Source organism: Carassius gibelio, chromosome B13 (genome assembly GCF_023724105.1).
Source record: "Carassius gibelio isolate Cgi1373 ecotype wild population from Czech Republic chromosome B13, carGib1.2-hapl.c, whole genome shotgun sequence".
In the NCBI taxonomy this organism is placed as follows: domain Eukaryota; kingdom Metazoa; phylum Chordata; class Actinopteri; order Cypriniformes; family Cyprinidae; genus Carassius; species Carassius gibelio.
In genome coordinates, this window is record NC_068408.1 from 17,471,624 (window position 1) to 17,534,520 (window position 62,897).

At 36.3% G+C, this 62,897-nt stretch overlaps 2 protein-coding genes across 7 annotated transcripts; one reads left to right on the plus strand and one right to left on the minus strand.

Moving 5' to 3' along the window:
• Positions 1–1,242: 1,242 nt before the first annotated feature.
• LOC127970470 (S1 RNA-binding domain-containing protein 1) lies at positions 1,243–56,135 on the minus strand. Of its 3 annotated transcripts, none has more exons than XM_052573063.1 (21): positions 56,036–56,135; positions 55,544–55,611; positions 54,939–55,230; positions 54,445–54,678; positions 53,770–53,936; positions 52,770–52,887; positions 52,495–52,633; positions 51,649–51,745; positions 51,296–51,458; positions 47,690–47,793; positions 45,906–46,013; positions 45,673–45,830; positions 44,346–44,436; positions 43,647–43,754; positions 33,740–33,831; positions 30,902–30,984; positions 19,357–19,463; positions 17,559–17,726; positions 14,301–14,444; positions 4,317–4,501; positions 1,243–1,723 (listed from the first exon to the last, which is right to left on the minus strand). In XM_052573063.1, the coding sequence occupies exons 2-21, from the start codon at positions 55,609–55,611 to the stop codon at positions 1,431–1,433; spliced, it is 2,919 nt and encodes a 972-aa protein (XP_052429023.1). In that variant the 5' UTR covers positions 56,036–56,135; the 3' UTR covers positions 1,243–1,430. The 3 variants fall into 3 exon arrangements, with proteins under 3 accessions (XP_052429023.1, XP_052429020.1, XP_052429021.1); XM_052573060.1 differs by having other exon boundaries at positions 14,301–14,447; XM_052573061.1 differs by having other exon boundaries at positions 14,301–14,447; positions 56,022–56,071.
• Positions 56,136–56,221: 86 nt separating this feature from the next.
• Positions 56,222–60,109, plus strand: LOC127970471 (lysophosphatidylserine lipase ABHD12-like). 4 transcript variants are annotated; one of them, XM_052573064.1, is made up of 14 exons: positions 56,222–56,438; positions 56,765–56,905; positions 57,136–57,227; positions 57,322–57,415; positions 57,552–57,671; positions 58,049–58,079; positions 58,162–58,207; positions 58,328–58,457; positions 58,591–58,628; positions 58,733–58,821; positions 59,038–59,120; positions 59,296–59,374; positions 59,455–59,579; positions 59,824–60,109. In XM_052573064.1, the coding sequence occupies exons 2-14, from the start codon at positions 56,808–56,810 to the stop codon at positions 59,849–59,851; spliced, it is 1,053 nt and encodes a 350-aa protein (XP_052429024.1). In that variant the 5' UTR covers positions 56,222–56,438; positions 56,765–56,807; the 3' UTR covers positions 59,852–60,109. The 4 variants fall into 4 exon arrangements, with proteins under 4 accessions (XP_052429024.1, XP_052429026.1, XP_052429025.1 ...); XM_052573065.1 differs by having other exon boundaries at positions 56,254–56,271; XM_052573066.1 differs by lacking the exon at positions 56,765–56,905.
• Positions 60,110–62,897: the final 2,788 nt, after the last annotated feature.

Genomic DNA, 62,897 nt, shown 5'->3' on the forward strand with positions numbered 1-62,897 from the left:
ACAAATGAGAGAGAGGAAAAAAAGCATAGCTTTAAACTTGTGATCAAAAACAGCAGACCATTTGATAACACATTTTTTTTTTATGTTTTATGCTTAAAGGCTTCAGACAAAATAAGAGACAAAAATGTTTACTAATAAGACATTAAAAGAATTAAGATATGGTAAACGAGATATCATCCATCATCCAAAATAATTTTAGTCAATAAATGATAAAAAAAGAAAATAAATGTGGCTTATTACTGCAGAACTATTGAATTAAAAACAATGTCAAATCCACCACACCTGATCATACAGTGAGGCTTCAATCCTTCTGCTGCAGCTGAGTTCTGATGTAACTTCTCTGTAATACAAAGCAACGTCCCCAATGCAAATATCACACAATCATTTGGAATTTGGTCCCTGTGGTTTGTTTTAAGTGCTCAGGGCACCTCAGGTTTCTTATTTATCCATTTTTTTAATTTGTGTCATATAAACACAAACAGATTAGATAATAGAGACGAGGGAGCGTGGGATTCATTTTGAAGTGGCTCATTAGCACGTGGCTAGTCTAGGATAATTAGGTTTCGTTTGTTCCCCACGGCCTCTAGTCATATTGCAGTGTGGCAGCTGCTTTTACAAGCCCCCCATTCTTTGGGTGATAAGTGGCTGTCAATCAAACAGGCCTGAGTTCGGCAGCGTAACATCTGTGACTGCATCCTGCATCCTGGTCCATAGCAACAGCATCCACTTAGTGTCTGGTTCACAGGCCTTTGAAACACCCTCTTCAGGCATCACAATTACACTGTACTGGAATAAAACTATGGTAACAGTGTGTCACAGAAACACAGAAAAACCAACAATACTTATGTAAAAAGAACAAGCTTCTTAAGTATTATTATTTTAAATAATAATAATATTATTATTAACTTCATTCATTTTTGCATTGAATTGCATCCATCAGTTATACCACAAGTTGTTAAATTGGGGGTTACAAAGGTATGAAAGGGAGTGAAAAAAGATTGTATTTTTAATTGTTTTAATTGTAAAACTGTATTTTAAGGGCAATGATAACTTAATTTTTAACTCAGTTATGTTATTAGCAACTGTCCTCTTAATATGCCTAAATGAAGTAAATTCTTTTAGTATTTTAATAATTGGCTGAGAATATAAAACTATCAAAATTCTAGGAAGAGCTTCACTTGCAACAAAAACCATCATATTTCTGAAGATGAAGACATTCATTTCAGTTATAATCCTGTCAAGTTTCACGTAGCAAGATATCTATTTTATTGAAGTTATGAAAACTACAGTAACAGCAGGTTAAATGTAGAACAGAGGCAAAAACAACATCTTTGAACAAGAACAAAAGATATTGCCTAACTTTTTTTACACGACATGAAAGCAGAGTTGATAACTAGACTTGACTACAGTAAATCTTCAATGAATAGTTCCTATCTGAGAATCCTAATGAGGTCCAGCGTGATCCGATTCCTCTGAAGATCCACATTTATGACCCGTACCTCTACCCGCTCACCTGGGCCAAGAGCTAGGCTTCTTTGCCGCTGGTCAACAGGAAGCTTATCCGGAGTGATGAAACGCTTTGGGATGAGACCAGAACGTCCGACTCCAATGTCCACAAATGCTCCAAATAAAGCAGTGTTTGTCACACGGCCTGTTACCACCATTCCATCGTGTAGGTCATTCATGGACACAATTTCCCGCTTGAAATCTGCCTGTTCAAAATCTATTGAGGACAATAAAAAAGAAAATAATTAGGTAAAGGTGCAGTCATATTAGTGAAATTTCATGGGCAAACAATTTGACATTAATTTGAATTTTGTAATTTATGATGAATTGCTGTGGGGAACTTTTTCGCCCTCACGAAAAACACTTTCGCCCAACACGCAAACGCTTGGACTCCTCTTGAAATTAGTGGAATTTACATAATTTCGCCAAGCAATGGTAAATGTGACTGCACCATTAGAAACAAAGATGGAAAAAAGGGAAGATACGGTAGAATGTTTAAACAGATTTTGTCTTTTTCCAATGACTAAGACTGACATTATCCTCCTTCCCTTTAAGACTTGAGCACCATCCTCCAAATTGATCCAAGAACTCCAAAGCTACACATTAGAAACAAGCTTCAGTTAATGGTTTAAAACAAATAGAATTACCAGGCCTCTCAAACCTCTTCTCTCCGAGGCCATTTTGTCTGTTTTTTTGGGGTGATTTTCTTTGGGAGGTGCTTTTTTACATAAACATGGCCTCTCACCAGGCTCTGCAGTCCAGGAAACATTCATCTCTGATTATTCTTATCCGGGACACCTTACCTAGAGCACCGCTCACATGGCAGTTATTTATACAGCTGGCTACAGAGCAGAACCCATCAGGCTTCCAACCAGGGGAAGTGAGCTTGCAGCCTTCTGATGAGAAAACTAGTGTCCTATCTAGTGCACCACACTGGCGAGGCGACGTCTCATTCATTCAGATGTGCAATATGTTTTGTGGCATTTTCAGATTAACTCATTTCTAAAAGACCTACAAACTTTTTTTTTTTTTTTTTTTTTTGAGTTTTTTCCTCCACACGAGTCTTAATTCAACTTCAACGAGCATTGCCATAATCTTTTCAAGTGTGGAAATTAAACCCCCTCCCATTCCCAAAGAAAACCTTTCTCTGCATATAATGAACACTGCTCCCCAACCCTGAAAACACGTTAAGACATTCATCTCAATTATAATCCTGTCACCTTTAATGAAACATAACATTTACTATCAACACCCGCAGAAGGAAAACAATGTCTTCTCAGATGTCTGAACTTAACATTAAAACCAGAAGAGGCGTTTGTTGTTTGGTCGTTTTTATTCACTTGGAGAGTCACTGGGGGATTTTAGTGCTGGGATCAAGGCTACTCTGCTTTCCTCTTTACGCTGCTTTCTCTCTCATTAATGATATATCTGTCGGCAGGTCTGCTTTAATAATGTGGGTCTTCCCCCAAATTACGCGGCAAGACTTCAAAAGCCTGGAGCGCCGCCCAGTCATCTCACAGACAAGAGACGGACTCAGGGGAGACGGGAGGAGAATCATTAGGTGGGAGTGAGGAAAAGAGTATATGATGCCAGCATTGTCTATGATCTGCGCGGCGGCCATGTTGAGAAAGAACTTTGATACTTTGGTTTGTGCTGTGCTAAACGGATTTCAAAACCTAGCCACAGGCTGCAATCCGAACCACATTATAGAAAATGTAAAACGTCCATGCACTTTGTTTGCATTAGCCTTTCCATAATGTGTAGAGTTGTCCTACATGTCTATTTCTTAAAGCAACACAAAATGAAAATTTGCATTTAGTTAGCCACCTGACAAATCTGTATGATCTACCTTCTCTGGTGGAGTACAAAAGGCGATATTTATAGGACAATGTCCAAGCTTCTCATTTCCATTTAATGAATCTCAAAAGCCATCAAACAAGATTAACTGGGCAAAATAACTTAAACCTCCATCTTTTCCTCATACAAAGCCATTGTACTGACCTTAACCCTTTTATGCATGGTGCCTACTACAGTGGACAGTTATATGTGGAAGCCATTTTGAACCATTTAAGTTGTAGCACCATTTTTACTCACCCTCGAAGCATCCTAGGTGTATATGACTTTTTTTTTTCAGACAAATCAGGTTGGAGTTATATTAAAAACTGTCCTAGCTATTGCAAGCTCTATCACTGCAGTCAGCGGGTCTTGCAGTTGAACAGTCCACAAGTCGTCACACGGCTCCGAGGGTGAATAAAGGACTATTGTTATGAATGAATGCATTTTTGTAAAATATCTATTTTTCAAATGTAAGAAACACTATTCTCTGACTTCCGTAATGTGGAGAGAGAACACATGAAAAAGCAGAGATTTGCAAAAGATTTGTAAAAGAAAAATGTCAGAGGATTTCGATGCCAACCAAATGAATGATCCCTTTGATAAATCAAAAAATATTTTTCTTTTTTGCTGAGGCAGTAGTTTTTGTTTTTTTGTTTTTGTTTTTGACTGGAACCAACACAAAAAATTATATATTTACATTTTTAGAATTGTATTTTTCTTTTGCAGTTTGCGTCGAGCTGGAAATCACAAATCTGTAAACACTTCTGCTGAACAATGATGATGTAAGAACTTAAACATCATAAGAAGTTTTCAAGAAAAAAAAAAAATAATGTACAAAATCAAGGAATATGATAGTGGGAACAGCACTGGCCCAAAAAGGGAAAGTGACAGAGTTATGTTAACTGGCCTGTGTCAGTGAGCAATATTTATCAATGAGCCCTGCATAGATCTTCAGATACAAAGTAGTCTCTTACCCTGACGAATGTCAAAGCCAGGCGGCTGAGTGAGTCCGTCCACAGTTAGCTGAAGAGTCTCAGGTGTGGTGTCCAGAGATTTGGCCAAGACATCTAGACCTCTGCTCTTAACACTACTCTCAATACTCTGTCTGAGTGCAGCACTGCCAATCTGATCCAAACTGCCCCCTATTTGAGACAAGAACCTAAATGAAGAGAGAAAGAGCATACAGTTACTGCCTTGACAAGTCAAGAAATAAAGTTTTTGAGGACATTTCATATAAATCTTAATCAAAAACACTCCACATGCAAACACATACACTTTAAGATGCTGTGTTAAGGAAGTGAGGTCTGTTGAGGACCATGGGAGGTGGTGTCTTAATGAATGGTGTTTTAATAGCCCTTCTCAGAGCCCAGTGCACGTGGAGGAACTCCCCCGACACCAGCGAGGAGCCTGAAGGCCAACACAGGGAGTGCAAAGACTGGGAGAGGAGGTAGATATGGGAGGGGAGGTGAGACTAATTATGCCCTAAATCTTGATTTCTAGAGTCCCAGAGATGAAGACTCCGTCTCCCTCCATAAATCTAACGGTCTTGGGAGCGTCATACATAAAAGGAAAAGGTTAGTGCTTAGGCTTGAGCAGTGAAGCAGGAACACAGAGCAAACACAGCCAGCAAGAAAGATCCAGACATGGCCTATTACTTGGCACAGGCCATAAGCTCTGGCTCAGGATGAGCCTTTATATTCATGATGTGATCACAAACTGTAACGCTGAGACAGTGGTTAATCTTCAGCTTTATATTGTGCTGCATACTAGGTCTGTTAGGGACATTGCGTGTAAAAATGCATGGAAACACACAGCATATGTATGGGTGGGAATCTTTAGGCAAATAATGTTTTCAATTTTGGAGTTGCAGTAAAATTAAAGGTTTAAAAAGAAAAAAAAAATTCAGGAAAGGTTTTGCTGATACCTTAAAAAGAGCTGTTTAGATCTGTGCTTTAGAATTAAAATAACAAGACTTTGGTTTTGGAGTTTAGAGTTTTGTTCTAAGTTTGGGGGTGTGTTTATTCAAAAACCTGTAACACTAACACTAAAACTTTAAATACAGAAAGCTGATTTTGAAAAAGATTTTTATTGGTTGTTCAAAAGGAACCCATGTATTTATTCACTACAGACCATAAATATCCCTCTATAATAACTTTTGTTAACAATTATAAGTTTATTTTCCACCTTAACAGATCAAACCACAGTTCTTCTCATAACCATCACTAAACTGCCTGTTTGAAGAACCTGGAATAATGTGCAAATAATAATTGATTAATGGTCAAAAATTCTATACCATTTCATCTAAAAATTCTGAATGGAATAAAGTGAATTTATGCATCACAACATTTTATATTTGGAAGTTGCTTTAAATGCTAATATAACATACTGATAAAGGGTCAGTCCATAATTCCTGAGTTTGTCTTATAAAATCATAAAGTTAGTGCCTGAATAATGTTCTTTCATCAGAGTACAGTGCAAATGAGTGATATAACCTCTACAGGGACACACACATGTCCTGGAGTGTGCAACAAGCCTGTATCAGGGGGTCAAGCTGTCCAGAGGTGCCTGTGGAATGCTGGGGTCCTGGGCATTACTGGAATGTGAATTTTGGCAAGAGGAGGGGGCAGACCTGCTGAGCCAGCTTGCTGATGGATGGCCGTCGCCGTGACAGCCTGACGCCAGCGCAGCTGTCCTCTGTGTGAGTGACAGGGCAGGTGGGTTCAAGCCCCGCCCATTAACTGCTGCAGACAGGGGCTTGACGGCAGCAGTGACAGGCAAATCTACTCACACTCGCTCTATTGTATGTATCCAGACAATTTCCCACTGTCCGAGCTTGCAAACAGATACATAGCACTAATACGCTTACATACAGATCATTGCTCCTCCTCGACTCACCCTCGTGAAAAAGTGTACACTTGACAAGACGGATGCTGGTAGAGTGTAATTTTAAACTGTGTGTGTCCAAACATTTACAAGACACAGATCCTTCATCATTTTAGCAAGAAATTCATATGTATGAATATATTCTGAATAATCCATGCATTTATTAAGAATATGGCTCAGGTGGTGTTTTATAGTTGAACCCCTTCTCAAGCATCTCCACTTTGGCATGAAGACAGGTGAAAAGTAACAACATTCCTCAACAAGCTGCATAATTCAAGTTATCATACTTCTCATACAAACATTGTTGGAAGATTTCTGCACCAATGTTTTGTAAGAGTTAAACCTACTAAGAACAAACCCATGCATTTTCAATTCTGAGCTATAAACACGGAAGTGCAATGCCATAAGCGGCCTTTTATGCTCACATTGAAACATCTAACAGTTCTAGAGCAGTACTAGATCTAGTGAAACAAAAGCAAACAAAAAAAAATCTCAGACTCTGTTGGGCCTTTGAGTTATGAGGCGATGAAAATGCAAAGAGTAACAGACACACGCACACACTGCGGATGAATTCCAGCTTGTCTCTCAAGTAAAGATTTGATGAAAGAGCCTCAGAACCGAGACATTTAAAGGTGCTGTAGGGAACTTCTGTAAAAAAAATATTTTTTACATATTTATTAAACCTGTCATTATGTCCTGACAGTAGAATATGAGATAGATAATCTGTGAAAAAAATCAAACTCCTCTGGCTCCTCCGAGTGGTCCTATTGCCATTTGCAGAAAGTCATGCGCTCCCGGTAAAAAACAACCAATCAGAGCTGCGGTCCGTAACTTTGTTTGTGTTCAAAATGTAGAAAAATTAACATAATAAGCGAGTACACCATGAATCCATTTTCCAAACCTTGTTTTTAGCTTGTCCTGAATCACTAGGGTGCACCTATAATAAGTGTTTATATTCGGACTATTTTAGATTGCTTCGGGGGTGCCGCGGCGGAGTAACCCAGTACCAAGAAACAAGTATCCAATGCTCACCAGGGCTGCATTTATTTGATCGGAAATACATTAAAAGAAACACTAATACTGTGAAATATTTTTTTACAACTGAACTTTTTCTATATATTTTAAAAAGTAATTGTGCAATGTGATGGCAAAGCTGAATTTAAAGCATAAAGATGCACTGTCAGTCCTTAAGTCTTCAAATAATTTGAATATCTTAATAATAATAAATGTTTCTTGAGCACCAAATCAGCAGTTGAAAAAATGTTCATAGTCTATTTACATAGTAGTATACACTAGTGTTGTCATAAAACCCAGTACTTCGTTACCAAGTCGGTACTAAAAAAATGAAAATGTGACGGTACCAGGTTTCTTTAAGTACCAGTGATACAGAGTACCTGTTCAACCCGGTACTTGACGATACAGCGCTATGATTTCCACCAAGCAGGAAACGCGGACGGAATCTCAAAATCCAGTCATGAAAATTAAACTTACAATTTAATATGGAGAGTCACGGAATTTGCAAAAAGTTAGCATAAATAAATCAAATCAGATCTCCATATCGACCAGTATCTGTAAATGTTAAGCTGCAAAAGTTGGTTGAAATCTGAATCCTGCATGTTCTGTGCGTCTCTGTGTGAATGAATGAATGGCAGAGACGTACAGGTTTGTTTACTACACCGTAATAATTGTAATAATTGCCGTCTCAGTGAGGACATAAATACATAAACCACATCACCAAAACCGTTCTGAGTAACTTTACAAGCTTTTTACCCTTTCATTTGAGTAGAACCAGTTTCAATTTAAAGGTATTCACAGCAACCCGTCAAAATAAGTTCATTTTTACATGAAGGCATTGTGCTAGAAATATTACAATTATTGAGTATAATGTATGTGATACTGTTACTACTGTTGAAAAAATTTATAAAACTTTTTAAAGATATAAATCAACATTTCTTCAATGTTTTAATTTAAATAGCAAATCCCCTTTATTTACCAAAAATAAAATGTGTTTAAATTTCATTAATTAAAAGACAGATTAAATTTGGGTGAAACTTTTTTTTTACAGTTTTTCATAATTATATTACTTGTAGAAAAACTTTAAACACAATTGTAAATAAGTATTAAAGGGGGGGGGGGGTGAAATGCTATTTCATGCATACTGAGTTTTTTACACTGTTAAAGAGTTCCCATGCTAAACATGGACAGTTTCAAAAATTAAGTTGTACGTTTGAAGGAGTATTTCTGTTCCAAAAATACTCCTTCCGGTTTGTCACAAGTTTCTGAAAGTTTTTTCCGAGTATGGCTCTGTGTGACGTTAGATGGAACGGAATTTCCTTATATGGGTCCTGAGGGCACGTCTTGCCGGAAGAGCGCGCGCTCCCGTATAGCAGAGCACTGAGAGCACAACAGACTTCACTGATCAGAGCGAGAGCGTCGCGAAATGTCACAAAAGAAGTGTGTTTTTGGTTGCCAGGGCAAGAAAACCCTGCACAGATTACCAAAAGAGAAACAGCATTAAGGGGCCAGTGGATGGAGTTTATTTTTACAGAGCATCAACGGAGTTGTGCAAAAGTTTTTGCTTGTTCCCTGCATTTCGAAGATGCTTGTTTTACAAACGAGGTCCAGTTTGACGCCGGATTTGCACATCGTTTATTCCTTAAGGATAATGCAATCCCAACGAAAAAGGGTCATGATCGTGTGTTGGAACCGCATGAGGTGAGTAAAACTGCTTCAAATATCTCTGTGTTGTTAACTTAGCTATCAGCGCGTAAGCACATCAAGTAAACAACATGCAATGTTGTCATCAAACTGCACTTTCCACATGTACAGCTTAAAAAAAAAAAAAAAAAAAAAAAAAAAAAAGACGACAAAGTGGAACTTAGTCATTTTCCAAAACCGCTAAGCAAATATATACAGTTTCAGTACATACCACATAGAGACGTTGTTGCTGATGCTGCTCTTGTTACATTTCAGCCTCTGGATCTGTGACAACACTAGTATACACTATATAATATAATATATATACAATATAATTAATGGTAACACTTTATAATAAGGTTTAATTTGTTAACATTAACAATGCATTAGCTGTTCACAATACTTTTAAAAACAAAATATTTTATGAACTATTAAAGGAATAGTTCAGCCAAAAAATGTTATTCTGTCAATAATTACTCTCATGTAATTCCAAACCAGCAAGACCTTTGTTCATTGTAGGAACACAAATTAAGATATTTTTGATAAACTTCCACATTAAAGGCCCAGAAATGTAGCAAGGACATCGTTAAAATGTGACATCAGTGGTTCAACTATAATTTTATGAAGCTAATCTACTTTTCTGTGGAAAGAAAACAAAAATAAGAGCGGTGTTCTGATGTAGAACATAAATGTGCTACTACTTGTTTGCAATCAGAGGTATCCATGCATAAGTGTCATGGTACTCTCGTGAATGAAGGTCTAACAGGTTTGAAATGACATGAGGGCGAGTAATTAATGACTGAACTTTCACTTTTGGTTGAACTATCCCTTTAACAATACTTGCTTAGAGCATTTATTAATCTGGGTTCATTTTATACGATAGTTTATATATACTATACATACAGTACACTATACTAAATATAAAATAGTTTATTATTAATTAATTTTTGTTCCATAAAATAGATTTATCAGCATATGCATTTAACAATATATAATTAAAATTAACCTAGAATAACAAATGCTGTAAAGTGATTGTTTACAATAATTTATTAAGTTACATTAACAAATTAAACCTAACCGTAAAGTTTTAGCAGATTAACGATGTCTATGGCAAAACTAAAGACACATTATCTGCAAACAAATTACCGAAAATGTAATTCCACATTAGCTCACCATATGTTCAATGCTAATAATGATAAAAAAAATAAATGTAAAAAAATTATATTAAAATAAAAACCTTTCCAGCGGAAAATTAATTGAAAAGTCAGACACAAGCTTAGTGTCCTGACAACACCAGCTTGTAAATGACTTTAACACATATACTTGTGCCCTGTACTTCTACCAATTTTAACAAATTACTCAAGCACTCATATTGCCCTATGGCAGCTACCCATCATCCTATATTGGTCCTGCACAGATTTCCGAGATGTTGGTCAGGGACACTGTGCTTCCCTCCAGCTGTCCCTCTGGAGCGCCAGAGTTGGCACAAGGACAGAAAAGAGATGGAGAGAGAGAAAGGAGGTTGCAGAACTGGGCTCTGAGTGATTTATGAACAGCTACAGTGTGAGTGTGGCGGTGGCGGACGATTGGCCCAAGGGCTCAGGTTTCTGGAGGGGGTCTCAGCTGGGCTTATGTTACCCTCTGGTGTGTTAGTGTTTAGGGGGTACCAGCGCTCCTGCTCTTTTGGATCCAGAAGAGCGAAGTCGGCCATATCCTCCGGGCATAATGAAAAGCAGCTCTGCCGAGGAGAGTTGTGGAGGACGCCTCTGTTCCACACACCGTAAGCTACTGGGTGGGCCTACAGATAGAGGCTTTCCAGACACAATGAGGCTGCTTTAGTGTGTGGTCCCCTTAGCAGTAACCCTGAAGTTAATTCGTTATCATCAGTGAATGTAAGATATTTGATATCAACCCTCCGATGATTCAGTGACTGAGAAAAATGAGTTACTAATGCTGCAGTGAAAATGATGAAGAGCTATTCACTTCCTAAAACTCACTTGGCAACGCTCATAATGCTGGAATGGATATACGTGTATTGCTTGGTTGTTAACGACAGAAAAGCATTCAAAGGGATAGTTCACTGAAGAATGAAAATTGTCATAATTTACCTGCAATATATCTAACAATATCACAATTGATTTAAAAGTTTCAAAGAGAAAGATTTTCAGTGGACCAGTCCTCACACAAAAACATACATGACTGGGAACGCAGTGTAACATTCATATAAACAATTTTTTGACCCAGATCACATTAAACATTTTTCTGAAAAAAACTTGTTCTGTGTGATCGGGGCCTTATATGTGAGTGCCCTGTTGGTTACAGTGGCTACTTTTTTTATATGTAATAATTTTAGTAAATATTTATTTATTTGTGAAAAATCTGTAATCTATAGTATAAGTATGTTTCTTTTACTTTTTTAATCCATTGTCAAATTATTTAAAATTTCTTAAATATGAATAATAATAATTGAAAAAAATTATATAGGCTTTATATCGGCCCCCCTGCATTCCACAATATCGGCATCAGCTGTAAAAATAAAACACATATCGGTCGACCACTACTACGTTTAAAATGACATGAGGTGAGTAATTAATGACAATTTTTATTTTTGGGTGAATTATCCCTTTAGCTATAGAACTTTTTAGAAGAAAATAAAATCATCAATTCATCTTTAACTTCATCTTTGTGCACGGTAAAGATCATCTTTATCATGGCTGCAGCCGGCGCAGTGATATTACGCAGCACCTGAAAATAATCCCCAGAAACTCTATTGGCTGCAACTACACTAACTAGCTTCGGACTATTTTCAGGCGCTACGTGATATCACTGCGCTTGCTGCACCCATGGTATGGAAGCAGCGTTCCTTGATTATTATGCTGGAATAAGAATATAGTTCCTAGCCATATCAGCCTAGAAAATTGCAAATTTTAATTTTCCGCCGGTCTTAGTACACAATGTAACTACAGAATAATCAAGTTTTGAATAGGAAAAATGTAGAAACTCTTTGGTCATTTTTGAGTGAGATGCTAACGTCTAATCAGATTCAATGATCTATGCTAAGCTAAGCTAAAAGTGCTACCACCAGAACTGGAAAATGAGCTTGGATAATGTTCCTTTAAACATAATAGTTAATCACTACCTTCCCCTTCTTGCTCTTGCAAATTATTGAAGAACAAAGAAAGCGCTATCAGGTACTGGCTATAGTAAAATGTCACAGAAAACTGGTCCCCAGCAACGTCACAGAAAACTAGTCCAGTGAAAGTGAGTTTATTTTGTTAGGTCCCAATAAGAGCTAACATCAACCTTTGTTTCACAGCTAATACTTAAATACTAGAGATGGTCCATCAGGGGGTCAGTGCTACATATTGTGTATGCGTATTTGTGTGTGTATGAGTGGGAAGTGGTGGGGCTAAGGGTATCAAGTTCATCACATTAGAGCAACATGATCCACCATTACCATCCACTGGCCCACGCTTCGCAAAGCGCCGACGTGCAACAAAATCACCAACGAAATGGAGGGAGACAAGCTGCATGTTTTCACAAGCACAATGTGTGACTGATTTTAGCCACCTCCTGTCCTGACTTCAGAAATATTAAGCGCAAACCAGTCACGGATGCAATGAGGGGCGTTTTTCCATTTCATTTCTATTCTCATTAACTGATGCATTTATGTGAATGAGAACGAGAGAGGAAGTGAAAAGGCCTGTCCAATAATTTGCAAAGGGAAAGCGAATGAGCTGGTGAAACAGAGGACAAGAGTGATGAACCCAGTGCATAAATGGGTTACAGATTGTTGGGAATACGTCAAGCTTGTCATCATCATTATAAAGACATCGCTCAGACGGATCTGCTCGCATCATTAGCCTTATGATTTCAGCCCTGGCCGAAGCTCACAACATATTTGATACATTTTATTAGCAATACCCAGAATTCCTCCCAAGCCCCCTAGAAACCTTTTGTTTAAAGTCCGCTACATTAGCTGGGCGCTACATTACCAACTCAGCACTGCTGGTGGCCATGTTTAATCAAATCCTGTTACTCCAAGAAAAATATGCCTGGGCTCATGATGACAATTGGAGTGGAGCAACGTCCATTAGCACAGCATTTGGTAACGATAGAGAATGGTGATAATACAGGGGACTGCAAGGGAGGCTTTTCTGCCTGGTTTAGTCGGAAATGAAGCCTAACGGAGAGAAATGAAAACAAACAGAAGGAGAGGAGAGGAGGGAGGATATGACAGGGTGATTATTCCCCCTCTCCATGCCCCTAAGTGGCTTTATTAGACCTCTGACCGTAAAAGGCGCCTCTGACGACAGATCAGTCAGAGAAGGAGTGGATAGACATGCATACGATTCACACATGCATGTACAGAGGGGTCTACGGTCTCAGAACAGCAGTTTTAAATCTATTTAATTCATACAAATAATTTATTATTATTATATAGATTATTATGCAATATGATTTGCAAATTACTATCCATCTATCTAAATTCTATTTTAATTATATTTAAATAATATATCAATATTTTTATTATATTAATTTATAATTATATTTAATTTATAATATACAATATCAAATTCATATTCATATTCAATAATGCATTCTGGCCTACAAATAGTCTAGAAACTTCTATATTTTTTCAAGTCATAACTTTCTTTGCTTTACTTTTTTTATAAAATAATTTTTGGCCATTTTGTTTATTTCCAGGTTTAACTGGAAAAACTGAAAAATACAGATATTCAGTGAGGTCTCTTATGTTTGTACACAACTGCACATATACATGCAAAGTTACAAAATGAAGTGTAATTGCACAAGTACACACACTGTGCTACAACTGAAGCCAAAGTACGACATCAGCTATGAAGGAAATGAAAAAGTGAGTAATAGGCAGTGAATGAATGTCTTGTTCCTAAATTATAGTTGCCATTCACCAATAAATCCTCCAAATTCCACAGCATTCGAATGCCTTGCCCACGGTTCAAATTCAATTTTCAAAAACCTCTTTCACATGCATACACTGAATTTGATTTAACTTGCAGCTGTCATGCATGCAAGCACATCCAAACCACAGGGCATCCGTGCGCACATCTTCTGGAAGCAACAGGCACAAGTGTCAGATTGGAGTAGTCTAAACAGACTTGAGCAGCACAGCTGCGTGGAGAGCGTCATTCACTGCCAGAGAGTGCTGAGCACACGCTGAATGTGCTTTTCATATGAGCACCAGCAGCTCGCACAACTCTCACACTAAGCAACACAGGACCAGATGCTCCTACTTGAGGTAAACACTTGTTACCACTTGGGTCAATCCTTAAGCAGATCCAATGATCAACTGCAGTAGTGCAGTAACGTGATAGTTTAGTGCCACGCTCTGTTCTCACCTCAAGGCGATGCTGTAGGATTCGGGATGGATGCAGGTTTGGTCCAGTGGGTTAAACTGGTTAGAGGTGCTCCCAGAGCCTTTGACTTTTTTCTTCTCAGCTGTCTGCTTCAGAGGAAGCTCTTCGTTCACTCCAGAACAGACACTGCTTGAAGCAAAATAACAAAAACATTGAGGGTAAAATTAAAAACTTAATAAAAAATTTGCTTTTACATGTGATGTGTGGCCTATAAATTGTATTTCTTCTTCATTTTCTAGAGACTGGGGTAAGCTGTGCCACCTTTTAGTTGCATTCTACAAGATATTACGTATATCTGATGATATCCTGATGCATTATAAAACATAAGATTATTTAATCTAATCAACGGATTAGATGAAAGCATCTATTACATATCACCATATAATTATGCGGAAAAAAAATGTCAAATGTAAGACTTTTTAATACCATCTTATATGAAACTTAATACCTAATCCTGTAATGGGAATACACATTATATTACATATATGTAATATTTAATGTATTTAAAAAAACATTTTTTATATATATAGCTGTCATGAATACCGGTAAAATGTATTATTATGATATACTTTAAACCTTTCATATCAGCATACAATATTCAATACTAAATATCCCCACAAACATACTCCATCACCAAGAGGTTTGGTGGTTTAAAGAATTTATTCTAAATCTGTATTTTTTGTAGTGTTCTATCAGCTTTTACATACTTAAATCTGCATATTTTTATTTATCTTTTCAAATACCTTTTTCAACTTTTTTTAATGTATGCATCATCTTTCATGTCAAATTATTACAATTGATCAATAAATTCAAATCAAATTTTGGATGTACAAATATAAAATGTTGGGAAATTTTTTTTTTCACTTTTAATGATGCGATTTAAGGTTATTTTCCACATACTGTGCATTACTATTTAGTTACTATACTATTACTATTTACTAGTTTAGTTACTATACAGTTTCGGGCTGGCAATACCCCGACTGAGGTGCCCTTGAGCAATGCACCAAACCCCTAACTGCTCCCTGAGCGCCACAACATAAATAGCTGCCCACTGCACCGGGTGTGTGTTCACAGTGTGTGTTCACTGCTGTGTGTGTGCACTTTGAATGGGTTAAATGCAGAGCACGAATTCGGAGTATGTTTCACCATACTTGGATGTATGTCATGTCACACTGACACTTTTTATAAGGCTCAACGGTTTGAAAAGCGAGATGTGCTCTGATTGGCCATCTATCCAGTGCATTGTGATTGGCCGAATACCTCAAGTGTGTGACAGAAATGTTACGCCCCTTAATAAATTTGTGATGCCTAGTCTGGCCGGAGTGATGAGACAAACATAAAACCCATTATAAACGTGATATTAACAGGATTTGTATTAGTTTCGCTTATTTAATGAAACAGCGTCACACACACAGCCTAGAGTGAGCAAAAGCTGGAGGCCTAGAGTGAGTGTAGGCCAGCTTGAGTGAGCAGAGGCGGGCGGTTTGAGAACAGCATGGCTGGCGGATTCTATGAAAGAGCATCCTATGGGCTTGTGGCAACCACATGTGACGACCCCGGGCTGGACTCCACTTCATCCACGGTGAAAGCCGATCCAATGATCCATAGTGTAAAGTTAGTGTAAACATTCATTTAATTTACCTTTTAATAATTGAAAATTAAGCAAACTTTATTTTTTGGTGAACAAAGGGGATTTACTATTAAAAATAAAAGATGGAAGAAATGTTGTGTGACGTGCTTCTGCGCCATTCATTAACACAGACATGCAGAACGTGCAGGATTCATATTTAAATAGACTGTTCCAGCTTAATATTTAAAGATATAAGTCCATATCGTGATTTGATGTGAGTGCATTGACCTACTTTTGATTAATTCATTCAAAATTTGACAAATTCCATGACATTCCACGTTAAACTATAAATTCAGTTTTTATGACTGGATTCCGCGATTCCCTCTCCGTTTTCTGCATCGCGGAAATTATACAGTAGACATCTGCATGCTGTTCGCCCAACGACTTAAAATCGAGGTTTCTCCATATAATGGAGCCAGTTGTCCTGTTTTTTGTTTTGTTTTTTGACTAATTCTGTAGCCTCCGGGCTGGTTGTGGACAACGCCATGTTAAACACGAGGGGAGGGGGAACAAAAGCAAAGAGGCGGGGGCGAGCACAGCACAGAGAAGACGAACAAGCAAAGTGGCAGAATCAAAATTAAATATAAACAATATATCGATATATACGATATGTCAAAATCCATATCGTGTTTAAAAAATATCTCAATATATTTTAAATATCGAGATATCGCCCACCCCTACCACACAGTGACGTGACTTTTATAAAGAATATCTCTTTGGATTTGAGACTTTAGTCTTTGCAACTTTACAGATCTTCTTTATGCACCAAGAGCTTGTAACACTCCAAAGAGAAAGTAAAAATTTAAATCACACCATATGACCCCTTTAAGTCACTTATTGAGTGAGTTATTGTGTCATTCAACCAATTCATTTAAAACACTGAATCGTTCAGTAACAAAACCACTGATTTCTTGGAGAATGTTTAATACTTCTGCTGTGATCTTTGTTTGGAACTATTTTTGTTGAGAAAATAGAACAAAAACAGTAAATATTATGCCTAAAATGTAAGTAACTTAATAATTACCTGACTACTTTACTTGTTTATTGGACTAAAATCAATGTGACATTTGCAATCGTGAAAATATTCAGCAAAATATCTCCCTTGTCAAGGTGTTACTTAACTATATCATGTTACGAATAAACTAAACAATTTTTTTTTTACCTTTGTTTACTTCTGAGTTTCTTTCTGTGTGCTGTTACGCTTATGTGTTTTGAAGTTTTGAAGGTTTTTCAACATTATTTAATAGCACCTGTAGCATTAATAGTATTAATAACTATTATTAATAATAATTACATTCATTTATTAATTAATATGAATTGTAATTGTATTTTCTCCATTTGGAGGCAAAACTCACCATTAATATTGGTTAAGCCACTGACACATCAACCAAAGTAAGAAAAGTGTTCAATATTATAATTCAAAGCAAATTTTTTGACAAATAATTTACATCATTTCACACACTGAACCTTTATGAATATATGATAAAAATAATGCATTATTATTTTAAGTTAAGGGGGCGACATCTTGTCCCACTAACCCCCTACATAATATAAAGGCAGCTTGGTGCAAAACATATAACTGTAGAAGTGGCATGAATTTGGAGGTGTACCTGCGAACGGTCTCAGGGTTGATCCTGATGAAGCCGGCACACTGCTGGAAGCTCTTAGGACCGAGGCCTTTAACCAGTTTTAGCTGCTCTCTGTTGAGAAAAGGCCCGTTCTTTTCTTTCCACTCCATAATACTGCGTGCTCGACCTGCGTTCAGACCTGCTATGTGCCTGATAAAACAAAACACCTCATTTAAAAAAGGGAAATCGGAAACACTTTAGTATAGGGACCAATGCTCACTATTAACAAGTTGCTTATTAGTATGCCTATTATTAAAATATTGCCTGTTTATTAGTACTTACAAAGGTACTAATTTATATTCTATATCTTACCCAGTACCTACATTTAACAACCTTGGTGAATAATCACCAAATTATAATTATTTTTATTTTTTTTTAGGCAAAAGTCCAAGTTAATTGCTTGTTAATAGCAAGAATTGTACCTTAAATAAAAGAGCATTCAAAACATATATGATTGGGAAAAAAAATCAACTTTCTTTTTTTTTTTTTTTGCTAATGTTCTAGGCTAGGACGTTTTGCTATTTTTCTCTGACGTTCAGAACTGTCATTCTTAAACACACCTTTGATGCTTTACGCAATCAAACTTCTTAGGTAGCAATGAGATTGATTTATATGTTAATACCCAGCATTAACCACACTTACTGGATCAAGATCTTTGCTTTAAGTCCACCGAAGGCCATGGAAACTTCTATTTTATACTTATGTAATCCGTGCATATTCACAAACATGAAGTCCGATATTAGTAAAATATTGAGAACATTTTCCAGCAGAATTACCAAAATGGCTGCCTAAGATCTCATAATCCTTTTGACATTTCCATATAAAACAGAACTGCATTGAGACATTTTGCAGTGAGATGGTATGGGCAATTCGAAGTGGCAGCTCCCCTAAAAGCAGCTATGTAAACATTATATGTCATCACTTATAAATAAGGGGTGAATACCACTGGAGCCACAAACACATCGTCTGGAGCTCTGGTACTGAGAGCTCATTTAAAGTCAGGTAAACAGATGACCTGATCCCAGCCTACCTCACGAGCATTTAACCCTGCATGTTAATGGGATCACACAGCTTTCCAGCTCAGTATAGTGATGTATGGGTGTCTAAGTAAACCATAAGTCAAAGGCATAATCCTTAAGAGTTAAATACAGAAATCTGATATTTGTGAAATGTGCATATTTAATACTAATGCTAACAGTATATGTATCTGAATGAATGCACTGACGAAACATGAAAGTGTACCTGCTTTCATAATTTTTTTTTGTTTTAACTCGCTTATACTAACTTCTTGTGTTGAACAAAGAAAAAAAATATAATAAAAAAAATAAGCTGTGTAAATGAAAGCTAACATTTTGAAGTCACATCTAGGGGCATAAAGACGTGATCCTGATTATATTCCGGAAATATAGATTTCCAAATCACTGTTTTCCGTAGTGCAAACAATTTGCAATTACTCACGAAATCCTACAAGGTATTAGGCAGATCGAGTGGATGTAATGAATGTGTACATTTCAGTGTTTCTGTAAGTTTATGTGACTAATATTCAAGGCTATATATCTCAGTTTGTGTATATGTTAGCGAGCGGCAATGTTTGTGTATGTAGATCACAATGTTTGTGTGTAGTGGGGATGTGAGTAGATGTTATGGTGCGTGCGTCTCTGAGTGTGTGTGTGTACGCGACGTGTAGGGTGTCAGACTAAACAGAGCGCTAAGCAATAACGGCGAGCCGAGTGAGAAGTTGCCATGTTGTGACTCCTGCTGGAAAGTATTTGGCCTCTACCTCATCAGCGTCTCTGAACAGATGTTGATGTCCACTCCCACGAAGCTCACACACTCCTGCACCACCCCATCCAGCGCTGCCCTCAGCAAACTCTGTGACACGTCGTGCTGGAAAGAGTGACCACAGTCTTAGAACGTGTGTTTGTGCAAGAAAGGAAAAGGAAGGGCTCTGTTCTTGACCTGGGCTCTGAAAACAAAATCAAACACCTTGAAGATGTTTTTTTCTGGTATGCTGACTTGATTCAATCGTAATTTTGACATGTATTAAAAGTTCACTAAATCGCTAGGTTACTTTGAAAATAATTGAAACGCTAAAAGTTCTACTCTGTGTCTTTCGAAATGTCAAGAATGTCTACATCTATTAGATATCTCAGCAACAAATCGTGCTGTCTCAGTCACTTTCCAAAAACAAGCCGCTTTGCAAGGCCAACGGTGTGTCACTGGCAATCAAACGGTAACCCTAAATACTTTGCGGTGTTCATGCTGGTCTGAAGGGGGAAAAAAGAGACGGCAGAATAAAAAAGCAGCCAGTGGATTGCTTTGCCTCGAGAGACACAGAGAGAAGGTCTGAGGCTGTTTTCATTGGAAAGCATCGGTGACACTTCAAAGTCCGCTCACAGGGGTTTTCCATTAAGTGCAGGGAATTGATAAAGTTAATCCAGCCGAACTTTTCACACTTTGGAGGCGGTTTTCTAAAATGGAGATGGAATTCAAAGCAAAGAAAACCACAAGGCCAAATTCAAAACTGACCAAAATTAGGAGCAAGCAGGGAACTCTGACAAGCCTTTGTCTGTCTTGCATTGGGACCAGTCTCCATATGGAAGTTGTTAAACCAATGCTTGAGACCTGCTAAGAAGAATGTGCAATTTTTCATTTAGAATAACTCATTACGACGAACACAACCTGCACTTTTACAAGATATTCATGCACTAGCTACAGTTCATCATGGTGGCTTGGGAGAAAAACTATAGTTTTACTCATATTTGAAGTTGCAATTAAATGGAAATAGCAATAGATTATTTTTTTCCACCATTTCCACCATTTTTCCAGCCCATTTCCACCATTAAAAAAATAAAATCAAATAATAATAATAATAATAATAATAATAATTTCGACTTCACAATTCTGACCTTTTTTCTCAGGAATGCACAATAAAATCTCACAATTCAGACTTTTTTCTTCAGTCCAATTGTGGGGGGTTGATTAACTCAGAATTCTGAGATATAAACACAATTATGAGACAAAAAAAGTCAGAATGGTGAGTTTGCATCTAGCAATTCTGACTTCATTTCTCAGAATTGAGTTTATATCTCGTAATTTTGAGAAAAATAATTCAGAATTGTGAATTTGTATCACACAGGAAGGAAAAAAAAAAATCAGAAGATATGTACACTCACAACTGCTAGAAAAAAAGACAGAAATGTGAGATTAAAATAATCTCAATTACCTTTTTTATTTTTTTTCAGGGGCAAAATGGATTTCATCTGAGTGAAATGGATTATCGAAAAAAAAATAATGGCAGCTGTTATACTTATTGTGTACCTGTTTTCACATTGTACTTATATTTAAAAATACCTTTCTGTAATCACATCTGTAATTAATTTCTCTAGTTAGATCTGCATTACCCTCTCCACATGTACCTTAGCCCACAAACCACCAAAACCTGTCCCTAACCTTAACTGTGTACCACCTCAATAGCAGCAATTTTAAGTTCAACATGAACACAATAAGTACATTGTACCTAACAATTATTACAATTAAAATAAAATAATTTATAGCAACCAACATGATGGGTTCAACACCTTAGAAAACACAAATGTAGTTAAACTACTCAAAAAGCTCATCGACTCCATCTACGACCCAAACAGATTCAAAGCTCTTTTGATGAACTGTTGAGCATGTGACTTCTTAAACACCAGCCCATTTAGGGTTGTTAAAGGATGATGAGAAACTTCAAGGGGTCAAAAGACTGTGTTCTCTAATTTTCTTTTTAATTAGGGGAAAACCCAACAGCAATGACAGCTTATGGTGGTTTGGGAGTGTACAACATGTACTGCCTGTTCTGTGTACATTTCTGTGTGAAGATTTACAGTGCGAGTAAGATCTAATGCACTCAAGTTGTCTTTGCATGCACTAGTGTGTCATTGTGTTTGTGTGAATACAAATTCAGTATATTAAACAGACCGAGAAGCCCACGGGCCTCTTATAGCTAACTCAATATACACATTCAACCTCCCTTGTGCACACACGAATACACACAGTCACACACTAACACAAGAAAAGGCAGAAATAATAAACAAAGACATAGACGATATATTTCCCTCATATTTGGACGCAGTGGTTTACTTTCAGAGAGTGTTAGTGTTTGAAATTACACAACCAATGGGAAAAAGTAAGAAGTGGGTCTGAGATGGTGTGGATCAGGATACTTTATCCAGAATATATTTTGTTTTAATCATCCTGGGGCACATTACAAATCAACTTGACTTATAAGGCCAGTTTAGCTGGGAATGAAGAATAGAAAACATGAAACAGTGTAGAGAAACTTATTCTATAACTAAGCATGTTTAGAGGATACATGTATGGTGTGTATTCAAGACTGACTGTTAATATCCGTCCATCTTGTTTCACATTAAACACAGAGCAATTCAATGTGCTAGCTAAAGAACTGTTTTCCAATTATATAAAACGCAGTGCATTTGGACTGCGAAAATGTGGCCAAAAACATGGATAATGTCAAAGTGGTCTGAGAAGCAGATGTTCGGTTAAAAAAAAAAAAAAAGAAAGAAAAACCTTCACCCTCAAACCAAATGTTTTTGCCTAGAGAAATCTGATCTTGTAAACTCATTAGCAGATCTGCGTGTTTGTCCACAAAACACATGTCCGTCGAGAACGGGCACCAAAACACTCAAAGAAAAAGGTGTGATCGGAGATGTTATGGGATGAACAGACTTGGCTGAAAGATTTTTGTGCATGGGTTGATTTAAATATTAAAAGACAGGTCAAATATAATATAATAATATTCTTGCAGTGAAATAGAATTGAGGTTTTAATGCTCAGTTCTTCATTAGCAGAGTAAATGAAATTAAAATGATGGACTCCTGCAGGCAGGGTACCTTATATATAAGAACTGCAGTGCAATGGAGATGAGGTTTTAATGCTCAGGTTTTAACTTTCGTTGACAAACAGAGTGATGGAATAGTACCCTATTAGATATGACTGAATGAAGATAAACAGAAATGGTTTAGACCAGCACAATGATAAGATCTCAGTGGGTTAAGGATGACTGAGATATTGAGTGACTGCTAGGAAGTGAAGTGGCTGAGCTATGCGGGTTAAAGCAAAGAGCAGAATGTGTGTTTTGACCTGACAGGATCCGGATGACTGCCACTGGAACAAGGACATCTGTGTGATAACATTTACTGTCTAGCCGTATACAATGGCGTAATCTTACCCAAGCAAAGACACAAAATCATTCATCACAGACTGGAAGAGAATCACACTTTGCAAATATCTTGAAGTTGTCATCATAACACTGCACCAGGTTGGGCATTTTCTTAAACTTTCAGTTAACGTAATTAGTAATGGTTTTAAAAACAGTAGCGGCATTGAGATCTCAGCACTAGACATCCCCTGGGAGTAACTGTGAGTGTAAAAAATGAAAGATGTGTCTTGAGGCTTTCAAGAAATCTGGCACTCTTTTTGTAATATCGCCTCAAGTGGTTATTGCGGTTCACTGCAACTTGCCAATAGTCAAAAAAGAATGAATGTTATTCTAGTATCACCTCCTAAATCTAGTCTGTGATACACAAATGCTGGAAAAACAACTGAAATGTTAGACCTCCAAAAATATTTACTGCACAAAAACAGCCCTCATGTGGGAGAACACCACTGGCTGTAATATTCTGTCAAAATCTCTCACACATTTCCTTTGTAACCTTAGAGAGGTGAGAAATATATGTACACTGCTGGATCGCATGTGTTGAAATGAAACATGAAATCTAAACAATAAACACTGAAGCCTGAAGGCAGAAGCTGAGATAGTCAACGGCGGTCCAATCATTCCTAATGATCCTTATTTACTCCAACAGTTTATTGCTGTTTTCCCATATAATGCTTATGGTGCTTTCCAAACAGTCACTCATCAGACTTATCAACACATTCACGATTAAACACAATCAGATTATAATGCTACAATCACTGACAGCTTGCTGATAATCAATAAATCAGTGCACGCTCAAGGTACTTCTCACAACAAACAACACCTTGTTTTTAACGTACAAAAACCTGCTGGTGCATAATATCCGGATGCAACCTGAGAAGTATGTGGACAGGTTCCCATGTAGCTGCTCCCAAACCCTAAGGTTAGCTTTCGAGTATCTGGCAGCCGGTCGACTGTATAAACTGCCTTGAGCACGGATGGAGCGAAAATTCTCACAGTCCTTGAGCGGCTGATAGAGGAAGACACCCAAAAAGTGTCGCCTGCGGGCAGTTTGGAGCTCTGATGATGGAATGCACACTCATTAGAAAGTCATCAATCATCTCAACCCCCCCCCCAGATCTATTTTTAAAGGCTGTTCCAGGAAGCTATGTGCTAGGGTACACTAATTTACGAGGCGGGACGCCACCACTGCGATATTAGTGATCGCATACAGGGAGAAAAAGTTAAATGAATGGTATATGATTAAACAAGAGAACCGTCGGGCCGTCTGGCAATGCAGGGTCAGTAAAGAGTGAATTAAAATGAAAGTTCATCCTAAAATGAAAATTCTGGCATCATTTACCCACCCTCATGTCATTCCAAACCAATATGTCTTTTTTCTGTGTAATAAAAAGATATTTTCAGAAATGTGTTTTTTTCTCTCTCAGTGGAAGACATGGGTCATCAAAACAGTTTGGTCACCAACATTCTTCAAAACATCTTTTGTTTTTCTGCAGAAGAAAGGAATGACACAAGGGCAGTGTTGGGAGGGTTACTTTGGAAATGTAATTGGTTACATATTACAAGCTACCCCATTTAAAATGTAATAAGTAGTGTAACTATTATTAATTAGCTTACACTTTATTTTAAGGTTTGCTTGTTTCAATACAATTATACATTTAAGTACTGAGTAATATGTACTTACTATATGGTTAGGGTTAGGATTAGTGTTTGGTTTAAGAAACATGCATGTAATTGTGCATAATTTATTGTTATTATAATAGTACATGTATTATAAAAGTATATGTAACAAGTGTAACACAGACACCTTAAAATGAAGTCTTACCCTATATTAATGTAACTGATTACATTTTGAGTACTTTACTAAATTTCTAATGAATGTTTTCAACTATTAATCCTTTTGAAACATTTAACATCTCAGTAACTATAATACATTACAGTTACATTTATTTTGCAATTAAATTCTGTTACATGTAACTAGTTACTCCCCAACACTGCATATAAGAGTCAGCCAATAATAAAAGTATTTATTTTTGCATGGTCTATCCCTTCAAGGCTTCAAAAACACTTCAATCACTTGAGGACAAATTGAACAAAGCTGAACAAGAAGGTAAACATGGGCTGAAATTGTTGCGGTCATATTTGAGATATCAACCTAGACACATTGAATGTTTCCAGTAGTAACTGTTGAAAAAGGCTTCAGCTTTCATCTCTCCAATCTCCTGTCAATCCTACTGGATATATCGAAGACTGCATAACCATTTCGATTAGTAAGTGTAAAACTAAGCTGGATCTGGTAGAGCATACGTTAAGAATCAAACCAACATCTCCAGCAGGGCCTAAGAAAGACCAAGCTCGCCTAAAGCCGATATTAAGCTTTCCATCTGTCTTCAAACACATGAGCCGCACTCTCTGCTCCTCGCTCACAGTAGGAAGAGCGGCTGACAGCTGAGCTCTGACATGGCTTAGCGGTGTGGTAACCCTGAAGACAAAACAACCAAAACTCAATTAAAGCATTGGGGAATAGGTGAAGAAATGTGGTGGGAGTTCACATAGTTTTTAAACCTGCCCTCTGTTTGAACAGACTCGTATCCCGGACCCCGTCATGCCAGGTATAGAGCAGGGGATGGGCCAGTGGTAACACAAATACGCAATTACATTGCCTCACCAAGCTCAGCAGAGCCATGGCGAAGTCTCCAACCCAATCACGCACACATGAACGCACGCACAAAAACACACAGGCTCACACAAACCACAAGATTAAATTCAGGTGCGAGGTCCTGTTTGGCTTGGATAGGCTCCAGTGCCAGAACAAAGTGTGTCTGTCCACACTCAGCCCAGTTAACAGGGGTTTTTTTGACGAAAAGCTGCCACTCCGAGACGTCAATCAGTTCCTCTCTCCTTTCCCCGCCCTCATGACCCAATGCAGATCTAACCAGCTGCAGGCTCTGAAAACACACTTCCCAGAGAGAGCTGAACACACAAAGATGTTAGACTGGGGAGATCCCTTTACATACCTCCCAAACCTCTGCCTCCTGTGTAACCAGAGACCTACATTTTCAGCAAAACACAAAAGCTCCAAACAAGGCATCTGAAAACGGCTAAAAGATGTCTTGACAGCAGCGTAAAAATTATGAAGCCTGACAGAGCAGAAGTTCTGTTAAATCCTCCTTAAAACAGGCTACAATTTCTATCTACGACATACAATTTTTTAAATGTGCAGTCTTGTCTTGCCTGCAAGGTCATCTCAGACATCCTTAAATCTTGTTGTTTTGAACATATATTAATGTTAAACATTTTGAGATTTTAAAATCTCTTATGCAATCAATATCTATATTTATTTGAAAAAAAAAAATAGGAATGTTTTTAATGTTTAAATGTTATATATAATAAATAGAAAGCAAAAAAAAAAAACATTATTTGCAATATATTTATTGTAACTTTTGATCAACTTAATGCAAACTTTATTCAAAATTAATAAGTAAATTTTAATAAAAAAGATTAGACTACAAAAAAAGTAAATAAATCTCTATACAAGCTCAAAATGTAGTCAATGAAATATTTTAGCATAAAACAGCAATAGAAAAAATAAATATATAATCACTACAGAAATTTCCATGACTTTGAGGCATTAAAAACACTATTTTTATATAAGAATTATTCAAAGCTTGCTTTGTTCCACTAAAAACATTATGCATTAACTCTTAAAAAGCATTCTGGCAGCAAATCAGATGATGCAGTTTCCTGGCAGTGAGCTGAAATTTTAACGACTAATTCTGACACTTTTCTCACCTACACTCTGCTCCATCTTTCCTTTACCTCAGGTGAAGCCTGGAGACCAGCTCTGGAGTCAGTAAACACCTGTCAAACAGAAATTGAGAGTCGCACCCACGCACACTGCACTACTGGACTCACTCACTGAAGTCATGAGAAACAACACGTACGAGGTTTGCTACAAATGTGAACAGCCCTTAGACAAAAAAGATAAAGAATAATTCTCATAGACTTTACCCAGGAGAGAAAATTAATTAAGAGTCACATAAGTAAAAGATTTATCATGCAAAAACACAGCTAGATCAGACTGAATGAAAGAAGGTGCTCAGCAGAGTGCACAACTCTTCCTTTTTCCCACGTGAAAATGGACTCAGCTATCAATCATTATCAATCAGCCTCCTGTCAGTCAATACCTTTCGCTCTCTTCCGTTTTACCCTGAGGGACAATCTCAGCAGACCCATTAAATAGAGAAAGCCTTCAGGAGTGACATCACTGCTGCTTTTTCACTACACAACCTTCTGAACCTTCATCGAAAACTGTTTTTTTTTTTACAAAGAGATTGTTTATTGGCGTTCTGAACATGCAATAAACAGTGTGAAAACAAGACTATATTCTAAAGCTGTGTGATCAATAGTGGTCCTTGTGTGAACAAACATTTTAAAAGTACAACCTAACATACGCATATTTCTGCATGTGTTCAGAAAAACTTAAACACTGACTAACATAATGTAATAATAAAGAAAGGTTAAATAATTAATAAATAAAGGTTTTTTTGCTGGTTTAAATGTCTGGACTTGAAAACACATGGGAAAGTGCATCAAGGAGAGTGACAGTTTCCTTAATATCCGGGGGTGTGTATGGTGTTTTCTCTCACAGCTGGGTAAAATGGTAAAATGTGCCCTCTGGGAGCTTTAAGCAGTTGGGAAACTTGAACACTCTCCACCTATGTCTCAGTGATTGACAGTTAACTATATAAACCTAAACTTTAGAGGTCCCACCCACTTCGACTAAATGGAACGCCAGGACAAAAAAAGTAACAATAGAGGGCGATCAAAAGTGTTATGAAGGTGACAGAGAACGAATTCAAATTCAGCTCAGCAGCAAACACTTCCACTCACTTCATAATGTTACTGTATATCGTATCATAAATTCCTCATAGAATTAGTGGTTATACTTTATTTTAAAGTCCAATTCTTGCTATTAACAAAGAGTTAGTAAGGTAGTTGCTAAGTTTAGGCATTGGGTAGGATTAGGGATGTAGAATATAGTCATACAGAATATTTATACTAATAAAAAGATAATATGTTATTAATAGTCATGCTAATAAGCAACTGGTTTATAGTGATAACTGGTCCCTATACTAAAGTGTTATTAAAAAATTTTTTATTGATATAATATTTTAGATTTTATTTGGAGATATACACTATATCTATATTGATCATATTTTATCTATCTGTATCGTCTCTGTTGGATTTATATGTTGTGAAACAATATTATGTTATTTAATTAACTGTACATGCTCATTCAAATATATTTACATGTATATTGCTTCTGTCAACTGCATTTCACTTAAAGAGATACTCCACCCCAAAATAAACATTTTGTCATTAATCACTTACCCCCATGTCTTGCCAAATCCATAAAAGATTCGTTCATGTTCGGAACATAATTTAAGACATTTTGGATGAAAACCGGGAGGCTTGTGACTGTCCCATTCACTGCCAAGTAAATAACAGAGTCAAGGTCCAGAAAAGTATGAAAGTCCATCTGCCATCAGTGGTTCAATCTTAATTTTATGAAGCGACAAGAATACTTTTTGAAGATGAAGAAAACAAATATAGTGACTTTTTTTAACAATTCGTCTCCTCCGATTCTCTCCACATCACTGCAGTGCCATTTTGGAGAATATGGGCTGAATGCAGGCAGCTTAAACTCGTCGGTGTGTCAGCTGCGCCACACGGATATGTTTCTTACGTGTATTTATGCTTTGATTTAAATGAAAACAGTGCATCCGTGCAGCTTGGCTGACACAGAAGAGCTTGCGCAGTTTGAGTTCAGCTCATATTCTCCAAAATGGCAATAACATGATGTGGAGAGAAACAGAGGAGACGAATTGTTGAATAAAGTCTTTCTTTTTTTTTCTTCTCATACAAAAAGTATTCTCATCACTTCATAATGTAACAGTCGAACCATTTATGGCAGATGGACTATTCTGACGATGTTTTTCATACTTTTCTGGACCTTGACAGTGTTATTTACTTGGCAGTCAATGGGACAAGACTCCTGGTTTTAATCCAAAAATATCTTTAATTTTGTTCCGAAGACGAACAAAGCTTTTACAAGTTTGGAACGACATGAGGGTAAGTGATTAATGACAACATTTTCATTTTGGGGTGGAGTATCCATTTAAGTTAATATTTAGAAACACCAATAATTAGTACTAATCTCAAAATAAATATCCATTTTCATACTGAATTACTAGAGAGAGAGAGAGAGAAATAATTATATAAAACAAATATCAGCTATAACATTAATTATAGCTTATTGGTATCAGCCAGAAATTCAATATTGGTTGTGCAACCCTAATCTTATTGTCCCTAATTATTTGTTGTAATTTATAAATTCACATAATTAAGTAATTTATACACAATCTTACCCCCACACACACACAGTTAGTGAGGTCTAAACAGAGACAACCACTAAAGGCAAACTTTGCTCCAAAACTTACAGGTAAAACACCTTTTTCCCATCACTCAAAACATGTAATTATATATTCTGTAACATCATATATATATATATATATATATATATATATATATATATATATATATATATATATATATATATATATATATATAAATAATAGTAAACCCCTCTCACATGCACACACACAAACACACTTATCACTCAGCATGTCAATGCAGTGGAGAGGCATCATGTGTTGCTCAGATTATGTGGCAGGGTAAATAAACGCTAAGTGCTGACAGACGTGCAGGGGGTCGCTGTGATACACACTAGACAACACTCACACAGTGTGAGGTGACTCTTGATACTCTGCTAACATAAACCTGTGTGCATTCGTTTTTTGGGTCAAAAAGCTGGGAGTGAGAAGCATGTGATATTGATCCTTTTGCAATTTCCTCTCCTTAAATGGCTCCGATGTTGCAGTGGAATAAGTTTACAAGTTTACCTTTAACAATCTACTTTGCCCAATTCTAGATTTAACAACAAATTGCATTTAAGCTTGGAGTTTTGTTTTGTTTTAAGATTCACCAAACTTAATTTAACTACAATTCTGGGAGGAGTAAGATATTTTGTTTTCTTTTGTGCATCAATAATGTATTTTTTTTAATAATAATAAAAATACACTAAAAATAAATATATTGTAAAATATTATTTAAATATAACTGTTTTCTGGTTCCATGTAAAATAAAAAGTAATTCATTTCTGTGAAGGTAAAGTTGAATTTTGAGCAGCCATTACTCCGGTGTCACATGATCCTTCAGAAATCATTCTAATATGCTGATTTGGTTCTTATGCTCATAAATACATTTGTTGCTTAATATCTTTTTGAAGGAAACACACACACACACACACACACACACACACACACACACACACACATATATATATATATATATATATATATATATATATATATATATATATATATATATATGCAAAAGAAAAAAAATTTAATCTTACTCCTCCCAGAATTGTAGTTAAATTAAGTTTGGTGAATCATAAAACAAAACAAAAGCTCTCTAATATTTCAACAAGAGGTTCTGCATAGTCTTGATGTTAAAAAAAGGGCAGCAGAGGGCAGGAGAGAGAAATCAAGCATGCAGGACAGCTAGAGCAAAACAGAAAGATGAAAAGTCAGAGCCAGAAGGAAAAAATACAAATCAGGCCCAGCCTTGAGTCAACATATGATGCTACTGGGAATCATAGTAGAATTAATTTCTGGAGAAAAATGGATTACTCATAATATGAGACTGCAAAAGCAAACAGTTAGAGACAGGATTAGCTCTCTAGTCCAGCTGACTTCTGTTTGAAACTGCTATTACTCAAAACTAAAAATCAGAGCCTGGCTTAGAAAGTTGGGAATGTGCCTACAATTACTTTGAACATTTCGTTGGATCAAGAGCAGAGCCAGACACAACATCATATACACCGCATTATGTGAGAGGACACTCAACTGTTGGCATAAAGACAGTTTAAACATTACTGAAGTAAAACCCCTGGCCTTGTATAACAAACTAACAACCCATTATTATTAGGAGAAGCATAAAACTAGTTTCTTATCAGACTGAATGTCACCTGACTCACCTGGTAAGTGCCGATACCAATGTGTTTGGGGTCGATCTTAATGAGCTCCGCTAAAGGGTCCTGAACACGCCTCCCAATTGACACTGAGGACAAAGAAAACAACACAAGAGGAAATCATCTCATCATTATGTGTGGTTACTGCTCAAATATAATAATGAATGTCTCAAGAGAACAACATTTACACTTTAATAAACCCACAGACTTAATTAAGAATAAATTAGGCTCACATGAGCATTAGATCTATGCAAATTAGACTATTTAAATCATGCAAAGGCTTGTGTGGAATCTACTGCACTAATCACATTTTAACAGATTATATTAATAAACAAGATTTGAAATATATGACTGAAGTATTTAACAATGGACACCCATTTCCACCACAGAATAATATAAAAAGTTAATTGTGATTCACAAAATGTTATTTAATTTAACTTTTTTTTTTATTACAATAGATCACACATAAATCCGAGAATTGTGAGTAAAAAAAGTCAGAGTTGTTGGATAAAAATTTGCAATTCACTTTATTTGTTTTTTTCATTTGTATAATTCTGTGGTGGAAACGAGCTCTTTTATACAAAACTATTCAGCAGTCAATGTAAATGTGACCACATAATATTGTTAAATATATACCAAAAAAATGTGTATACACACATATTAATAATCATCGATTATAAAATAATCATTGTTATTTACATTCTTTCAGTTAACAAAAGTAGAAAGTTAACAATAAAGCAAAAAAAAGCTAAATTAAGGCTGAAATAATCTATGTAGAAACTGTGAACAAATGAAAAGATCATTTAACAGACCAAGCTACAGATGAATAAGCCCTCACATCTGTCAGAGAGAAAGAGAGAAACACAGCCAATAATAGACACACTCACTTATGAATCCCCCTTTCTAAGTAAATTGTCGAAGACAGGCAAAAACATGGGCCAGCAAAGAGAGGTCTGGTCAAATAAGAACTCAATTAAAGACAAATAAAAACCCAAATCAGAAAAACTTGAATCTAACTTATCCCAGGAAATGTGACCAGCCAAACACAATATTATAAAATGAAATGAACATAAGCAGTTTAGCACACTTGTTCCATTAGCTTTATCTAGTCTTGTTGAGGGTCAGCAAATGAAAGTCAGATTTTCATCTTTACTCGACCATATGTGCGAGAGTCAGAGAGCGACTCACAGGACAGATTGTGAGCCATGGCGTGGTTTTCTGCCCAAGCACAACCTCCACATTACAGAGAGTGGAGAGAAGTGCTTTTGTGTGCGCTGTACAAGGCCTGAGCTGAAACTCCATCCCTTTCCAAATATTATTACAGGCAGCAATTTCCCACAGAGTTCAATGTGGAGACGCAGAGAGTGAGGCTTGGTGATCACGCTCCAGAAAGCCACCTCAAAACCTCCATCCACAAGCACCTACTTCAGGCAGCACATCCACCTCGATCTGTACACAGACAACCACTACCTCTACAAAAAATTGTCCTCAAAGTATGAGCACCTTTGTGGATCAGAGCAGGAGGAGTCATATAATGAGCAAGCAATTTTAGCAGGACATATAATAATTGATATATATATGAATGATAATTAGTCAAAAAATTAATTCATTGACATAAAAACAATATACATGATTAGTCATGATTGAATTATTTATATGCTAGTAATAATGTAGCAGTGTTGATGCATGAAACACAAAACACTACACATTTACACACAACCCACAAAAGACAGTCCAATTTCTTACGCCTTTCATAAAAGCGATAAATATAGCTCCCTAGTTTGCTCTTGCACTTGACCAGAGGAAAATTTATGTTTAATCCCATATTGATTTAATGCTTTTATAGAGGAAGTCTGGTATAATTCTCAGATCCTGTTTTTGAGAACGTTTGAGCGATTTCCAAAGTTTTCGCCTTGCTTTTTTTTTTATTTCTGGAGGAGTAAGAGAGGGTGCATGTGTGGTCTGAACACAGGCAAACCTTTTTTACAGAAAGTTCTGTTTCACAGAAAAAATATCTAATGGGTATGACAGACACAGAGAGAAGTGAATCGAAATGGTTTGATAGACTGTGAAAGACTATTTCCAAAAGTACTGTCACTGCTTCTGAAATCCATGTATTGACCACTGGAGACATGAATGTGGCCTACAGAAAACAGTGAGTCTGTTTCAGACTAAGGAGACAGGGTTGACTGAAATGGCAAGTAAAGGTCTGGTTGAGTGGGAGCTGAATTGGGCTGACAGATAAGGCCAGTGCGACTGAAGACGAGGATTCTTGGCACTGGAAAATATAAAAGCTTTGACATTCATGTGTACAAGGCTGTACGTTTGCAAAATCTTAAACCATCTCATAAAACCATCTTTAGCACTACAGGGTCAATAACTATTGTCAAAATATTGCAATTTTTTAATATCTTTAATTGCGATTATAATATGAATATATTTTATATAGTTTTTATATCGTTTTATATCGTTTTGTCATCTTAAATATTTTTTATAATTGATATATTTTATTTTCAAATCATCTTTTCAATTTTTTTTAAATATATTTTTTAAGACTGTTAGCACTGGCAGATGGGCGATTAATGACAAAAATGTTCAAATCTCCCGACAGCCATATCAACAGTTGATAATGGGTTATTACTAAAAGTAGGTGCTTCTTTGACTTAGGATTTTGTGTTTGTCTGATTCATAACCATTAAATTGCATTATGCAAATATCTGGTATTCTCTCAATTACGGCACCTGACAATATTTTTTTAATAAATAAAAAATAAATAAAAACAATTAAAAAAACATAAGGTTGATCACGGTTCTGAAAGCATGAAAGAAGGAATATGTAAATCACCTGCACTCCTTAAGTTGGGATCCATGTCAGGCATCTCTTTAACAGCCTCTGGACTCACACTGTAGATGGACGCTCCTGCTTCATCTGTTATACTGAAACAACAGAGACACACTGAAGCACATTTCCAAGTAAATCAAAGCGGTAACCTCATGAAGACCCCAGTGAACTTATGAAGCTCCCTCAGTACATCTACAAGGTGACAGACCAAAGACTCAATTTAAATACATTTCCATAGAAGGCTTGTAGTTGATACTGCAGGCACCGAAGTTTAGAGTAAACAGCAATGCTCGGATGACAAACTCATAATAAACAGCAATTTTCTGTTATATATTTTTTATTTTAATTTTTTTTCTTAAACTAATGAGAAAAAAGAAACAAAGAAAAATGTTCTGAGCTCAGGAGGTTATTGGGATGTTATGACTGGTTTCTGCCACTCAAACAAATGTAAACTATGTACACGTATTCAGAGGAATTTTTTTAATACTGCAGAAATTATATTGAAAAATCTACTGACCAAAATCTACTACTGACCAAATATTTTAAATTTTTATAATCTTTTTTTTTTTTTCTAATTTAGCAAAGAATTATTATTTGTAAAAAAAAATAATAATTAAAAAAAAAAATAATAATAATAATAATTATATATATATATATATATATATATATATATATATATATATATATATATATATATATATATATATATATATATATATATATAATTTTTAAAACATTTTAGCCATTTAACAAATCTTAAAGGATTTTGAACATGGCACCCCGGTTGGGAAACACTGATCTAACGGACCAAGGAATAAGTGAAATCATGGGTCAATACTGCCATCTAGAGGACATAATGGAAACGTGTTTGCTGCTAATGGTATTTTTGACAAAACTAAAAATAGATTTTAAATGCTCCTGCTGGAAAACTGACCAGTGCATGCAACTTCTTTATAATTATGATTATAATATAATAATAATTAGTATTATTATTATTATTATTATTATTATTATTATTATTATTATTATTATTATAATGCATTTCATAGAAATTTTATTAATATTATCATATCATTATGAAATTTTAAAAACTATATATATTCCTTCTCAACGGCTTAGTTCTTAACTGACCTCTCTCTGTAAACATCAGCAGGGATAAATGTGCTCTGTACATCATTATCACCAGTTCAGAATGACCCTACAAATTAGGGCAGATCCCCACTGCAGCCTCCATTACATTTGCTGCCTCTCTATTGGTGCCTAAGGGCTCCTTTGGTAACTTTGCCAATTAGTGTCATCATACTCATGACAGAACGCAGAGGCTTTGTGACACGGACCTCCAGTTTGACTGGTGTCCTCATTTTCCCAGAGCCTTTCCCTCCTCCTCCTCCCTCTCCATCCCACATCTGACACATCGCATGATAACGGTACTAACAAGCCCTGGCATATGACCTTGGGGTCAAGGTGGAGCAGGTTACTAGTGGGATTATTAACAAATTAAGAAAGAAACACATGCCAACATTGATAAACATTAAAATGAAACTTAATTATATAAATATAAAACTGGATAAATATTAAATTATGTATTATTTATGATGAATAAACCACATAGCCTAAATAAATGAATTGTAATTTATTAAATCAAAAAGGCTGCAAGAGATAATAGATACAAGCCCTGAACCATTCTGACACCGATACACAACCCATCCACCAACCACTTCTCTTCATTAAGGGCACGGCTGAACTTGCAGAAGGCCCAGCTCGAGTGGACACCAAGACATAAGAACAAAGACAAAACCAGCCTGCAAGTGCAGGAAGATGACTTGATGACCCTGAGGTCTGACAGTCACTCACTCAGTTACTCACACCCAAATACACTCACACTTTGGGGACTATCATGTCTCTATGAGAGACTCTGGGCAAAGTCATGGCCGGTGCCCCTCTAACTGTAAGTAACGGTGTTTCTCAGTGTTTGTCATCATCCTCCAGGCTGGTCCATCTCCCACTTCCGATGTCCATGACCACCGGGTGACACCAGGAGATGGATACATACTTTGATACTTGCCCCCTAAACACATGTTCTAATTAAATGCATTCATCAGATCTGCCTGCAGGGCGAAGAGATATCCTCACCGCAGTTGACAGAAGTCCACTGTTCTTGATAATACTGGTCAAATTTGGACAAAATAAAAGTCAACATTGCACACAATGAAAGTGTTTTTCTGTACATTATTAGGTGAATCAGCACTACAGTTCATGTGATTTTTTTAACCTGACAGGAGTAAATTGTATTTTTGTAAAAATGTTTACATTCTAAAATACAAAAATACAGTTTACTCAGTAAAATCAAATACCACTCAAGAATTTTTGATTACATTTTTTTTTGATACATGGGATGTGAAACAATGGGAAATGTTATTCATTAAAAAAAAAAAACATTAAAAATAAAAACCTGTCATACATACTCAACCGGTCAAAAGTCTGGGTTTGGTAAGATTTATAAAATAAAAATAAATAAATAAAAAAAAAAAACTTGCATGAATTTTCTTAAGTTCATAATGGCCACATTTACTAGAACACCAAATTACAATAAAATGTTAATATTGTCGAATATTATTACAATTTTAATGTAACATAACTCATCTATTTTAAACATTGTGCTTGTTAATATTTTTGTGAAAACTGGTATGTTCTTAATGATTCTTTGATAAGCTGAAATTGCAAAATAACAGTATTTATTTGAAATAGAAATCTTTTGTAATGTCACAAATGTTTTACTGTTATTTTTTATCAATTGAATGCATCATTGTGGAACAAAATTATTCAATTTTAAAAAAGTCTTACTGACCACAAACATAGAGATGGTAGATTAACAATTCCAATTCTGAGCGATTATCTTTGACTAAAAGATGAAGTTGCTTTGACTGAAAATCTCAAGTAATTGTGCTGGCACTGCATGCGTGCACACAGTTAAGCTTTGCAACCTTGACAATACAGCCTGTTCATTATCATAATAAAATACAGTCAGTCAAACATTTGAAAAAAAAAACACCGCTCAGTTTAAATATGTAGTAAAACCTGTGCTGTTAAGTGTTAACACCGTACCGTCATGATGTTATGTAAAACATTTTGGATATTGGAATGTGAGTGAAGTACATAATAAATTACAAATTGTCATTCAAATACATTGTGAATATGGAAACATTTTATTTGTGTCAAATGAGAGACCCAACGTTGGTTTCAGTTTCGTTTTAGCCTAAATGAACTCATTTTGGTTTGTCGTTTTTACTGCTATAACATCTGAAAGGCCTAGTTTTAATTCATGTTCTTTTCTAAATACTGTTAATTTAAATTTTGTGTAATCATTAGCCCTATTTCTGAAAGAAATAATAAAATGCGACTACTTATACGTGACTTATGTTTTTTACGCATAACATATTTTAACCATACAGCAAACCTTTTTAAAAATTTTGATACATTACAAAAATGTAATAAATTAAACCATTTAACTTAATTGTATTAATCGGTCAAAATTCTTAACGGTCAGTTAACAGTTAACCAGTTAAAATGAACATCCCTAATATATATATAACTATGTTGGCCAATTACTCAGAGTCAGCGGACCGAAGGGATTCCCAAAACAGAAAAAACAATCATCAGATATCAAGCCAATGCCAAGTCTAAACCCTGTCACATTTTTTGCCTAGAAAAGGGCCAAAATGGCAGGTGTCAAAGGCCGTCAGTCTCAGGCTCTGTGCCTGAGGAAGAGTGTGGAGGCGCAGTTAACAGCACATTCAATCTGCTGCCACCACCACACAAGTCTGAAAAGAGCAAAACCTCACAGCCACTCATGTCAAACTGGTGGCAGATGTTCATCACCCCCTCAACTCCCCTTCCTGCCTTAAACACCTAAAGAACTGGGCAGCAGAGTGTCAGCGGGCCAGGTTACGGGATGTTTTCTCATGTAGCATACAGGAAAATGTACAGGTTTACCCAAGAATACTGAACCTAACCAAGAATATTGTTGAGATTTGAAGGTTTACACTGTGGACTGGAACTAGCAATTCAAAAAACGCAAGTGTAGCCCAAAAAAGGATATCCCAGAGGTTTCCATATCTTAGTTTTCAGTTTCATTGGAAGCCTGCTTCATATATGCAGATGTGGAATTGAGGTTTCCATGTTTTTATGTTGCTTGCATTTTCTTTTTCTATACTCCAAGGAGCTATAAACTACGACCTAAAACGGCCAAACACAAGTAAATGAGGCGTGAAATGTGCAGCATGTAAAAACTTCACTGGTGGGGATTGCTTCCAGTTGTTCTGACATCACAAGAGATCATTAGATTAGAAATTGACAAATGGGAATTTGGCATCTGGGTTTAAGGCAATGAAAACTTTCAAGCGGCCCGCTTGCTTGATCTCATGCTTGGCTGCCACAGATCAATCAGCACGAGCCGGATTGGGAGTGACACTGCAGTATTCATGTCCATTCTTCTGGATACTTTATGTTAAATGCAAGAAAGCATTGAGAGTAAGCTAAAATGTCTGATATACTCGTACTATAGATGCCAAAATTTCTTATTATAAATAAGAAAAGAGTTTTTATAACATATGCAATTTTATATAATTTATGATTGAAAAAAAATTATACAATTGTAATTCTGCAAGGAAAGTGACAGTAAAGACAATTATGTTACAAAAGCTTTTTTTTTTCTTTTTTTTATGCTGTTCTATTGAACATTCGACTCAAAAAGGAAGCATTTCAGCAGCACTCACTGTTCTCAACATTGATAATAAATGTTATTTGAGCACTAAACTATTTCTGAAGAATCATGTGGCACTGAGGACTGTTGAGAATTCAGCTTTGCAATCACAGGATTAAACATCTCTGATATATTAAAATAGCAGACAATATTATGGTTTAACTGTATTTTGGGTTCAATAATAGGAAAATTAGTGGAGCAAAATATATATTTAAAAAAAAAAAATCTTACCCCAAACTTTTGAACAGTAGTGCATATACAACACCACAAATCAGCTGTAATATATGTAACAAATTGCTATGTTTTTTTAGCAAACTGAAAATGCCTAGATTTAGGCAAAAACTATATTAATAGTATATTAATAAACTTTAATTGTTCATTGTGATAGCTATAAATCTATAAAACACTCCTATTGGGATTACTATGTCATACTGGTGAGTGTGTTTCCTAACCAATATAACTCTTTGAAAAAATAAACTGCAAAAACCACTGTAAATACATATATTTGGAATAGATGTATTAGATCAAAAAGAGATCCTACTTTTTTGAAATGCTAAATGCTTTACTTTTTGATGCTAAGAACAACCTAACAACAAATATAAGATGGCACACACTAACATCACTTCAAGACACATCACTGTCAACCAAGTGCAGACATTAACATAAATCTCAATGTATTAACAGCAGTCAATCAAAATTAGGGGGCTCAAGACAGTTGCTCATGGAGCCACTGGTTCTGGCTGTCCTCTGTGTTGCGGACATCTATCCCTCAGTGAGCCATTAGCCATGGGCCTGTGACTGGCAAATTTTCCTCCTCGTTCCTCACTGTCCTAATCACCCTACCCAGAATCCTCCTCAAAGGACAAACTTCCCTGATGCAAAACTCTAGTCATCCAAGACCTTACAGCAAAAAGTGATTTCACTTTACCAGGAGCGCTTTGACTGTAAAGGACATGTATTCAATCATATATGGGCATATATGAAATAAATAAATAAACATATAATTTACGTACATATAAATAATAAATAATATAAAAATAAAATAATAATTATTATTATTAACAGCTTACATAATACTAGTAATACCAGTTATAATAAATCAACATTAGATAGCAGTAATTATTATTATTATTATTATTATTATTAATAGCTTGCATTTACATTTAATGATTGTATTTATATGTTTATTAAGCTTATGTAAATAATTCAATGCCCTTTACAGCCAGTTGGCACCTGGTAAAAAGTGTATTAATAATAATAATAATAATAATAATAATAATAATAATAATAATAATAATAATAATAATATAAACATGGCATTAATATTTATTATTAGTATTAGTATTTAAGTTATTAATTATGCATGTACATAATTTTATATTTTTATTTCTTATACATGCTTATAGGAGCAATACAACGCCCTTTACAGACAGCTTGCTCAGGGTAAAAGTATGAAAATAATAATAATAATAATAATAATAATAATAATAATAACTCATCTATTTATAATTTACAGAAATCAATCATTTCTTTCCTGTTAAGACTGAAGCAGTCAAGCTTAACAACTGATCCCAGCAACAGTGTGTACTGAAGGAAAAATAAAAAGGGATAGAGGAGAGAGCTCCTGTAATTCTGTGTTCCTCTGTAAAGTGAGTCTAATGACCAGAGACTGGCCAGCCTGAGGGGAGAAGGGTGGTCTTCAACCTTAAGAACTGACAGAGCTGTCCAGTCAGTCTGTAGCCATAGCTCAGTGTCAGGATCACTGTCCTGACAGTCAGGAACACTACAGACTCCCTCGTTAAGCAAGATAACATGTCATTTTGTCCTTCAGGGGCGAGAGGCAAAGTCAGGGCCAGACAACAGCAATGACTAGAGTCAGAGCAGAACATTTAACATATTCCTTAGACGGGAGACAATTTATAATACATAATGAACAAACCACACTCACTCAGGAACAGTGCTCGAAACTCGTTTTATGAACAAACAGCAATGGCACAGAATATGTACTGAACCCCTAACCCAAATCTTTACAACATAACTATGACAAATCCATGACCAAAGCCCCAATGGTTTCTGCCAGCAGTGTAAAGATACCATACCAGCCAAGGTCAACTTTTAGTGGGTCATCTTGGATTTGATTCATGTTGGTGGCCGTTTGAGCATGTCTTAGTCATGAGAAGGAAAAAAAAAATGCAGTGTGCACACACAAATACTGATGTACACACATACAGTCAGAGATTGTATTCCAGGAATCTCCCTCCCCAAGGTCACAGCCAATCATCTGTAGCTTTACTCATAATTAATACCAGTTTAAATCATTGTATTGGACTAGAAGGATAAAAGGGCCTGATGGTAAAGAGTGGTGTAACAGAGGAGGGCACCACGGAGGGGTTCCAGAGGAGAGACTCAAAGCACGGTGGAAATCTCATTGGAGCAGACTCAACTAGGGCAAACAACTACAAAGTTCAAAGAGAGGTCATCTCCTCATCACTCGTGTGAGCTGCTCAACCTACAGCACAGCTGATGTGCAAACAATCCCAACAGAGACCACACCACATACATATACACTCACTTTAACAAACGTGTGGATGGAAAATGTGAAAGCATTAACAAACTTAAATACTGTATATGAGCAAAACAGATGTGGCCACTGAATGTAGATTCTGTGCATGCTTGTTAGTATTTTTTATTACTCATTATTAATACCACAAAAATACAATATTTAATATAAAATTGAAATATAGTGAATACTATTCACCTTATTTGGCAACTAAAATAAGCTTTGTATACATTTTTGCAAGATTTCCAATTCATTAGCTGCTATAGGTAAATAACTTCAAGCATAAACTGCAGTAAACTGTTAAAGTGTGTGTGAACGGAGTCCTGCACATAACATGATGCAGACAAGGAATATATTTGTGGCCACAAATTAAGAATTTGTTTCCTTTTTTACTTTTATTCAGTTCCCTTGTTTTAGGTAAATCGGTGTCATAAATTAAGAACTTTAACTTAAGATTTCTGTATAAACAATTATTTCCTATTTCTTTAAAAGAGCATCCAAGGCCTCAGTCGAAAAAGGCCTTATTATAGAAAGAAAGAACCAAATGAAAATGTCAAGAGGTGAGTAATTATCCCAGTATTGCTCAAGGAACAACCCCACAAACTCAACAGGCTAAAGTCTCTTCATTTAAATAAAGAGCAGCAGGTCGCTGAGAGCTGCGCTGCTCATCCCGCAGGCTCAATACCGCATACAGTCTGCCGGCACCGCCTGTCATTCCTCTGGAGCAGTAAGGCGAAAGAAAGGACAGGAGACAGCTAGCGGGGACGTCGGGACAGAAGGAGGGGAGCAAGTGACAGTAGACGGGGGGGCAACGGATGATGTTTTATGTCTGAATAAGCCGAAGAGTGGGGAGACAGATAGCAGAAGGTGCAAATGAAGTTTAATTGACTAGTGATGTACAAAGTGCACTGTGGAGATGAACTTTTAAAAAGGAATGAATGATGTGTTAGAAGAAGAAACACTGTGGTGTAGTTACACATTTCCAAACACACATACACCCAAAAACATATCTACACTATTACTCTAAAGTTTGGGATCAGTTGTTTTGTTCCGTTTTACTTATAATACTACAAATATACTTTTACTTAGCAAGGACACATTAAATTGTAAAATAAATAATAGAAAAATATTGTTATACTTTTTTTTTTGTACTTAAAGTATCAGTTTAGACAAAAAAATAAGCAGCACAACTGTCAACTCTGATACTAAAGAAAATGTTTCTTAAGCAGCAAGTCAGCATATTAGAATGATTTCTGAAGGATCATGTGACACTAAAGACTGGAGTAATGGCTGTTGAAAAAACATCTTTGCCACCACAATAAATATTGACATTTTAAAATATTCTAAAACAGAAATCAATTATTTTTCATTTTTGAACATGAGATATTTATTTATTTATATATTAAAAACCATTAAAAAGTCTAAAACACTTAAATTTAAGTTTTAAATTGTAGTGTACAATGCACAAAAGTCAGATATATGCATGTTTTCGACTAGCATAAACCCTGAATTATTTGAATATCTGACTATTATTATTTTTTATATGTGGACATTTTTTCAAAAATTATTAGAAATTAAAATAAAAAGTATTATATGCCCCTTTTAACCAACTACTTTTAAAGTGTACCTGCGGATATTTGTTTGTTAAATATGAAATAATGCTTTCATACAAATGTAACCACTTGCTATTTCTTTGTGGAATGTCTGAGCATTTCACACAAGTGAAGTTAGCATATCCATTTCTCCACTTAAGGGGATCATTTAGAATGCAATTTTATAAGTGACATTTATTTCAACTAGCACCCTGTTTCTACAAATACTTGTCTGTGACTACCACGACTGGAAACAGAGTTCAAACTGTCTGGCACACCCTGGCTTGCCAACCGATGTTGCACTGCCAGTGTGGAGATCTCACATCTTCCACTTTCATTTTAGAATGGAGGTTGAAATGGATCCACTTGTGGAGCGCCTTGGATGTCAAGTTTGACACATCATGCTCTGCTGAGAACTACTGAGACAGACCTGGCAACCCATCTGAGCCGCGCTGAGGGATGCGGAGAGCTGTAATGAAAACCGCCATCAGTGTACACCATAAACGGCCACTTCAGAGCGGTTCTGGGCAGCTCTCCAGTCAGAACCAAAAGTCAACAAACACGAGTCTAGCTAGATGGAGAGAGAGACAATCCCAGATCTAGTCTTTATTTGGGTTGGATGAGAACACATCGGACTGGTTTGGTTTGAAGGATGGTGAGAAATATTTGTTTTTAATTAGAGGCAGTCAAACAAGGTCCAGATACCATTTAAAACTCGCAAGAGTAACACATTCCAGACCGGCACCATTTCCTTTGCTCCTTTTCTGCGTACCTTGCTTGACGGTTGCTATTTTCGCTCTTAGTGGTGTTTATTGATTAAACATTTTCAAATTTCAAGCTGCAGTTGCACTAAGACTGTACAGGAGCCTGATGTGACCTCAAATAAATGCAGTTTTCATCTCTACACCAAAGCCAATAACTGCTGAGCAACACTCAGAAGAACAACATCTGCTGTACTGTTCACTGCTCGGTTTTTAAAAAAGAGAAATGCCATACCAGTAGGACACATCGATGGGCTTGAAGAAGTGTTGTTTAATTAGGTCTGTAAAGAAGGCCTCGGTCTCCCTGCATGCTTTGCCATTTCCTATTACAATTGTTTGACAGCTGTGGGGGAAAAAAATAAGTTACTCAAATATATACACCATATAGGTCAAAGGTTTGAAATAATTAAGATGTTTAAAGAGCTTTTTAAAGACGTATTTTATGCTCACAAAGGCTGCATTCATTTCAACTTAAAAAAAAAAAGAAACAATAATTTTGTAGAATATTATTGCAATGTAAAATAACTGTTTTCCTTTTTAAATATATTTGAAAATATAATTTATTTCTGTGATGGCAAAGCAGAAATAACAGGGACATTACTTTTTTCTTCAGTGCTTTTTCAGGATTCGTAACATTATAAATGTCTTTATGGTTACTTTAGATAAATTTGCCAAATACTAATGTATTATTTAATTAATTTTTTAAAACGTTCTTTGCCCCAAACTTTTAAATAGTAGTGTGTCCCCCAAAATATTAAGAAGCAAAAAATATTGTTAGCTGAAATAACTGAAATTTTATTTTGCCACCACAAGAATAATTTACAACTGAAAATATATTCAAATAGAAAAAGAGTTACTTTAAATTGTAATATTTCACAATATTGCTGTTTTTACAGTATTTTGATTTAAAAACTGTTATCTGTGGTTGCAATACCTGTGTTTGAACATAAGATGGCGCAGTTTTTCTGCTTCTTTGTGTTTAGCAGGACCATGGAGGTACGCCACATCTGTGTGCAGAATCTGACCTGAGGAAAGAAAAATAGGAAGATGATATGTCAGGACAGCAGAAAACATACGAGACTATATTTTATCTGGGCATCAACTTAACAATACATTAGCATCATGAAGGTACAGCGGACCCCCATTTTTTCCTCTTTTATTTTCCTGCACTCATCACCTTCTCCCTCTCCTCTCAGACAATACGGCTGCCGTTTTCTGTCAGCCTGAGAGAGACAGTCTAATACCAATAGACACCTCAAGAGCCCGGCAGGTCATGTGACTCCACACCCACAGACCTGTCACAGTCAAGCTGGGTCTGCATGTGGTGCTGCTGCGGGGCAGAGGGCAAAACATGGCAATGCCACCTGACACACACCCGCCAGGCCGATCAGTCGCCTGGATGCAGGGCACACACAGGGCACAGCATGCTGCTCCTCCCACCGAGAAGGCACATTCTCATCACACCTGCCAATCAGACACTCTCCTTCACCAACTTTAAAAAATAATTACAATTAACAGGCAAAAGTTCACCATGTTAGTTTACTTCAACAGTAGTCTATATTTTGTGGATTACAAAATTACAAAAATTAAATAAAACTCAAATTTACCATAATTATCCATTACCACAAGCCACTTTCATTAGTTGACAGCCAAAAGAAAAACTAAAAAAAATACCAAATTATTATATAGTTATACAGTACTATATTGAAAAATAATGTTACAATATTACATTAAAACATTAAGGTAAAAAAAAGCAACTTATGTTTTTATCTTACTTTACGAATTATATTTTTTGTTATGTATCTCTAGTTTTAAGTTTTAGTTATTGAGATTTAAATAAATAATAAAAGAATAAATAAGCTTTCCATTGATGTATGGCTTGTTAGGATATGACATTTTTTGGCCTAGATACAACTATTTGAAAATCTAGAATCCGAGGGTGCAAAGAATCTAAATATTGAGAAAATCGCCTTTAAAGTTGTGCAAATTAAATCCTTAGTAATGTATATTAGTAATCACAAATTAAGTTTTAATATATTTACAGTAGGAAATTTACTCAATATCTTCATGGAACATAATCTTTACTTAATCTCCTAATGATTTTTGGCATAAAATAATAATCAATCATTTCGACCCATACAATGTATTGTTGGCTATTTCTACAAATATACCTGTGCTTCTTATGACTGGATTTATATAGATATAGACTTTTTATAGACATTTATTCAAAGTGGATTCCACATTTCTTCTGGCTCTCTTACTGGTTGGGGACAGGATTGCTATTTTGCAGCCGTGGTGAAACCCTGGGTCCACTCCCATGATGACTCTCCCACGCACCGGACACATCAGAAGGCGCTGACGCAGATTCCGAACAAACATGGCGATGGACTCTTTTTCTGCACTAACAGTCAACTTAGTCCTGGGACAGGAAGAAAAAGAACGTTATAGAAAGAAGATATGGAAAAAGAAGCTTAACCATCCGGCAAGAACAAACCTGTAGCCTCGACTGAGAAAGGGCACAATGAATCTCTTGAAGGATTCTTCAACAGAATTCTTCAAAATTGCCATCAACTCTGGCCGTGCGAATCCCTGTGGCCTCCATCTGAAAGTCATACAGCAGGAGTCCATCAGTTTGGACACTCATACAACTGTGTTCCAAATTATTATGCAAGTGTCATAACAGCAGGATTTCAGTAAAATAAAAATTCAGATGGTAGCATTTCAAAGAAAGTGTTTTTGTTTTATTTCCCTTATCTATATATTTAGATAACTGCTTAACCTGCACCTTTACAGTGTAGAGACTGCCAAAAGAACAATGATATGTGCATTCAAAATCTGAGATTGTGATTGTATAATAACTACATGGAAATAAATAGCTCTGAGTAACGAAGGAGAAAAATAATTTTCTTTTTGAAAACAGGGTGCTTTTCATTTTTATTTCATTAGATGAAAACTAAATTCTGGCACAACAATTAGTACATCAGTACATCAAAGTTTATAATAATTGATAATGGACTTTCTAATGTTTTTTTTATTTAAAGATGCATAAGAACATGCTCACCAAGGATGCATTTATTTAGTTAAAAAAGCGAAATGGTAATTTGTGAAATATTAACTGTAATGTATTTCTGTAATGGTAAAGCCATACCAAAAAAAACACACATCCTTGGTGAGCATTAGACACTTCTTTAAAAATAAATAAATAAAAACTCTGCAATGGAAACCCTTTTGATCTATAGTGTAAAAATGGGTAACACTTTATTTTAGTGGCCAATTCTCACGGTTACCTAGTTGCTTATTAGCATGTCTATTATTAACATATAGGTTGTTTATTAGTGCTTATAAAGCACTTATTCTGCATGACCTACATTCCTAAGCCTACTCCAAATCTAAACTTAACAACTACCTTATTAACTATTAATAAGCAGCAAATAGGGAGTTAATTGAGGCAAAATCATAGTTAATAGTTCGTTAATAGCAAGAATTGGACTTTAAAATAAAGTGTGACCTAAAAATGTAAAATAAATTTGATTTAATTAATACATATTAAAATACTAAAAAAAGTTAAATAAATTTCCTCTGAAATTAAATAAATTACATGTTGCATTAAAATTAAAATGCAAAGTTTATTAGGGTAATCTTATAGTTTAGGGACCAATTCCCACTATTAACTAGTTACTTATTAGCATGCATTTTATTAACATATTGTCTATTTATTAGTACTTATAAAGCACATATTCTACACGACCATATTCAACATCCCTAATCCTACCCAAAACCTACATTTAACTACTTTACTAATAATTAATAAGCAGTAAATCAGGAGTTTATTGACACAAAAGTCATAGTTAATGGTTTGTTAATGGTGAGAATTGGACCTGAAAGTGTAACTATATATTCATAATATGCATGTCGTATGTTTATTATATTTAATGAAACTGGCAAATAGAGCTTTGAGTAATTTTGGGTTGAATATACAATACGATAATGTATATATGGAAATACTGGTTTAATATTGACTAAATAAAATTAAAAATTTTATTATTTAAACATTTTAAATGTAATTTTCATTCATTATCAAAAACATAACCTAAATGGTTTCTGTGACATGGTGGAAAGAGCTACATCAATACCAAAACCCGTGGATGTAAAAGTCAGTTGCCAACCCATTGCCCATTAAAACGGCAACAGCACTGGACCAGACCACGAGGGAGAGAGGAAGAAAATGAGGTGTGGTGTGTGTGTGTGTGTGTGTGTGCACTGTGGGTGTGTGCTGACCTGACGTTGATGCACCACCTACAGAAGTCATTCTTCACCCTGTCGGGGATGTTGACCTTCACTGTCAGAATCTTCAGATTCTCCCCACGGTTAATGGCTAACGTCTGAAACAAGAGAGTAACCTGTAGAGACAGCCGACACAAGGCGAGGCACGGTAGCGCACCGTCGGTCCCACCCCCTCCCGTTCTCTCCTTAAACTAGTCAGTGTACACCAGGACCCACTCGTGTCGCACCGAAAAGCTCCGTGCCTCTCTCATTTTCCCTTACTGGCCCTCTAAAGGAAAGTGACATGCTGTGAAGCAAATAGTTTTAAGTATCTGACCTTTTCGGAGGAAAAGCTTTTGAAAGGAAACAAGAGGGAAAAGATGACCCATCAATCTGGACTCCAAGCGGAAGAACCGAGCTGACAAATGCCACCAACCCCCTACACAAAACACACACCCCACCACAGAGCAGGCATCCGCCCCCTCTGCACCGCTCAACAGCTAATGGCCTGATCAAGACGTGAATTAATGCAGCCAGAAATATGATGAAAATTATATTTCCATATTTTGGCATTTTAAAACCCTAAGGCAGCTGTTTACTTGGGTTTTCTCATGCGATGTTTATCGCATTTGAAGTTTTGCATGAGATGAGGGAAATGTCAAAACAAATATCAAAGTTGTCTCTGTTCTGTGTCATTGCAAACTTGTGACCATGTGTAGTTAATGCATATATCTATTAAAGCATATATTAAACTGGTCTGAATCATGCCATGAGTAAAATTACAGTTGAGAAGAAATATAAATATATTCTAAAAATACATGCGAGCTTTCTAGATTAATGGAGGACAAATTTGTGCCAATAAACAGGTGTCAAAATGAGAAAATAAATATTTTTCACAGATTTGGGTTTAGTGTCATATTTCAGACTCAACAGTCCAGGACATGTCATTTTAAAAACAGAGGAGGGGGAAAAGTTTAGTCTAAATATTCAACATATCATGTTCCTCAATAACAATGAAATCATAATTGGAAAAATATGAGGAATGTAAGCGACAGAAAATTAATATTATTTTAAAGACTGAGCTATTCTGATTCAATATTTTTTCACCAAATAAAGTCAACGGCACTGCCGTAGAACAGAGCAATAGAGGATGGCCTCTACAAAAACAGAAAGAATGGATGAACTTTTCACTTCCTATTTTTGCATGTACAGGAAAACAAACATACACAACATGGGGCTCAGAATACACCAACAATCATTCTCCATACAAAATAAATATGAACTCTTTCTTTAGCAAGGGCAGTTTTGTTTTACAAAACCATTTGATGTTTAGCACTGATTATATTCTAGTCAATCTGTCATAAACTCAAACAAACAAGCAGAAAGCAAGACCACATTTTATTTGTTACTAATTGCCAATTTGTAGATTTTTCAGCTGCACTTTTAGAGAGCGTGCTAGAGGAAAAAAAAAATTAGTTAGTATTTCTCTTTAATGAACTGAAAAAATTGTTTGGTGCATTTTTACTCTAGAAATGTATGTTTACAGCATGTATAAAATTCATTTTCATCAATATAAATAAAAATATTTTATTTTTACAAAATGCCATGTTTCAACCAGAAAAAGCCCCTGGAAGCTTAAAAACATAGGATTCTTAGATCTAAATGTTCGAAAGTAAAGTGGCACAGTAGTAAAAGAACGCAAGTAAAATATATAAGAAATAAAGAAACAAAAAAAAAAAATAGAATATCATTTGGCTATGGTGAGATGAACAGAAGTGTATAGAATGGAACATTTTTATAAATATATATATATATATATATATATATATATATATATATATATTTTTTTTTTTTTTTATTGTTTATTGAAATATTGATAAAACAAATACTTGAAGCTAAATAATTTTCAACCAAAATTAAGCAAAATATTAGTATATACATCAATATACAATGTATTTAAACATCACTTTCAAGTTATACTTATTCTGCGTGCTTCTGTTTTTAGTCTTTTCTTGGTTCATCTACTAAAATGTAGTGCAAAATAATATTTTACAACAGTCATTTACACCGCTAGTGTAAACGGTTTGATCATTAACTTGAAAAAAAAAATAATAATAATTAATTATGCCTAATTCACAGATAAAGCATCAGTATAACCTCTAGAGTAACTTAAACCAACAAAACCTTTCACCAACCGGTTCATGGAACCCACACACACACACACATCTGTCCTTAATACACTCTCACAAGCAATGTGTTAAATTAAACAAGCAAGTATGTGTGCATACACATGCCTCCTGTCAAAATACATTCCACACTCTTCTCTAGCAAAACCACGAAAAGGTTCATTTTAGCCGGAGTGCAACAGCTCACAGGTCACGGCAAACTCAAATTAACACTCACTGACAATCTACGTCAGCAGATTAACAAGAGGGTAAACTGTATGCTTCACAGAAGATCGCACCACCACTCATTCACTCACTCATTGGGCCCGTCTTTCGCTCTTTGTCTCTCTCTCGCACCCTATCCCCCTCCTTTCTCAGAGCCCATGAGCGGCTGTCATCATGAAGCTGTGTCTGTCAATCCTAGCCTCTAATCCACAGGCACGTGGATGGGGACGTGTCACATATGTTAAGAGGGGGAGATCGGGAATGACTGGGGGACAGGGAACGGGGTGAGAGAGATGAATAGAGGGAGAAAAGGATGACAGAGTCACTGTGACATGTGGCCCACAACCAACTCTGAGTAAGCGGGTAACCGTGAAGTGAGAGAGGGGGAAGGGGACACCATTGACACAAACACATACAGTTAAACAGCGCTGACAGAAGAGCTTTGAAGAGTGGCACGAGGACCTGTTTATATGGCACAACACTGTCAGTGTGTGTGTGTGTGTGTGTGGACTGGTCGACTGTGTCCGAGTCCGTACATATACACTAGCTGTCAAAGGTTTGGACACACCAACTCATGGTTTATTAGGACTATTTTATAATAATAAAACAGTCATCAGAATTAAATAACACAAGCATGGGAGTAACGTAGTGATTTAAAATGTTAAATAAATCAAAAATTATATGACAGTTCAGCTTCTTTGTGAGGGGGAACCTGAGAGGCTTTTTACACGGAATTGGAGATGTTCACATGTATGCTAGACACTTGTTAGCTCCTATCTATTCCAGCTTTTGTTTTTCAAAGAAATTCAAATGCAGGAACAATTCAGTTTATATACGTCTTCACAACTCACACAAGCTTAAAAGGTTTTTTGAGATAATTAGAAATATAACTTTAGACAAGGTTGCTCAAAATATTTCACTGGTAGTTAATTTAAGTGAAAACTATTTATAATAATTAAAAAGAGAACCTAAAAAAAAAAAAGGGGAAACTTTTTATTCAGATCAGAACTTGTCATCTCAATGCAGAAAGCAGTTTTAACAGTTTCTCATTGTTGAAAAGGCTTTTGTGGAATTAGAGTGCAAGAAAGCAATATCGGTGGATATGATGTTCCAATCTTCCAATTAAAAAAAGCAACAAAAAAAAAAAAGCTAAAAAAAAAGTTTCGAGATCTGAAAGTGCTCTGTCTGTAGGGTAAATCTCATAAGACACAAGATAAAGAGGTGACCAAACCTGATGGTGCTGGATGCGCTGAACATCACAGGTGAAGTCAGTATACAGGCTGAACTTGGCAATGTCCTTTGGTTTGCTCTTCTGATTGCCCTGCTGTGGCTGCTGCTCTTTCAGCGCTGTTTTGGACACTGACGAGTGAATGGTCACCGAACTCCTGTCGCACCTGAGAATAAACATACATTCAGAGTAAAACACACACATATCATTACTGACTAATTGACGACTGACAGGCTAGAAAGATCCATATAATGCCAACAGAGAAAAACAGATTAACAGATAATAGAAAGATGATATTAAGAGGGACTGGATAGTCAGAGGAAAGAGTGAATTTGCTCAAATAATCAGTGTCTCACAGTGACTGTACATAGGTGAGAGTCTCTTTGTCCTTTGCAATCATATCTGCCAGGATCTCCTGCACACCTGTGGCCACCTCATCCAGGGTAGACAACCCTACAGACAGCAAACGAAACAGCTGAAATGTCCCATAACCTCATTCAGTCATCAGTGGCCCTGCGTTAACTTTTGAGAACTGCCCTTTTATTGATAGAAAGTGTGGAATAGTTGCACATTTTTACTCAGTTTTAGAAGTAGATAATATTGAAACCTCATACACAACAATGCATATAAATGAGAGAAATGTCTAGAAAAACATGTCACAATACTGCTTATGTCACTGCCTTAATATGTCAACCCATAGGCATAAGCAGTCAAAAACAAATTTAAAAGTACTTTGCTGCCCTCTATAGACTCAATGTCTTTTAGTAATTAAGGCTGCAAAGACAAATATGTAAAATGCACATGAAACAATACATGGAAGGGATGATGTAGGGACAATTAATCAGTTTCAAAAAGCATTAATAGTGTTACACCTCAGAGGACACGGAGGTGTGAATGACGCTGCACAGTAAGGGGATTTCTTATTTATCCAACTTAACCAGGTTTTGGTTGTTTGCGCTCTGCAGATAGATCGTTGTATGACCTCTAAGTACTGCAAGTGCTATAAAGAGCTGAGCATGTGTCTCTGTATGCTTTCGAATCGCTCTCACAGTACTTCGATGTCATACAACGATCAAAAAACAGCCAAAACCTTAGAAATCTTGGCCAGGACATGTCCCTAGAAAACAGCACATCTGGTCACCTTGCTCTACAAGCACTGTTACAACAGGCTTTAAAAAAAGCAAAACAGAAAAGGAAGATACCTTTAGTGTCGGGCTGGATCGAGGATTGCAGGTCCAGTTTCTGAGGTTCCTGAAGCAGAGCCAGTGCAACAGGTTCCAGTCCTAGCTCCTTAGCTCGCCGGGCCTTGGACAACTTACTGCCCTTTTTATAGGGAGCATACTAAAGAAAAAACTATTATTATTATACATAAATAGGTATAAGCTATTATAAAGTCACCCACAGTCAAAAACTCACCAAATGGTCAAAGTTTCTCATTAATAAGAAAGCTGGGAAGCTTGTTCTGCTCTGTTCTTACCACATGGTCTATTTCATCAGCCGTTGTGCAGTTCTTTAGAGCCATTTCCAGCTCCGAAGTAAGAACCCCCTCCTTCTTTAATGTCTGAGAAACAGATCTGCTCTTCTTTGCCACTGACCTAAGAAACATGTATAATATTAACTCAATGTATTTGTGTTATTACAGTCTTCATCCTTTTTGCTTTTTTTTTTACTTTTCTTTTACGCAAGGAAAATGAAGAAAAAAAACTGAGGTCTATTTAATTATCAACTTACACAACGGTTCAAAAGTTGGTAAGAATTTGTAATGTTTCTGAAAAAAAAGTATTTAATGCTCACCAAGGCTGCATTTAGTTGATCAAAAATACAATAAAAACAGTAATAATGTTCTAATATCGGTACATGAAAAAAAAAAAAAAAATTAAGTCCTGTCATGGCAAAGCTGAATTTTGAATTTTTTGAATGATAGATTTTGAAATTGTATATCTAAATATTTTGAGAAAATAAACACTTTTCATTGTAGTGTAGCCTACATAAATAAAATATTATTTAGTCAAATTAATCAAGAGAGAACATAAGTAAACTTCAACTCCTTACAGAATCACAAAGCAATGGTACATGGAAAACATTACAAAATATCTGCTGCCATCTACAGGACACATTTGGTTATAGCAGCCTGATCAAGGTAATTCAAGCTAAACAAGACACATTAAAATACCAGAATACTTTTTGTGCCTCTGGAGCCTCTTGAATTAATTGCAAGAAGCTAATCAGGACATAAAAATAAAATAAATTCAAAATGTTTCTTTAAAATGGTTAAATAAAGGTTTTATCCAACAACCACGAAACACTTACCGTTTCCTTGAATGTAAATATAGATTTAAATATGAAACTATATCAACTAAAGCATGTTACTGAAAATATAAAATCAGTGCTAAATAGCAGAACAGTTTGAAATTTAATAAAAAATTATTTCCTTTTCTTATCTCCTTCTTTGTTGTTGTGCCCTTCCAGTGTCTTACCGTAGCTCTTCAAGAGTCAGCTGCACATCTCGAACAGCATCGGCATCCATGTGGTTGATCAGCTCCTTTCTGTAGCGCACCATAAAGGGAATAGTGTTCTCCTCCTGGAAGAGCTGTACAATGTTTGCACACACCCACTGCTCCACACCAGACTTCTCAGCAAGAACCTACACGGGATATTAGAAGAATGTGTCCGGTTTCATTTGTTTTTTCTAAGCAAAAATAATGACCATCATACATTTTTACCATGAATAACCAAAGATACATCATTCTTTCTGTGTAACAATATTTCATATAACAAAAATTTTGTTGAATTAAAATCTTTACCAATTCAATTCTTTACCAAATCACTATGTTTAACGATTTTTGAAACAATAAAGTAGGCACTTTATTTTCATTTAATATGTTTTCAATGTATGTAAAGTTACTTACATTTAATTAGATGGAAAAAAAAAGGGAAAACATTTTTTGACCCATATATACTTATATTTCCCTGTAGAATGCTGCAATTGACCAATCAGCATCAAGTATACCAGAAAGCACTAAAATAATTTGAAATAGCAAATAATAATTCATTTGACAGTGCAACAGATCTTCATTGTGATCTTCAGGATGCTACAAACAAAAAAAAGTCAAAAACGAAGTCAGTCCCTAACACAGAAAGTAATAACCCACCTGAATGGGATCCCAATTCATCTGTAAGTCCTCCACACAGGGATTGCCCGACTTGAGTTTTATCGGTCTTCCCTGGGCTGAGTTTGTGGTCTTCTGCTTCTTCTGAGCAGGTTCATCAAAGGTGAAGCTGTCATTAGGCTCCTCTTTTTTCACCTTGGGGAAATGTTGACTGGATGATGGACACTCTTCGGGTATTTCTCCTGCATTATTACTGCTCAAGTTAATGGACAACCTCTATAATAAAGCAAAAATAAATGATTTGAGTACATAATGTCAGTGCTGGATAAATATATTTGAACTGTTTACATCAGTCAGGGGGAACCCATATTTAATAAGTCGTCATTTAGAAAAGCAGCTTGTAGTACACTTATTAAAGGGCAATTACTGTTGCTGATTTCAATTACTTGCCAAATGCCATATAGATGTAGAATTGTGAATAAGGAAGAAAAACAGTATACCACAGTGAAAATCAAAGCACATGCATTATGACTTGCCTCTTCTTTGACTGCCACATGCTGCTGTAACTCAGGCTTCGGCAGAACTGCATCCTCAGTTTGTGGCTTTGTATTAGTCTTCCCCTTCTTCACTTTGGGAACCCGTGGAGCTCTGGGCTTCCTCTCTGCTTTAGGTTTTGGCTCTTTAGGTTTGGCCACCCTCTTGGTCACTTTTTTCTTTTCACCGGTTTCATCTGTCCCCCTCGGTTTTGCCCTTACTTTAGTTTTGCCTTCGTTTGAATTTGGTAACCATTCTTCTAACTCTTCACTGTCACCTTTTTGTTGGCCTGTCCTGTAACAAGAAAACAGTTTTATTTCATCCAGCATTCATGAAGAATAAGAAATCAAAGCTACTATTGCAGACTTTTTTATACAATAAAAACTGCAAATTGTTTTACAACGTTGACTGTTTAAAAACGTTCTGTGGTTAAAGAGCAGTTTGATACACCAGTTATAATTCATGAGTTTGTTCAACACTGTTAGTCTATCGGCTGAAACAGAAACAGAGTCCGTTTTAATGTACACAATGTTGTATATTAGCCCTGGAATGCTAATCTGAAAAATAAAAACTGCGTTGGTCTGAGCAAACAAAGCAAACCACTCACATGTCATCAGATTCATCATCCGTCGCTGGTTCTGTGTACACCTTTGCTGTTCTTGTTCTTCGAAGCATCTTTATGTGGAAAAAAACAAAGAATGAAAACAAACTAGCGTTACATGAAATAAACAAGCTGGGATGCCTGGGATAATAAAAAGAAACTTGGAAGTGAATATCTTTTCAATATCTTATTACCGGTGACGTTATATCTAAGCGTTATATTTTCAGACAAACAGAACTGAAAACCTGTCCGCAGCTGTCACGTTAAATATATTAAAAATATGAATGGAAATGGAAAAGCGTGTTTAACACTGTTGAGGTGAATATTAAATGCCATCAATGAAATCTCTGCAGAATCAGAAAATCATTTTGAATTTAGCGCGCGACAGCGTACGTTTCGTGTGATTTGTCTGGGCTGCTGCTTCTGCAAAAACCAGTGATTATGTCAAAGATGTTCACCTATAGAAATTGATTATTTACCAAACCTGTTCAAACTTACAGTGTTCTTCAGACAGGCATCAAACCATAACCCAACCAATCCACGACTGAATGGTTTGTTTCTTCCTTACTAGCGACGTCAGCAGCAGGAAGTGATGTAGATAAAGTTCTCAAACTCTTATAATATATAATAAAAGTTCAGCTTGATGTTTTTTCTCAAATGTTTCCAGACACGGGAGCTGACCACCATGCCCAGTCCATGTTCTTTTCTCTTTGTCCAGTTCAGTGATTTGAACGGTTTGTTTTTCAATTATTGCCAAAGTTGTGTAGAGTAAATAGTTAAGAGTGCTGCTCCGTGCGTTTTAAATTAAGAAAAAAGGAGTTCAATCTGACAGAAAAAAATCAGTTTGCAGGAAGACTGCAACAATCTGGTCAGCACCTAAGGATTTAAACGTGCATGCAAGGCAAGTCACATGCTGTATTGCCTTTTTGTGTGCATAATACAAAGAGCAACAATATCAGGAATTGTCATATCAGGGATTAAATGTAGTTTAAAATGTGACACTATGAAGTTTACTTTAAATTTGCAGTTTTAAAAAAGATATAGGCAATACAAGCTATTATTAGGACTAAAACTATTTAAATTAGTTTATGCAATTTATCAAAAGCAAATTCTCGAGTGGAAAAAATAATAATAATAATGTGTGCATATAAGCCCAGTCGGTGACCGTTGCTCCTGTCCTGTCCACTTCCGTGATTTTTTTTTTTTTTTTGTCAATTATTATCAAAGTTGTGTGAAAAGTAAATAGACAGAGGGTCCCCTGCTCTACAAAATGAAGAAAAGAATCAATAAATCTGAAAGAATATTTCAGCCAGCAGGAAGATTGCAACGACCAAGTCAGAAACCTAAGGATTTAAACGTGCATGCAAGGCAAGTTTGCATTGACTTCTTTTGAAAGTAATTCAGTCCTGTTTTGATAGACCGCGACATAATAACAACTGCATAAAAATGAACAGCAACAAGATCAGGCAATGTCTAACAGTAATGTGTTATTATGTAGTTGGTTGTGGAAAAGAAGAACTTTTAAAAATGTGACACTATGAAGATAAATCAGACGTTTTTACTCCCAGTTTCTGTGTGCATGTTCTCCTTCTCTTAAGATCCCAGTGGCAATGGACTTGGACTAAAATGGCACTTCTTTCGCTCTGCATTCTCTCTGCATCAGTACTATTTATTCTGCATCTCTTCTCTGGTATACAACATTTTTTTTTTTAGAAATATTGGTGTGGTGTCATCTATATATAGTTTATGATTTTTTTCCTAAACTCATTTGTGTATTTCTCCAGACTCTATTGACCTCAGCCAACCATCAGATATAGGTCTCAATCACACTTTAAATATCTACCTCGAACCTGAAGAGGGAGTCAGAGTGGGCGTGTGGTTAGTTTTAAGACATGTGACACATGCCTGTATATACACACACAAAAAAAATCTATAAAACAAATTATAAGACAAATATTCAGGTTTTCAATATAAATATATACTTTTCCCCTCCTTTTATTATAAATGTTTCTAGGCACACTGTACCTGAACATAGATGGAAGGAAGCGCAGGGAAAGGACCTAGACTGGTATGAGAAAGCTCTGGGGGACGGATCACCCATTTTCATCTACCTCCATGGCAACAGGGGTAACAGGCAAGAAACATTTAATTATCTTAAAAGTTTTTTATACACTAGAGTTTCATTCTTCATTTTGGAAAAAAAATATTTATTGGTCTGTTATTGATCTGCTAACCTATAGACAGTATTACAATATCTGCATAATCTCAGAGAACAGTGATAGGACTTGTGCATTGAACTTCGCGCCTCTTTGCACTTGGGAAAGACTGGGATGGGCAAATGCATGCTAATACCACTTTTAGTTCCTCAGTGATTTGATTTGATTGATGGTGGTACAATTTAAAATGTGTACTTCAAAAAATGAATTAAACATATACATTTTGCATTATACTGAAAGTATGCACTTTTTTTTGCCTTCTTGCTGTTCTAATTTTTGTACCTTTATTAAACAGATCTGCACCTCATCGAATTGGAATTGCAAATGTGAGCAAACTCACTTAATTAATCATGAAGAAAGACTAAAAACTTGACTAGTGTTAATGACTGAAGTGTCTTGGACATACAGGTCTTGAGTGCTGTTGGATATCACGTTTTGGTGCTGGACTACAGAGGTGAGTTAAAATGTTGTCACTTCACTGTAGCCGATAACCGTTGGAGATCATTTTAGCCTTGAACTTCAATATACAGTATGATTTGTCTATTGCTTACTCAAATACGTTAAAACCTTTTAGGTTTTGGGGACTCCACTGGTGAGCCTACAGAGGCTGGTCTATGTACTGATGTCTTATACTTGTACCACTGGGTTAAGGCACGCAGTGGAAACAGCCTGGTGTGTGTGTGGGGTCACTCGCTTGGTAGTGGGTGTGTAGGATCTGCTTTTTGATGACATTTTCTAAGTTTACTTCAAATGTATCAAAAACAACAAACAATATTAATTAAAAACAATTTCTAAAGTATACAATATATAACTGCAGTTTTTTTTCTTCTTCAATAGTGTTGCCACTACCACTGCAGTGAAATTACTAGAACAAGGTAAGAATTTGACTGATTTAAAGACAAGCATGCTTTTGTTTGTCTCAGTGGTTCTCTTGAGTTTATATTTTGTCTTAATCCAAAAACTGCAAATTTCTTGACAGGAAATCAGTTTGATGGAATAATACTTGAAGGTGCATTCCTAAATGCGAGGATGGAAACTAATAAACTAACTGAACACCCTTTTACCTGGGTAAGTAACGTTCAAGATCTTTGAACATCTTGTATAATTTTTTTTTATTTTCTAATCAAAACATTATAATTGGGATTTTTTTTTTTTTTGTACAATTTAACTCTGTCAAATTTCAAGTGAATTAAATATATATACACAGGATTAATCAAATGGGTCATAAATCAGAATTGGGTTTGTGTAAGTCTTATTTGTATCTCTCTTTTTCCTTTTCTCCAGTTTTATTGGAAGTTCCCATACATTCAGTACTTCTTGTTCAATCCACTGAAAAACAAAGATTTGAACCTTCCAACTGATGAAAAGTATGTGACATTGTTTTTAATATATTCAAGCATATGGTTAATATAAAATATAAGGCAATTAATTTAACAATATGTGTACAGATATGATTGTAATAGTATGCTAGTTCATGTTAAATATGTTAAAACATTGTAAACTTTTGATTTCTGCATTTCTTCCCCTATTATTTCTCGATAGTTTGCAAAAAATCAGAACTCCCCTTATGATTCTCCATGCTGAAGATGACCATTTAGTGCCCTTTGCCTCAGGTCAAGAGGTTTGTGTGTACAAAACTTACCTTATAAAAATAATTCAGAAATACATTTATTTATAAATGTTTGTCTTTTTTTGGCTCAGATTTACAGAACTGCAAAAAAGGCCCAAAACTCAGATGAGCGTGTCAAGCTGGTGCAATTTGATGCATCACTTGGGTATCTTCATAATGGGCTGTATAAAGACCCTGGTTTGCCAGATATCATAAGGTGATGTCACTTTCTGAAAATGTTTAATTTATCTTACTATTATATTACTTCTTTAAAGATTGATGTGGAAGGCTTTAGAGGAAAAAAAAACTACTTTGCATAAAAAGTGACAGTGAAAAATTAGTAACTTTTGAGGAGTAGGAATGTGTTACTTGTTGCTAATGTTTGACATTACATCACTAAATGACAGCAATATATTAGATAATGACGACAAAATAATTGCCTCTTCTTTTCATCATTACAGGGAGTTTGTGCAGTCACTGATGACATGATACACACACAAAAGGAGGGGAATTTGCACACCAACTAATAACTGGCTAATTAGTTGTACAACTGGTGCTGTAACTGTATATTTAGCAATTAAAACAGTATGCACTACTTGGATATAAAAAAATTTAATATCTAAAGGAAATTTTTCAGAATTGACCCCAGTGTGAATTTATTGTCTTGTTAATATTTGTAACTTTGATTTATTTTAAGAATGCAATTAAACCTTTTTCACAGTGCATAATAAAATCAGTTGTATAGTTTCTTGAGGGTCTAGGTTTTTATTGCGTGGGCAACTAATGATTGTCATTTATACTTTAGCATTATACAAGGTTGTCTTACTAACACATTTGGCCTGCAAAGTAGTCTTAAGATATCTAAGCTGTATAATAAGACTTAGAGTCCTTACATTATACTGTAAATTCTGTTCTCATATCTGAAAACATCTCGGTTACGTATGTAACCTTGGTTCCCTGAATAGGGAACAAGATGTTGCGATGATGTCATCACTATGGGAAAACCTTTGGTGTCTAAAGCCCTTATACCATCACGCCAATTCGTTGGCCAAATAGCACCGGCCCGACGTTCACATAGGTGAGTTATATCAGCGTGCTGCTCACTGTGTCATCAGATTTCCACTTGTTTATGAAGAAAGTGATATCAAAGGTACCGAATGGCCCGCATCGCAGCATCTTGTCCCTATTCAGGGAACCAAGGGTTTCATATATGTAAATGAGATGTTCCCTCTCATAGGTTCACTTCGATGCTGCAATGTTGACAATGATGAACTTGATTAAGGTGCTAGGAGAGGACCATCCTGCCGCAGCACGAATTTCTTCCATCGAGGACCCTTTGAAGAAGGCCTTAGAACAAGCCACTGCTCTTGTAGAATGAGCACACACCCCTAGAGGCGAAGTCAAGCCACACGCCACATGGGCCAGAGAAATAGCCTCCACTATGCAGTTTGAAATTCGCTGTTTGGTGACAGCAGAACATCTGCTCTTACCACCAAAACACACAAACAACTGTTTCTAAGAACACTTACTGAAAGCGAAATGGAGTCAAAGCAACCTTAGGAACATAGTCAGGCCTAGGTCGCAAAAAGACTTTAACCAGCCCTGGACAAAGTACATACACAAAGGGCTGATGGAGAGAGCCTGCAGATCCCCTACCCTCTTAAGGGAAGATAAAGCCACTAAAAGAGCCGTCTTGAGGGTCAACAGCTTCTCTGACACAGACTCCAATGGCTCAAAAGGATGGCCTTTCAGGCCTTCCAAAACAATTGATAAGTCCCAAGAAGCAGTGCTTTAAGTCGGCCGGTACGCACCGGTACTCAGTACCGCCACTTACAAATATAGCTCTTGAGCATACCGCCACCTCCAGAACGTGCTTTTAGTGTACTGGTATGCTCACTTGGACATCTGTTTTAATAGAGGTTTTAATCCTTTGCCGGCGCTGCCGCTTTTCAGAGCGTCCTTCACAATGCAAGCTTCCTATTTCATCCCACCAAGAGCAGAGACTACATTACCCATACACCCATGAGTTTTACAAGTGAAATGTGCATGCGTCGCTTTTGTCGCTGTCAGTTACAACTTAACGTGGCCAGAGAGAGTGTGTGAAACGCTCACACCTCAGTTCGGTAAAAATTCAAATGCAGTCATCAACACATAATATGCTCTCCTGGCTTCAGCTTCTGAGTACTACAACAATACGGTCAGAATCAGATGACTCGCTGGCTGACACCCCACCAAGCCTGAATGATATCGCTGCAGGTCAGACGCAAGCTAATGAGGTAATGCAGTAGCTCTTTCAGGTAGGGTGACCAGGTGTCCCGAAAACTTCGGGATAGTCCCGAAATCGAAACTGTTGTCCCGAATCCTGAATCTGGCCCTAATTGTCCCGAAAACTATACTAAAGCAAAATCTTGAGTAGTTATTGTCTGATAAACAAGTTATTGTCCTGCAACCAGCCCCCGCCGGCTGCTCATTGGCTGAAGCATCTTTTTTCTAAGTTCTAAAAAAATACCATAGGTGGCTAGGCACGAATTTAGATATTCATTTTTATCTAATAAATCTATATGCACAAAGACAATACGACTTTTTGTGTCCTTTTTGTTTTAAAGTTGATAAAGAGAGCGCAAGTTGCTGCAGCTGCAAGGAGGACAGTGATGCGCGTACAGGAGTGATTGACAGTTCGCGGCACTGTGTACAAAAAAAAATGTTATATATGTATGTAAAGCTAATAGATTTAGATGTTTCAATCCCTTTAGAAGGAAACTCTTGCTAGTAGCAATCGGTGTTGAGTGGTAAAAACAAAGGGAGGGTAAAGTATGTCATTGGGGTCATCAGGTGGGAACCCTGCTTCATCGACGTTTCATTGATTTAAGCCCACAACATCTCCAGAAGGCTCAACAGTGTACCCAGCGTCCCAGGTATACCCCCTCCATGCCATACCCTCTATGTCCCTGATGGGCTCTGCATGGCAGGGGCATCCTTCTCCCTGAGTCGGGCCTAAGCCTGACCGCATACCATCTGTCTCTATCTTACTGCCCAGATGGGATCCTTGCACTTGATCCAGAGCCAGTTACTGCTTTTTTCAGCAGCACTTGATATGGACTTGATGGCCTGTTGGAGAGAGCAACCCTTCACCCCTATTTTCTTTAGCAAACTGGTGGTAGATGTTGCAACAAATCCCCTGCATCCCACCTCTACTGGAAAGATGCTAGTCTTCCAGCCGTTCTGGGATGCTTCAGTTGCCAGGTCAGAATATTTGTTCTTTTTCCTCTCGTAAGCCTCTTCGACCCCTCTTCCCATGGTACTGTTAATCCGACAACATATACCAGATTTGATGTTAGAGACCACAGAACCATGTCTGGCCGGAGTGTTGTAGCCACTATTTCTGGGGGAAACACAAGCTTCTTATCAAGTTCCACTTCCAATTTCCAAATCCCGCGCTGATTGCAGGAAGCTTGCAACTTTTGGTGTTATAGGATGCTCTGGATGTTGGCCAGCTGGTACAAAATTTGTAAAATTGACCTGTCCTGCCAATGTT

Bases quoted from the DNA above. Each gene is read 5' to 3' on its own strand.
- LOC127970471 (XM_052573064.1), top strand. From the start codon at position 56,808: ATGAAGAAAAGAATCAATAAATCTGAAAGAATATTTCAGCCAGCAGGA. The intron at 56,906-57,135 runs GCAAGTTTGCAT...CCTTCTCTTAAG, and splicing joins GATTTAAACGTGCATGCAAG to ATCCCAGTGGCAATGGACTT. The intron at 59,580-59,823 runs GTGATGTCACTT...TCATCATTACAG, and splicing joins GGTTTGCCAGATATCATAAG to GGAGTTTGTGCAGTCACTGA.
- LOC127970470 (XM_052573060.1), bottom strand. From the start codon at position 55,611: ATGCTTCGAAGAACAAGAACAGCAAAGGTGTACACAGAACCAGCGACG. The intron at 55,231-55,543 runs GTGAGTGGTTTG...TTCTTGTTACAG, and splicing joins GATGATGAATCTGATGACAT to GACAGGCCAACAAAAAGGTG. The intron at 53,937-54,444 runs GTGGGTTATTAC...TATCCCGTGTAG, and splicing joins TGAATTGGGATCCCATTCAG to GTTCTTGCTGAGAAGTCTGG.